The following is a 60,948-nucleotide window of genomic DNA, read 5'->3' as shown; positions in this document are numbered from 1 at the left end:
CACAACATCAACATATTCATGCCCAATTGGGTCAAGACTTTTAGTTTTTCTCCTACAAATCAATAAATGATACATTAGATGCAATGAAAGAATAAAAAAAGCAATCATGAAACATAAAAGTTAAAACATCACATGCAGGTTACAATGAACATATACTAGGTCATTAAGCCTCTAGTGCTCTAACCTATTCCTTCTCTTCGTGTGTATACGTTAAAAAACACTCCAATTGTGTTCACATCTAGATGAGCTACACGTTTGGCTAAGGATCCGTACAACAACCCTTTTCAAATTTGGAGTGTCACAACCAAATATCGACCACCATTCACCTATATGAAATGAAATAGAGTTGATTTAATTTATAAAGTAAAATTGAAAATTGAAATAATAAACATGTTATAAGAAAAAAATATTTATTACCTGGAGGCATTGACATAAATGCCTTCACTAAGAAATGTCTTCCAAAATTACCATGATAATCTTCAAAAAGAGTAAGCTCTTTGTTCAACTTTATCACCACATCATCTGATTTGATTGCAAGCTTTTCAATGACATAAAAAGCTGTAGACATAACGGCCGGGGATTTAACTTTTGATTTTGGATCATATTAGAAGGCCGAGTAAAAATAATACCCTGCAAGATGAAGCCTCTGACCCATTTGTCTATTCCATCTTCTATTAATAATGTCCATGATTGGGCCATATTCAACATTCTTATAATTAAAAAACTTTTTCATTGATTCTTTTTCCTTCATCATAGCACGATGCATATACCCCATTGTAGGCCTAAACTTAGAATCTGCAAGTCTCAATGCACTAACAAGAGGTGATGTGAAACCTACAATCATTTTGCATTGTGCCCAAAATTCATAATCCAAAACTATTTGTATTACTTCATTCTCCTTTGCATCTTTGGCATACCTACAATCAATAAAACTTCGACTTGTCACCAAATTTTGCAAATCAGGCATGTGCTTCAAAATGTTGTCCAATGCAATGAAATTAGTTGCAAAACGAGTGGTTCTAGGATGTACTATCTTAGTCCAATCAGGTTTCTTCCTTAGCATTGAGAGTACAAAAATATGATTGTAGACAAATTTGGTAATTTTAGATGCACGTTGAACCACATTTGCAACATAATCCATTTCCCCAATTTCCTTTAATATCAAGATTAGACAATGTGTTGCACAAGGTAAGGTGATCAATATATCTATGGAAATTTTGTTTCCAACAATCTTCCTACAGCAACATAATTTGCAGCATTGTTAGTGACCACTTGAGCAACATTTTCTGATTTTACCCACTCAATAACTTCCTTAAACAAAGAATTAAATGCTCTGTACTCTTGATTGTTTCAGAAGCATCTACAGATTTCGCAAATGTAGTTCTTATAGGAAAATACACTAAAAAATTAATCAATGTCCGTCTACGTGTATCTGTCCAACCGTCAGCCATTATAGTGCAACCATATGTAGCCCAATCCTTACAGAGTTTATCAGTTAACATTTGCACCTCCTGAACTAAATCCTTCAACAAATTGGTCTTACAATTATGTTATGAAGGAGCTTTGTACTGTGGGCCAGTAGTAGCAAGGGCATTCAACATATGTTGAAAATATCTTGAATGCAAAGCATTCAAGGGAATATAAGCATCACACAACTACTTCATAACAACACAGTCCACATGATTAATTGCTCCCTTAGATGTTAATACACTCTTAATTCCAGGCTGTGCATCTTGAGTGGTCCATGGAGCAAAATGTCAAGTTATTAGCCCTGAAGATGCTTTCCCCTTTCCCAATGTTGTAGTTGGTTTTTTCCCTTGATAAGTATCATGTGTACTAAGTGGATCTATTTCTCTAATTTCAACATCATCATTATCATTCCTTCCACACTGTGCTCTAATGTCAACAAAATTCAATGGTTGCTTTTCACTTCTTTTTCTTTCATTAATTTCATTCAATGTTTGCTCCATTTTGAACCTTACATCATGGGGTACTTTATGAAAAATTGCAATCTCACATTTCCTTTGGGTAAGATGTTGTTTCATCCTATTAATCCCTCCCCCTTTAAAAGTCTTTTGACAATAAAGACATGTCATTGACTTTGATCCATTAAGAGAATCAACTTTAAGGAAAACATGCTCCTAAGCGTAATCAATTTTTGCCCTATCATTTGATAAAATGGACTCTCGTGATGGAGCTGGATCAAATGTATTAGCATTTGGACTTTGGGATTCCATCATCTTAGTTCAAACAAAGAAACCCAACTCAAAAATAGATCCCTTCATACAAACACAAAATATAAAATTTAAATTTTAGAATAGCACATTGATTGACTAAAAAAACCAACCAAAATGTAAAATCACTCCATATAAGCAAAAACTAATTAAGCAAATAATTAACCAAAATGTAAAATCACTCAATTAGAAATCTGAGTAAATTGCTTGTAGAAATTTAAGCAAAACTTTCAGCATCTGATCATCATATGAAAATTAAGCAAAACTTTCAAGCTTTCAGCAATTTTATGATATTGAGTTTGCAGAAAATATCAAAATACAAAAATGATATGTTTGCAAAAAATAAAAAAAAAAGATTTTAATATTTTATCATTCTTTGACATCATCTGATCATCATCATCATTCACATAGCAAATAAGAAAGAATTGAAAAAAAAAATAATAAAACAAAATTAATTAAGCCAATGTGAGTAATTGAGTATGTGAATCTCTATAATTAATTAAGCAAAGAATTCAAAAAAAATTAAGCAAGATTAACTAAACAATGAATTAAGCAAAAAAATTCAAAAAAAAAATCAATTAAACTCACAAAAAAATTTAGAAAAAAAAATTATACCATCGGGTCCTTCAAGGTTTCACTGTCGAGTGCCGGTAATGGTGGTGCGACAATGGGCTCGCCATCGGTGGGCTCAAGCTTGGGCGTAGGCAATTTGTCATTGCAAGTGCTGCTCCAACTTGTAGAATCACCAATGCCCAATGGTGGTGTTATTGCCAATGCAAACTCCCCGCCTGCCGTTGCAAACTTGCTGGACAGCCGTTGCAAGCTTGCCATCCACCGCTACAAAGTGCTGGCCATTGCAACTCTTACTACTACTACCTACAAGTGCTGGTTGCCACAACTCTAAATAATGTAAACTCGCTGTCGCCAGTCGCCATTGGACGTTGGAGGTGCTGGCCACTATAGGTGGCCGGTAGTGTGTGAGGGTTGAGAGGAGGGAACTCAGAAAGGGTTAGAACGAAAATGGGTTCTAACCCTAAAGCTAAAGGGACTAAACATTCGAATTGGGTTAGCGATATAGAAGGTATTTTAATTGACCTTTTCAACGGCTTTTAATAAAATCAGACCCGGGGGCTGACCGGTTACTAGTTTTCTGGTCTAGTCCGGTTTTGAAAACCATGGTTATACATAGCACAATTAATTAGATTTTCATACATAACTTCATATCCATATTTCTAACGTATTTTATGTTATTTTCTTTATAGGTTTAACATTCTCAAGGAGATACTTTACATGTGCAGATGGAGAAAATTTTGATCAAATTTCAAATGTCAAGTTTATTTCATTTTTTTGGATTGAGTTTAATGTATTAAAGCAACTTGAACTTGTAATATATTTTGAACATATGGATGTAAATGAAATACACATGAGATGTAATTTATTGTTTTAAGAATAAAACCTTTATTGGAAATTTGTGTCAAGTTCCAAAATATAAAATGAATTAAATAAGTGGTGTTTGTATTTAATAACCAAAAAAATTAAGATATAATTAAAGTTTTGAGGAACCATATCTATAGATTCAAGTTTCTAGCTATGGACAAATTGAAATTGTAACTATAAATTCACATTTTTAGCCACGGTCATAAATCCAACCGTAGCTATAGATTCATAGTTTTAGCTACGGCCAACTTATCGTAGCTATATGTTAACTTTAGCTTCAGTTTTATTCATAGCAAAAGAACGCATGGTTATAAGTTTGAGCCTTTAGCTATGAACATGGACCGTAGCTATAGTTGGGTTTTAGCTATGAATTCTAATGTTCATAGCTATAACCTATTGGCACCGCAACTATACCTATAGTTTTTTAACCGTAGCTGGTCCATAAATAAGAAAACTTGTTGACTTGTCTTTAGTTGAGTTGTTATACATTGTCTCTTTCTTTTTTTTTTTTAGATCTTGTGATGCATTGTTTGTTAAACTGATTTATAAACTGCTTTATGGTTTTTGAGTTTTTGGGTTATTTCATTTTGGGTGATTTATGTTTAAAGAACTTGTGATTTATATTTGTTAAACTAATTCATGGATTACTTTATGGATCTCATGATGCAATTGGGGTGCACATGTATGGTTTGCAGTAGGGATTGCTTATGTATATTGTTGGTTAGTTGTATGGTTAATTTTTGTTTGATGCACTCCACAAGTATATACTGTTGATCTTATAAAGATGTTTTATTGAGTAGTGTCCAAGGATACTAAGTGGTAAACTATCCATTATGTCTCCTCATAGTGGTTGTGAAACTAGGGTTGATAATTCATCCTCAAAGGAGGATGAGTTGATAGTCAACACTATTGTAATCCCATTGTTTTTAGACACATATGCACTGAGAATAACTAGACAACCACGTCACACCTCTTCTTTATTTGGACACAATTATGTGTGGAAAGAAATACTATATGACCTTAAAAATCCAAATAGATGCTATTAATCATTCAAGATAGAATGCCACATATTCAAAAACTTTGTTGACTTACTCAAAGAGAGGGGTTTATTGAAAAATGCAAGAAACACCACAATTGAGGAGTCTTTTGTAATTTTCATGCTAACCATAAGCCAGAACGATAAAAACCATTTAATGGTCAAGCGATTCCAACATTCAACATGGACCATTAACACCCACATAAAGAAGGTTATCAGAGCAATATGCAACTTAGTGAATGATCTCATTATTCACCCATCCTTCACAAAGATATCGACAGACATTAGAAGATCAAAAAGATATTTTCCAATGTTTAAGGTACCTGAATTAGTATATATAGTTGCTTATACCATGTCTTATCATACAGATGGATTAAGGTAATGGTGGTCTCTATTTCTAGGATTGTATAGGACTTATGAATGGCACTCATGTCTCAACATGTGCACCACGTAATAAGCAAATCCACTATAGAGATAGGAAGAAGGCTTGTACAAAAAATGTTTTTGCGGTGTGTGACTTCGACATGATGTTTAGATTCGTATACATTGGATAGGAGGGTTCAACTCATGATTCTAGGATCCTTGCAAAAACTATTGCTAAACCATACATCCACTTCTTAGAATCCCCTCAGGTGGGAATAAATATCTCCAAATCCTTACTACATTAATTCCAAAATTTCACTACCATGATATATTATCACCATTAATACATGTAGGGAAATACTACCTTGTTGATTCCGGTTTTTCCAATGCACCCGACTATCTCACACTGTATTCTAGTTAGTCGTACCACCTAAGTGAATTCCATGGGCAGCGGGGTAGGTTTAGAACCAAGGAAGACCTGTTCAACTATATGTACTCGTCTCTAAATTTTCAATATTGAAGAACATTCCTTTCTATGATCTATTCTTACAATGATTCATAGTCATGCATGCTTCATTACATATAACTTTATCAAGAGAGGTGCATAAAGATGCACATCTAAACTTACGGGACAATGACCAAATGGTGGACGATGAAGAGAGTGAAGTAAATGGTGGGGATGGTGGAAATGATGGTGCAAGTGCTTCAAATAGCAATTCACAACACAATACATTACAAGATTAGATTGCCAATGAGTTGTGGAAGAAATACCAAATGGCACACTAAGCTTGCATGTAATTTGGAGTGATGTTCAATCCACATTAACTATACTTTATACAATTATTATGCACTAATATGGCTTGACAACAAAGCTTAAGTTTATGGTGGAAGACATATTTTGTAGTGGTTCATTCCTGTTTTAAATTACCATTCAATTGCATTATAATACTTATTTATACAATTGTAATATGTTCCTATATGTAGAGACTAATGGCAGAGGGAGCTATTTTGCCAATGTGCTCATGCGGAAAGGGATAAATGACATTACACATGACTAGGACTGAAAATAACTATGGATAGTGGTTTTTTCATTGTTCATTGTGAGGGAATCATAAGGGATCTTTTATATGGATAGATCAGTACCGTGAGATATACCCAACACCACGTAGGGATGCCCCAAGCCAATACCATTTATTAGCAGTTGTACAACCACAATCTAGCAACGGTTACATTGCTTTGGTAGCTTGTTGTGGTTGTAATATTCTGTGTTTTACATTTTGGGCATGGGTATGTATGATTATTCTAGTGTTCAAGTTTATGAAGTAGATTAATAAAAGTATAAGACCTGTCTAGCAATAGCAGTACAGTCTTGGTAGTATCAATAACTATGTACGGATACTTATTAGATGTTCTAGTGATATAAGAACTCTAGGGAAGCATATTTAATTCGCCTATATACAAAACACTTGTTTAATTTTATTAAACCATATAAGTTTTTTTTATAATTATTAAATCACATGATCAACTTGAGTGGTATCAAAAGTTATCAAGCAAGGGGATTGTGTGTAATTTGGCTTGACTCATGAACACTTTGTTTAAGACAAAATAAATGCAGCCCAGGTTATCAAACATTCAAATGGATTTATGAATTTTGTTTTGCAAAAGAAAATGAAAAAGAAGAAAACTTCAATTATTAAAGTTTTCCTACTTCAAACAGAAATAGCATTGTCTAGAGCTGGAGCGGAAGTGGAAGCTTCTTCACCTAGAAGGAAAAATGGCTCCGTTTGTATCCTAAACCGGATGACTAGATGAGAGGGGGAAACTTTCAGGATTCTCTGTAAATCTCTCCTCAAGGCTGAACTGAAACTCAAAAAAAAAAAAAAAAGTAAATCAGTGAAACCAATTTCATTCTTCAGCACTTCATTTCTTAGAAAAATGAGAGAGAAAAAGAGTGAGTAATAAAAGAAAGAAAACCTGTTGGACTCGAAGTTTCAAACCTCACACTCTCGGTGATCTAAAGAAATATGGTTAAAATGTCAGATCTGAACATGGATGCATGCTCGTGGAGAGTGGAGTTTCATTTCAGCAAAACCTTTGCCGGAGATGATGAAGAAAATGGCTAAGCTTCTAGCCACTGAGGGGAAAAACATGGGGTTGGGGAAGAATGAATCATGGACCGAAAAACAACAAAATTGGGTGTTCCATATGTTTGAGGAGTGCCATTTAGTGGATCAGTGCCAACTGAATTTGATGATTGCAATATAGTGTTAGCAGTGACCTTTAGATAAATTTATCTATTTCTTTTTTTGGTTCTCTCCTTTAGTGCTGAAAAGAAAATAATTTGTTATATATTTATGTTATCCTAATCACTTGGAAAGTCTTTGATTTGGGACCTTTCCAATGGCATCCACACAAGCCATGGATAAATGCTATCAGGTATCATGACGCAAATAATCCTCAAAATTTAGCTTTAGGCCCCATTCTCTTTTACACTGTGTTTGGTTTGAAGGAAAAAGTAGGGAAAGGAAAGGAAAGGAAAGGTAGGGAAACCTTTACAAACCTCGTATGAGTTTCCCTACAATTCCTTTTCTTTCCCTACATTTTCCTTCAAACCAAATAAAGCCTTAGGGAAGTTACTTTCCTAAGAAATGCATTTACGCATGTTCTTTTGTTTTCTAGGTAAATAAGACAATGACCATTTTAGCCATAAAAAGTCATTATTAAAAGGGAAAATTTCGTCCCATCCAAGTGCTGACAACTTTACGCCAAGGTGGGAAAGTTACTTACCCACCTAGGAGATGGGTATTACTTATCGGGATAAGTGGTACCCAGGGAAAATGATTTTTTTATGAACCCCACATAAGTCTGAAAAAAAGAACATGGGTATCTTTGGTCAATGGGAACCCAAACATTATTGACCAACTTTCCCCTATCTCAAAATCTAAAAAACAAACAGGCCCTTAATATTTTCATGTCTCTTTATAGCTGAGACTAAGAGATATTGGTATTGTTGCTGGTGCTTGTGGTTTGAAGTTCCAGCAAATAGTAGACAAGAGTGACAATTTTAAATTCCCGGAAGTGCCACAAGGAGGTGAAAGGAAGGTCATGGGTCGAAAGATCTGCAATAGGCACAGGGGCTTCATTGACAACCACTACAAAATCTATGCAGGAAACCTTAGTTGGCCTACTGAGTGCAAAAGTCATCTATGACAGGGACTCTGGTAGATCCAGGGGGTTTGGCGTTGTTCCATTTACTTCTGCATAAGAGGCACAATCTGCCCTGTATTCCATGAATGGAGTGGTAAGCCCGGTTTGACATGGCAACTGAATTTTAAGCATCTATTTGTTCTTGAGTTAATTGTCATGCAATCAGGAACTGCAAGGGTGCCATCTACGATTGAATATGGTTTGCAAAAGAGCAACTCCTTGTTAGACTCAAACACCATGGAACAAGGCAGAAAACCTAAATTGTAGCGAAATTCAATCTAGTATTAGTACTTATTAAGGCTCAGTTTGGAAATAGTACAATTACAAATTTGCAGAGCACAAAATCTTGTATTTTGCATTATTTTGTATGTATTTGCACTATATATATTTGTATTTATACTCCTTCCGAACAGTGAACTTATTTAAATATGCTTCTCAAGAAAATGAGGAGTAGAAACATAATACATGTTTTATTTTTGACTTGCATTTATTGGCTCCTCATCTTCTTTCCATCTTTGCAAACAATAACATTTTGAAGCTGGTGGTAATTAAAACCAATTGAAATAGATATTTACAGATATATCAGAGGACAATAGTTGAGTTCAGATAATTCTAATTATCATAGTTATTTGGATTGAGAACCACATGGCTATATAGTCTTAGGTCCATGTAGTTGGTAGATGGTGGTATTGTATGCATGGTTTTAAAGACTGACCTGGAAATGAAATAGCTTTGGCCATTGGTTCCCGGGTTAAACGGCCCAACTGTCCCGTCCAAATCCCATTCAGGCAGTTTTGGGGTCCATCCTGGAGCTGTGATTGATTTTTAGGTCAACTGGCCTAATCGTCAAGTCCAGTCTGGTTATCAAAACCATGATTCTATGCAAGAGTGTGGTTATTAAGGCCAAAATTTTCTCTTCTCCTCACATAATTGTTCATAATCTGCTCGGATTCTATATGAGTTCATGCAGTGCAGCATTGGATATTCACTTCAACTCTTCATGTCAGCATGTCTATGTCATAGGACAAAGAATAAAACAAAATAAAATAATAATAATAACAACAACAACAACAACCATAGTAGTTGTAGTAGTAGTAGTAGTAAAAGAAATGAAACGCATATTTTTTTGGTAGAAAATAGGATGAGCTACACAAGACAAGGGTAGCTCTACCCCAAGAGTCAAAGCAACAAATAAATAAAAGATCTTTCAGAAGAGCGGATAGACAGAAATATAGAGGAGCTAAAGGAGAAGAAAGAGCCTGATTCACCAACTGATGGTGCGCAATCCGGCTGGTCTTAGCTATCAACGACCTTGCCTCCGACTGGAGCAACAGGGAGCCTGAAACAGAGAAGATGAGGAATCTCCGGGGAGGAACCCGGTGAGATTGCTTCGAAGCTCAAGTTAGTATTCTCTTGAAGGCAAGATAAAACTAGATGGCGCAAAGTTCACATACCTTATTCTCGGGGGGCAGGGAGCCTTTTATAACCACCTCGCGCACTCACTCCTAAGCTTCTGTCAGGTCGGGTATGATTATCTCTGTGCTCCTGCCAGTTCAGGTGTCATTACCTCTGCTGGGACAGAACCACCACTGCTCTCTTTGTCGGAGCCGTCTCTACAACTGGAGATGGCGGTGGCAGGTGACCATTGGAGTGCGGCAATCAAGCGTCAGATCCCAAGTCAGTCAGGTCTGCCGCCCCTGGGTATGGACTTCCTCGGTGTCAGGCAAGGTACGGTTGTTTAGTTTGGCATCCTGGAGGCGAAGTGTTGGAGTAGTGAGCGAGGTGAAGTCTTGAGTTCGGATAGGGGAGTGTCCCGAACTGTCATGGGGCGGGCCAGTTCAAGTCGTTGCCTTGTGTGAGGCTTGGGGCCTAAGGGAGAGTTCGGGCTCCTTGTAGGGAGTTCAGGCTCCTAGTAGGGAGTTCGGACTGCTGGTAGGGAGTTCAGACTGCTGGTTACTCCCTTCGGTGCTCGCGCCTTGGGCGCGTTGTTGTGTCGAGCTGTTGCCTTTACCATGTGTTGAGTGATTACGAGGTCGGGCCAAATCTTCCTTCATCACCAACCAATCCGCTTCCTTGTTGCTTTCCTAAAAGAGTGAGAGTATGAGACGCTCCCCTCGAACCTATCAGTTGACTTTAAACACTTAGAAATGATGGTCTTCAGCTTCCATGGGACAAAGATGTTTCTCTTTAAGAAGGAGATAACTAGAAGAGTCTCCTTCAAAACAAATTGGGTATGAATAAAGTTGATGGCAATGTTTTGAGCCTCTCATGCTGCCCAAGCTTCCGCAACATTAATTGAAGTCATGTCAATGGAATAAGCTTTTCGATCAAGAATGCTGCCATTATGGTCCTTGACAATACACCCAATAGCACACTCCCCATCTACTTTTTTAGAGACATCAAAATTTATTCTGATAGTGCCCAATGGAGGGGGCTTCCAATACATATGTTTCAAGGATTTTTGGGAGACTTGATTGCTTGAAGCATCATTAAGACCTGTAATTAATTTGAATACTCTAAGTGCTCTATCAATAATAAAGGGGGAGGAGAATTTTTAATTTGAAAGGTTTTTCATTTCTATTTTTCCACAAAAACCACAAAATGAGACTATATTTATCATAGGATAATGATTCCCTTTGGTTTTTATCTTTTGAATGTTTCTCCACCAATCAAAGATAGATTTCCAAATTAGGGTCACTAGAATTCAGATTAATGGTGCTCCAAACTTGATTGGAAACAACATTTTTTTCTAAAAATATGATTAATGTCCTCATGTTCACCACAAAAACTACACGCACCATCAATGTTGAAACTGAAGATATAGTTGGTTGGCCACGAGTGTGGGGTTCCATACCCACACTCAGGCTCTAGTATGTGTGGTTTCATACCCACACCCAGTTGTTTCTAATTTCTTTTATTCGTAGTTTTTATTTTCTTTTATTAGAAGTTTCCAATTTCTTTTAACTTGGGCCAATTGGCCTTATTGTTTCTAATTTTTGTTTACTTCCTATTCTTGTAAGGAACCTAAAGCAATAAATAAAGAAGTATGGAGCAATAGATCATTAACCATCGAACCCGTTCTTTCTTTTCTCCTCTCTTCTTCTTCTTCTTCTTCTTCTTCTTTTTCTTCTCTCTCTCTCTCTCTCTCTCTCTTTTTCTTCTCTTCGAACCTGTACTACTTCTCTAATACAGTAAATAGTCCATCTTCTTTCAAGTTGGTATCAGGGCCTTCAATTTAGGGTTTCTCATGCGGATTTAATTTAGCCAACCACATGAAAATTGTTTAGGGCTTAAAGTTCAGAAAGATCTTTACTTTGGCTAATTCTTGGAGGTTGCAAGAAGGCTTTAGCAGTTGTCCTAAGATTGGAGAGAGCTTCTTGTAATCAGGAAGAATCAGGCAGGAATTGAGTGATCAAGATCGATTCTTGATCAAGATTGGAGGTGTCGATTAGCTTTTTCTTGGTTCTTTGGTCAAGATTCATGGTGCTGATAGTAATCGATTGATCAAATTTAAAGACTGAAGGTAGCAATCAAATTTCTGGGCATTTTTCTTCATAAAGTAAGCACCTTTTCTTGAGATTGATACTCAAAAAGACTTTGTTATTCATTCTTAGAGGTACGGATAGAAAATCTCAAGACTGATATCAATCCCAGGACAGTAGTTGACAGTTATCTAACTGCAAAATCATTGTCCTAGGTCGGCTGTTATAAGCCTTGAAATACAGTTTTTCTTGTCACAGTAGTTTAAAGTCTCTTCTTAACTTAGAATGGAGTACAAGAACCAAGGGGAAGGTGCTTTTGGGATTGGTGGTTCAGGTAACATGACTACAAACACCTTTTAGATTACAACTGTTAAGTTTGACGGGATCAAACTACTTGGAATGGGCCCAATCAGCCATGATGGCTATTGGGGATAGAGGAAAATTGAACTTCTTGCTAGGGGATGTGAAGGAACCCTCCAAGGAGGACCCTACTTATGCTAGGTGGGTCCAAGAGAATTTTTTTGTGATGACATGGCTGTGCAACCCTATGTAGCCATACATCAGCCGAAACTACTTGTGGGCCAAAATAGCTAAGGAAATATGGGATGTTATGAAGGAAACCTACTCTCAACCCCTTAATGTTGGTAGGGCTTATGAGTTAAAATATGAGGTTAAAAATCTGAGGCAAGGAGAGAAGTAGGCCTCTGTTTATTTTTCAACCTTAAAATCCCTATGGCATGAAATTGACCATTTTGAAACAATTGAGTGAGAGAGTAAAAAAGATGATAGAAAGCAAGTTAAAACTAACAGAGTTTTTGAGTTCCTAGCTGGTCTGTATTCTAAATATGACATTGTGAGACCGCAGTTGTTGATAAGAGATAGTGTGACTTTATCACAAGCCTATTCCCTGGTGCATAGTGAATAAACTACGAGAAAGGTTATGTTGCAGCAACAACCCTCCGAATCAGCCTTGGCAGTAGTCAGACCTAAATTTGGGGCGATAAAGAGAAGAAGGAAGCTAAGGACTTAGTATGTAAATACTATAAAAACCTAAACATACTAAGGACACCTGTTGGAAGTTGCACCCTCATCTAGTTTCAACAAAGCTCAGAAATAAGAAAGGAAATGCTAATATGGCTGTCAACACTAATAGTACACATTCATCAGGCACAAGAGGCACTTCTCTAGATAGCCTAGCTGCAGCTTGAGCTGCTCTGACTCAACTAGAAAATGAGTTTTGTAATTCAGCTCAACCTACATTAGCTCAACAGCATACTTCAACCCTTGCTCATATAGGTACAAGAGCTATTGCTTGCCATGCTTCTCTCCCAGGTAATACTAGACCTTCCTAGGTAATAGATTTAGGTGCTTCAGATCATATGACCAAAATATCTACTCTATTTAGCACCTATTGTTTATCCTCTGGGAGAGACAAAGTTTCTATTTCTAATGGCTCTCTTGTACCAATTTCTGGGAAGGGAGACATCAGATTATCAGATACCATCACCATATTCTCAGCTTTGCATGTTCCCAAGCTTAGTGCTAACTTACTTTTAGTTAGTAATATTGCTAAAAATCAAAACTATTCGGTAACCTTTTTCCCTGATCGGTGTATTTTTCAGGATCTAAAAACAAAAAAGGTGATTGGGATTGGCCGTGAGATTAATGGAATCTACTTGCTGGAACATTCATAGGGGGAGCAGAGTGAAGCAGGGAAATTGTTTGTTTCTCAGTCTCGTAGTAAGACTATGCTTTGGCACAACCGCTTAGGTCATTTATCTTTTGGGTCTTTAAAGAGTCATTTTCCAAACTTGTTTGAGTCCGTAGAAGTGTTTGGATTAAAATGTGAAAGTTGTGAAGATGCAAAACATAGTAGATCATCTTATCCTTTACGTAATAAAAGAAGCAACCTTCCTTTTGAGATTGTGCATACCGATGTTTAGGGGCCCTACCATACTCCCACCATGGGGGGTACAGATATTTCTTATTATGTGTTGATGATAGGAGGTTCACCTCTGGATATTGTGCATTCGTGGGGGGAAATCTTGTTTCCTAGGGAAACAAGAAACAAAATATTGTTGCTCGCTCCAGTGCAGAAGCAGAATACAGATCAATGGCCAATGGTGTTGTTGAAGTGTTATGGCTGAGATCCTTGCTTATTGAGTTGGAGGTTGATTATAAAAAGCCTCTGGTGTTGTATTGTGATAATCAAGCTGCAATTAATATTACCCACAACCCAATACAATATAACAGGACTAAGCATATCAAGGTTGACAGACGTTTTATCTGAAAATGAGTCGCATCTCAAGAAGTATGCCTTCCTTACATTGCCTCAGACATATAGTTAGATGATCTCTTCACCAAAGCAGTCACAAAAAGCAAATTGGAGACAGATCTACGCAAGTTGGGCATGACAAATATCTACTCCCAACTTGAAGGTGAGTGAAGAAATAGTTGGTTAGCCACGAGTATGGGGTTCCATACCCACACTCAGGCTCTAGTATGTGTGGTTTCATACCCACACCTTATTGCTTCTAATTTCTTTTATTAGTAGTTTCTAATTTCTTTTACCAGTAGTTTCTATTTTCTTTTATTAGAAGTTTCTAATTTCTTTTAAGTTGGGCTGGCTGGCCTTATTGTTTTTAATTTTTGTTTATTTTCTATTCTTGTAAGGAACCTAAAACTATAAATAAATAAGTATGGAGCGGCAATCATTAATCACCAAGCCCCTTCTTTCTTTTCTCCTCTCTTCACCCTTCTTCTTCTTTTCTCTCTCTCTCTCTCTCTCTCTCTCTCTCTCTCTCTCTCTCTCTCTTCAAACTTGTATAACTTCTCTAATACAGTAAACAGTTCTTCTTCTTTCAAGTGAAACCTCTAGAAATGAGGAAGGCTTTTGAATGAAGACTTGCATTTATAAGGAAATTTTAATTTTTGGGGTAAGCTTGAGTCCCCAAATTTTATTTAGGACTAAATTTGTTCCCCCTAGACCGTCGAACATGATGCTAGCCTCCTTATAAGTAAATTTGATAGTTAAATTGACCTTGGAATCCAATCTCCATATTAATTTATCTTTTCCCGCTCTTGAAGGGAGGAAGATGGACTTAATATTAGTCCATACAAAATTTGGAACTCAATTTTTTAATGAGTTCTCCTTCCACGCTCCCCTCTCATGGTCAATGGAATCAGAGACAAGAAGACTTTCTTCTTCCACGAGGATGTCTTTGTTCACAAAATCCTTAAGGGGCCCCTGCTCAAGCCAACTATCATTCCAAATTTAACATTTTTGCCATCACCAATCCCTCTCCTGAGAAGGGGTCTTGAGTTTAGGATGCCTTTCTAAGCTCATGAGATCCCCTTTTTTGGGTTAGGGTTCCAAAAATCATCTTTTGTTAAATATTTGTAAATCGCAACTTTAACCCAAAGATTTTAATTATCTTTCAAAATTTTCCAACCTAGCTTGGCAAGACAAGCCTCACTCACACAGTGGAGATTCTTAGGACCTAGACCACCCCATCTTTTGGGAAGGCATACCATTTCCCAATTAAGAAGGTGAATAGGCTTTTTACCATTCCCTTTTGTCCACAGAAAATTTTTTTGGCTCTTGTTTATCTCTTCAATGACATTATTCGGGCATTTGAAAGACCTCATGATAAAATGCGGCATAGAGCTTATTGCCAAATTAATAAGGGTAACTCTACTTGCCAGAGAAAGTGTTTTCTGTTTCCATCCAACTAGTTTATTCTTAACCTTTTCTTAGAGGTCTCAAAACAAATTTTTTGACACTCGACCATTTATTATGGGAGCCCCCAGGTAAGTATTTTCTTTTCTCTCGAGGGGGATCTTCATGACTTTTGACATTATTTTTTGTAGCTTTAGTGGGATATTCTTTGAGAACATTAAGGCTGACTTGGAGAAGTTTGGGCTTTGCCCTAAGCCTTAGTAAAATCCCTAAGGGGGTGTTCTTTTATTGGATTTTGAGAGGGGGAAAGTTGGTCAATGGGAACGAATCCCAGGTTCATTTTTCAGATTTATGTGGGGACCAGGGAAAGTTTATTTTCCTGGGTAAGTGATACCCACCTCCTAGGTGGGTAAATAACTTTCCCACCTAGGGGGAAAGTTGCTAACACTTGAATGGGACAAAAATTGCCACTTTTAATAATGGATTTTTATGGCTAAAATGGTCAGGGTAAGTATTTCCTAGGAAAAACTTACCTAGGTAACTGCATTTACCCGGGTAAGTAACTTACCGAAAAATGAACGGGGCCTAAGTATTTCTTTGACTTTCAAACAAGTTGGGATTGTGATTTTTGTGAAAATCAGGCAATCATTAGCAAATTGGAGAATAATCCCCCTCTTGAGGCTCTGCAACCAATAGGGCTCTTTGGCTTGTCTACTTCCTCTGTAAGAGTTCTTCTAAGAGCCTCAGCACAAAGGAAAAAAATGTAAGGGAACAAGGGGTCTCCCTGTCTAATCCCTCTAGAGTCTAAAGAGCTCAAACTTTCCACAAGGGGCACCATTTAAATCATTCAAATTGGACGCAATGATCAATATCCTTCAACCTCAAGCTTCAGATATTTGATCCTAATGGAACGTTAAGAAAATACAATGTTTTTAAATATCCAATCATCGGCTCAGCTAGCTTATCTTAATGATGGAAAATTGAAATGTGTTGTGTTTCAAACCTTTCATCAGGTATTTGGAGGTACAAATTCCTTGTTAATTGAATAGTTTGATAAAATTTGCATATACAAATGTGCATGCATGAAGCATTTTAAATGCATTCATCTTTAGATGATAATAAAACCTGCAGGAATTAATATATAATGTATTCATCCCTTGTCAAGTTCATAAGATGGAGTTGTAAGGCAAATCAGCTCCTCCAGGCTGACGTCATTTGGGTTGGGCCAAAATAGCTAAACCTGGACCAGGAAAATGGATCGTCTCAGATTTTATGGAAAGAATCGAAAGATGCAGCCAATCAATACTATGCATAAACCTCCCCTTAAACTATGCGATTTTAGAGAAGGGGTGAATTAAGGTTCAAAGTATCGTTACGTATTGGCCCCTATCAACTGATACGTATCGTTTTGAAACCCTTCCGATATGCCTCTACAGTGGGTGTATCGGGGGTCTGATTGGTTCAGGGGATGGAGGGGTCCTAGACCGGCTCCCCTGAACCAGTTTTGAAAAAAAAAATAAAAAGAAAAGGTAAAAAAATAAGTATTGAAATGCCTGATACGCCCCTACTAACATATCAGGCATATCGATATTTTGAACCTTCCATTCGGTTTATTTCGTTAGAAACGGAAATGAATAAACCGAAATCAATTGAAGAAAATATCAAAATAACTGAACTGAATTTCATTGTATACATTGAATATAACCGAAATAACCAAAACTTTTGGTTCAATTCAATTTGACCCCTATTTTAGAAAATGGAAGAATAGAGTGGTTGGGCTGGATTGAAATACCGGAAATCTGAAGGCTAAGAAGGGACATTACAGTGTTTGGTCCCAGCTCTCCCATACTCTTACATCGATCAACCTAGGGACAACTTGACTGGAATAGAGATTTTGGCCTTTATCATCCTTTAGAGTTACAGCATCAGTAATCTGGCTTCCAAATTGAATATCTGATTAAGTTTAATTCCAAGGACTGTCAACTAACGACGGGATCAGAGGCATGTTCAGAACCTGCCCTCTCCAATTGATTCCATTGTCTTTCCTTTTTTTTTTTTTTTCTCATGCCAATAATCCTCTTTCCTGACTGTGGGATTGTTTGGTTTGTTCCTCAGAGAAAGCATGAGCAAAAATGAAAATCCGGAATTAGCAATAAGAGGCAGAATGAACAAAGCTTGAAGCAAACCAAGTGTCTCTTGCCAAAGAATTTTCCCTTTCAACCACGAGGTGAATCAAATCTTTATAGCTCATGGATGGCCAAACAAGTGCCTTTCCCTTGTTTATTAGGAGTGGGAAAGCCAACTGCTATTCAAACTCCTTTCCCTTGAAAGTTTCCATCTCAACATTTGCAATATACAAAATACAACATATAGTTGGTGGGACAAGGTTGAAAAAACCAAGACAATGAAAAAAACGACACGTGTCCTGTCGACTGCGAAGAGATATGGGCGTGCAAGCAGCTAACTTCTCTGAATCTCTGTTAAATGAGTTCAACTTCGGTCAGTAAGCACGTGCTTATACTGTTTGAACAGTCTCTTGCAACTTTGCCTTAGAATATCTCCTCATTAAACAAAGCACATAAATACGGAAAAACTTCCGATGCAAAACTGTAAAAGCTGTTCAAACGGGCTTTACACGGACTGAAGCCGAACTCAACACTCCTGTAAAACAGAAACAGGTAAAAAAAAACTTTATCCTCGCATCCAAACCCATTTGGATGAGACGAACCCCAAAAATCTGAGACTTTCACTTCTTTTCTCCACTGAAAATGGAGTGAATGTGATGGGTCGGAGATGAGAACTGAAATTGATGCTTACCTTTCTTTCTGATATTCGAAACAAAAGTTCACCTGTTTTCCCTTTGCATTTGCATTTCTCTTTTCTCATTGATGAAGCTTTCACTTTATGGCACCAAGCAAAGGATCGTATTTGATCTAATTGGTAAATTTCTTTACTATTCAGCTAATTGACTAAGTGTATCTTTACTATTTAAAAATTAACTAACACTATCCCTACTGACAATTGATTAATCCTTCTTATTCATTAACGTCTGTCAACAGAAATATTAAACAGACTATTTTACCCTCCTATATTTGATTCTCTCCATCTTCCTCTAATTCAGCAGACGCTGGTGGATGTAAAAGTATCTCCTGCTGCAAGAACCTTGACGCTACCTCGTCACTGCAAGCTCTGGAACCTATCCGGGACAGGATCCAATGACTGCATATTGATTGTGTATGGGACAGCCTCCACCGGTCTGAGATGACTGGCGACGGAGCCATGCCAACATGGTTTTGAACCCAACGAATCCAGGGATGATGCCAGCACACCGGATCGGCCTGCTGAATTCATGATCTTCCTGGGTGATGATGATAGCAAGAAGAAAAGATGCAAATATTCCGGTGAAGTGGATTACTCTCGTGTTCAAATCAAAAGCATTAATTGCAGGAGGTTCTGGAGGAAAACTTGGGACCAGCTGCGATACCTCTCCCTCTGGATTGCCGTTGGCAAGCCGCTGAACCCTCTAGCTTCGTCTGGATTGGACAATTGCCCTGTTCTGGAGGAGATCAGGATTAGGGTAGAAGGCGACTGCAGAATGGGGCCAGAACCAACAGAACAACCATTTGGATTGTGCTCCCTTGCACGGTATCACAGGCTTTCAAAGATGCAGCTGGACTGTGGAGATGCAATAGGTTATGCATTAACAGCTCCAACCGGACACATGGATCTGAGCTTGTGGGAGAGGATTTACTTGACGGAATTGAGAATCTGAAGTTAACTGAGGAGATCAGGATTAGGGTGGAAGGCGACTGCAGGATGGGGCCAGAACCAACAGAACAACCATTTGGATTGAGCTCCCTTGCACGGTATCTGAGCTTGTGGGAGAGGATTTACTTGACGGGAATTGAGAATCTGAAGTTAACTGAGCTCGACTACTGGCCACCAAAGGACAGGGATGTTAACCAGAGGAGCCTCTCATTCTCTCCCTATCTTTAATTCTTTATTCCCGCTCTTTCTCTGTCTCCTCTCCCCTCTCTCTCCTCCTCTTTCACTTCCTTGTATCACCACTGCCGCTGCAATGGCGAATTTGGTACTTCACTCTCTCTCTCCTCTTTCACCTCCTCTGTTTCACCACCGCCGCTTCTGGTATTCTCTCGCCACCTCTTGTCTCCCTATCTCTCATTCTCTCTCTCTTTCCATTCTCAACCTCTCGTCTCTCTCTCCCTTCCGCCCCTCTGTTTTCGTTCGAAGAGGCTCATCACCGCCACCAGAGCGAGAAGAGGGTGCCGCTGGTTCACCCCTGTGTGCAGCTGCGTCTTCACCTCCGCCTCTATCTCTCTCTCCATTCTCAACCTCTCGTCTCTCTCTCCCCTCCGCCCCTCTGATTTCGTTCGAAGAGGGCTCATCGCCACCGCTGGAGCGAGAAGGGGTTCCGCCACCGCCGTTCCAACTTGCAGCGGCAGATTGGGTACAGGTTTCTCATCTGCGTTTTGAAGATGGACACCCGGAAAGGCCATTGCAGATTCGTGGTTGCAGGTGTCTAACAGACTCAGCTGTAATCTACAAAACTCCTTCTCAGTTTCCGATCCTAGGCCTAACCGCTGGTGAAGAATTTGTGTGTGGGTTTCTTATGGAGTCCAACCAGATAGAGAGGGTGTTTTTGGAATGGAGGTGGGAAGGGGGTTTTTGGAATTTTATATAAATATATTAGTGACATGATATAATATGTAACGGACAGTTAACGGTAAGGGTAGATTTAGTCAATTGTCAAAAGTAATTAGTCAATTTTCAAATAATAATGCTACATTTAGTCAATTAGCTAAATCATAGCATAGTTTAATTTACCTTTTTAAAATAAACAATGAGATGCACTTTATCAATAACCTAAATACTCTTTCCTCCTAAAATTACTCCTAAACTACCTCTTCCACTATTCATCTCTCCAAAATTATCTCTAATTTAGTAAAGAGTTTCTATCTTAAATTATCTCTAATTCCTATTTATCCTCTCCCCCACTTTTTATCTATATCTATCTAAAGAAAATCTTGTATTAAAAAATTTAAGAATTATTTAAATATTCTAACAAAATTATATAATAACTTTAAAATATTTGTTAAAAACATAAAAAATAATTTTATATTTTTATAAAATATATCACAAAATTATGTACTAACAATTTAAATTATGTTTTTCTGAATTATCAATTTAAATGTTTTTCAAATATTTAATAATATGTAATAGTTTTAAATAAATAAAATTCAAATAACAAAAAAATTAAATATTTTATAGATTATTTAAATATTTATCATAACTAGATTTTAAATAGTTAAAATAGCGAAATTATATAATAAATTTTAAAAAATATTCAAAGTAGAAAAATAATTATAACATAATATTGAAATTAATAATAATTTAATATATTACAAAATTAATGATGAAATTATGTAATAATAGTATAAATTATGATTTTATGGATAATTAAATTCAATAAATAATTAATATTTTAAATTTTAAATATTCTACATATTATTTAAGTATTTATATAACTAAATATTTTAAATAACAAAATATTTAGCACAACTAGATTTTAAATAGTTAAAATAAAGAAATTATGTAATAAATTTAAAAAAAAATCTAAAAGTAGAAAATAATTATAACATAATAATGAAATTAATAATAATTTAATATATTACAAAATTAATAAAGAAATTATGCAATAATAGTATGAATTATGATTTTATGGATAATTAAATTCAATAAATAATTAATATTTTAAAATTTAAATACTCTACATATTATTTAAGTATTTAAATAACAAAATATTTAGCATAACTAGATTTTGAATAGTTAAAATAAAGAATATATGTAATAAATTTAAAAAAAAAATCTGAAAAGTAGAAAAATAGTTATAACATAATATTGAAATTAATAATAATTTAATATTTTTACAAAATATTATAAATAACTAATTTCAATTATATCAAGTAATAATTAGAGAAAATAACTTTCAAAAAAATATTATTTATTAATAATAATTTTAAACTCTTAATCTGTATTTATTATATAATTATATATTCTAAAATTAATATTTATTGTTTTTAGTATTATTTATTATTTTTTTATAAATATATTTTCAATGATTATGTATAAATTTATTTTGTTTTGTTATTTAACAAAAAACTTTCAATAATTATTGGAGATTAAACTATTGTTATTTATCAAAGATGAGACTATTAATTTTTAACTAAAATTATGAATATTCATGAGTTGGTTTGGTTGAGTCATAGGCTATTTGGCCAACCAAATTGACATAGTCAAGTTGGGGAGTTGGTTAGCTGAAACCAATTGACCTTTTGTAAAAATCGACCCACTCAAGTTTTATCGGTTTGAGTCGATTTTTTACTTGGTTATCCGGTTCAAAAGATTTAAACTTAAAGATTAAATTTAATTTTAAAAATTACAATGCAATTAATAAAAAAAAATTAAAATTAGATCTATGATATAAAACATTTTAGACTAAGAAATATGGAAATTTTCCACTATTTATATTAAAAACTATATTTAAAATATAAAATATTTATATATATCAATGGTTAGGTCGTTTAATTTTGGCCAATTTACAAGTGCCCAAAGTGAAACTGATCCAACTTGGTCGAATTGGGAAATTTTTTAACCAAAATTGACCTAAAATACTAGAAAACTGACCAACTCGGGTCGAGTTGATCGGGTTGGTCAATTTCATCAGTTTGATGAATAAACCTAATTGAAATTAATTATTGTTATTTTTGTATTATAAAAAAATTATTAAAAACAGTATACAAAATATCAATAACTACTAATTATTTAAAAAACAATTGTATACTCTTATGTGTTTCTATTAAGGTCATTTACTAGAACAAACCTAGTAGTTTTATATATTTACTTAAATCTACCTTATAGTTTTCATTTTACTAAAATATCCCATATATTTTACAATTTATTTACTTAATCAACATTTCACTAAGGAGTGTTTGTTTTGACATAAGGCTCATCATTTTTTATTCCAAAAACACACTTAACACTTTTTTGTACAGAAAACAAAATTGACCAAATATAGCCAATAGGGTGGTTGCCCGTGTCTCATTAATGGCAAAAATGGTATTTTTTTTTATTTTCTTTTGATTAAATTTATTTAAATGAACATTAAGGTCAACACTGTCATTTTCTACTGTCATATAATAGAAAATTAATTAAATCCATTGCAAATTATAAGTGGTGTTTTAGTAAAATGCTAACTATAGGGTAAATTTTAGTAAATCCATAAAACTATAAGGGGTATTTTAATAAATCACCATTTCTATTATTTAACTTTCACTTAATAAATCTCGTGCATCACACAGGCCCCCACTAATAAGAAAAGTGTAAGGCATTTAAATCCCTTCACATGCACAGAGGACAATGTGTCCTGATTTTATTGAAGATTCAGTAAGGGAAACAGATAATAATGACGAGCAACCAATAGAACTGGACCTGGCAGCTCCAAGCTACTAGGTTGAATCCAAGCTCAATAACTGGTAAACATAAGAGTATAAAATGGAAGACCCGGAGAGAACTTACATGTATGGCAATCTCTCGTATGGAAATTAAATCAGACTATATTTCATCAAACTTTTGTTTAGATATTGAGATAATTTGATCACATGCATAGAAGACCATCTACTAACACCTTTAGAAAAAGTTCTGTTATAAATTGAAGCATAAAAAGAATTAAAAACATATCAAAAAAGACTTGGGTGGAAGCAAGGATTAAAATATCAATATGCCCCATATCCGTGTTAGTGCATCCAGATACGTTTGGATACATCAATACAATAGTTTTTTAAAGACTATAAAACTTCAAAATATCATGTAGGACCCTCTAAATACCTATAAATTTTAAAATAAAAAGAACAAAAATCAAAGGATATTGTTCATATTGGTATGCACCGACACCCACTTGAGGGTATCGGGCATATTGATATTTTAATCCTTGGGTGGAAATAATAAAAAATGATATAAGAATCCATAATTTAACAATGGATATGGCACCGGACAAAATGGAATACTAAAACAGGATTTATGTAGCCAACCCCATATAGCTGGGACAAGGCTTAGATTGATCACGATGATGAAGACAGTAAAGGTTGCAAATCCATACATTTTGGTTGGGTGATAATCCATTGTCAAAGAGCTCATTCACTAGAAAAACAACCTAAAGCATCTTTCATTTCCAAAATAGCAGCATAAGCAGCGTACTCCCTGGCAACATCCTATCCCATTCTTTTCAATGGCATCCAGGAATTCTAATTCCCATTAACTAGTCCCACTTACTAGTAAGGTTACAACAATAAAAATTGTGGGACCTCAATTTTTTTTCTTTTTTCACTAAAAATGGTGGGACCTCAATTGTGCTCCAGTTAAGAGAATACCTCAACATCAATAACATTGAATGAACACAAAAACATTCACTGAATCTCACGACTGCCAGCAAGAAGAGCATCTGCCACCGAGTCCAAGTCATGGGGAAAGAAAACCCTGCAGAACCAGGTAGAATTTATTCAGAGGAACTGCATATTCCAAGTTCAGAATTCCAAAAACAAGTTAAAAATTTTTAAATCTTTGAAATAAAGTGGCTAAATGGATGAAATCAATCACCAAACTTGTTTCATCAAGCTATGCTCTTTAGGATGATGACAGAAGTCTTTAGATGCTAGTTGACGGGAAAAGCTCCATTGAAGGAAATATCAAGGATTGGGCTTGGTCCCTAAACTCCACCGACTATAGTTACAATAACTTGAAAAAACTGAAGTAGGAATAATTGGTCGAGTGAGTACAAAAAAAAGGGCAGGAAGTCACTGTTTGAAACCACATTGGACCTCCAACCACCAAAAGTAGTGGTTCATGGTCCAGTATTGCAACTGTTTAATTGCAGGTCAGATACATGATACCATATGACTATTTTTTTTTATCAATAACAGCAACTCTTATTAAAGAATTAATAGAAAGGTACAGAAAGCAAGGAGAGGGATAAAATCTCTTAACCCTCCCCGAGAAAAACAACAAACAGAATTACAATACAGCCCATAACATTTCATCCCTACCTGCCCCTTGTTCAACAAGAGCATCCGCAAAGGAGTTAGGACTTCTCTTAACCCATTGCAGCTGAATTTCAATATTCTGAGATAGCCAATTGAACTTTCTTTTTACGTTGGAAAACTTCCATAATCCATTTTCCTCCTTTTGCAACCAGCCTATAACCACTTTTGAGTCACCTTCAACAATTAACTTTCTGGTATTCAATTCTTTAGCCTTGTTTAACCCTTCCATTACCACCATAACCTCAGGTCCAAGTGAATCCTCTACACCAATTCAATGCCAGAGGGTCCTGGATTACCTTATGACTATATTGATAATAACCATTCAATAAATTAAAAAAAGAAAAAAGAAAACTAAACCTTAAGTAGTAAAGCTAGGTTATCTCATATCATAGGTCAAAACAATTAGAAGAAACCTTGCATCTGAAGAGTCGATGTATTACACTAGTTATACAGCAAAGGTTCTATCCCATGAACAGAAACCATTTGATTGGCATCTTTTGCCTTGATGCACAAGTTCTTGGACCTCTGTAATAATCACAAATAAACCCTATGAATCCCTAGTCCTAAAGGTTGCAATCCGATGGTTTTAACATAAGGAGGACAATCTCCATGGAGAGTTCCAGCATTTTCTGCTCTTATTATCAAGGTCTAGAGTACAGAAATCAGACCTCCCTGGGGACCTTAGTCAATTCCCATATTTTTATCCGACCCTACCACTTTCCTCTCTTTCGGTTTTCTAAAATGCACAAATAAGGGATCAGCATTTCACAGCATAGATAGGTATTGAGTCACATAGTGTCGTTTAGGCAAGAAAACAATGTACAAAGCATTGAACAGTTCCAAGGTTCAACTATTTGGCCAAATTGTGCAAGTGACTTTCAACCCAACAATGGTCTATGGCTTAGCCTCAAGGCCCTCAACTGCTTAAATGACTGGTTGACAGTTGGCAAAGGTTCAACTATGGTTCAGTATGGTTTCATAAAACATTAATTACAAAGAACGTGAAGTCTTCTTAATTCAAAATATAGATGCCTGAATCAGACATACATAAACTGAAGAGAAAATGAAGTTCTATCAATAACGTACCTGCAGGTGTTGTGGTACAAGGTCTTACTTAGCTGGTTTATGTCAGCAATACCTTTACAGCCTGCCACCACCTCAAGGACTTGCCTGAAGAAAAATATGGAGGAATTATTTCAACAACTGTTAATCCAGAACAGTCATCATGGCGTGGTTTGTTTTCAATGCAACTTCATTTGCAATGGTATAAAAGTATGGGAATGCAAATTTTGATTCAAATTTGTTTCAACTTCTACCTTATCATGTTTGTTTGCAAAATAAAGTAAAATCCAAAGCAAAAGTGGACAAGAAATTGCACTTTCATGCATTTGTAGCAGTGCAAACGAATTGCACTTCAAACAAACAGAGCCTAAAAGGAAAGAAATGCCTGAAAACAGTCGGATGTCTTTCTCTCAATCTTTCTCCAATTTAACAAGTCATGCACACCAAGGTTCCAGATAATGCTTAATAGGAGAACTCCAAGACAATAAAATCACCGATTTCAATGCCTTCAAAACAACTTTTAGCTATGAAAGTTAGAGGCCCAATAAAAGAGACAATAAGTACAAGCTTGAGCATAAATCCATGTTTGATTTTCAGTAGATCACAACTAAGATAACAGACACTAAACTTTAACAACAGTAATTACCCTCAACAAATGGAAATCATATATCCACTGTAAGAGGTGAGCAGTTGAACAATAATTAGTATAATACTGTAGTGGATCCTTAACATAAATAAGGAACGTTGCAGTGTAAAGCTGGCTATAGTTAACAGCATTATCATAATGACATACAGATAAAATGCTAAATAAAGAACTTTTTATTCCTTAATTTCTGCAACCTGTTTTATAAGTTTTTTTTTTCTCTATTTTGGAAAAGTATATTTAGTGGACCATGTAATGGAGTAGGTCATATTTGAGATCAACCCTTTCCATAACCACATTTATCAGGATAGGGAAATCACAAAAGATCTATAATAAGGAACTTTCACTTGCACCTCTTATTTTAAGTCTTTTTGCCTTTCTTGTGGTCACCAATTGTTCCCCTCTAAGGAAGTTTGGTATAGGATGATTCCTCCAAAGATCATGACTTTTTGTTGGAAAGTGTACCTTGGGAAATTAAACACTTTAGATAACCTACAAAAGAGAAGACCTCTCATGTATTTCTCCCAACTGGTGTGTTCTCTGTAGATCTCATGGGGAGGATTGCTATCACTTATTGATTTCCTGTCTGTTGGCAGATTTATGGGTTTGGCTCCTCTCGCTGTTTGTGTAGTTGGAACCTACCAGCTGATATACGTACAACTTTTTTACCACTCGACCTTCTCTTGGCCCAAAAAAAAAGAGGGAGAATTATGTGGAGAACTGGAGATGTGCCGGGGCAGCTTTTCTATGGACCTTATGGGAGGAAAGAAACACTAGAATCTTCCAAGAAAAGGAAGGAGCAGCCTAGATTTAAAGGATTGTGTTCTAAATAGGGCAATATACTGGCTAAAAGCCACAGAGATCTTTCAGCAATTCTCCTTTAGTGATCTTTGGAGAAACTGGTTAACAGTAGCAAGTTGCTTATTAGGGCAGCTAAAGGTGGCTTCCCCCATCTGCAGGATCTGTGAAGCTGAACTTTGATGGGAGCAGCCTAGGCAATCCAAGACCCTCTGGAATGGGGGGTGGTATTGAGAAATCAGTATGGAGAGGTAGTCCTTCTGTACTCAGATCCTCTGGGACATGGAGATTCTGTTAGGACAGAATTACTAGCTGCTGTACAAGGGGTTCTTTTTGCAAGCCAGATGGGGGTAGAGCAATTGATTATTGAAGGAGACTCTAAGGTAGGGGTGGGCTGACTGAATAACCCCCAGAATGCGGCTTGGTGCTACAAAAATGAAATCAAGAAGTTCAAATGGCTGATAAGAAATATGCCTACTTCTATACAGTGGGTGGGGAGATCAGCAAATGCTTTGGTGGATGTATAAATGTATTAGCCAAGCAAGGGGCAAACAGGGAAGACCTTTTCTGGGCTCAATTGTGATCTTCGTTGTTTTTTGTTTTCCTTGTAATTTGTTGGGGGAGGCTGCAACTCGTGCCTCTCTGAGGGTTGTATGAGCTTTCAATCTCAAACCTGTTTATGATCTAATAAAATTATCATCATTTATCAATAAAAGGAAGCAGTGTTTTAAAGGCATGCCTAGACGCCACAGTCAAGGCACATTTTAAGGAATGTGCCTCACCTGAACCCAAGTACAGCCCCTTTCAAAAGGCATGCACCCGGTGTACCTGATCATATCAGTCCTACATCAATTGGTATCAGGGTTATTGATCCTATATCAATAATTTAGATCATCATATTGCTTTGTAAAAGTAATAGATCTACTGCTCATTCTATTCCATAGTATATGAATTAGCAGTATTTGTCTCCAACCTATTGTTAGGATATTTCAATTTTTTCTATTCCTAGTCCTAAGACTGTGGCTAAGGCTCTAAATCATCCTGAGTAGAAGAGGTGATGAATCTTGAAATGAGTGTTTCCTGAGGATTCAGACTCTAAAGATGAACTGAATGCCTTTAATAGGATATACTAGAACACAAAGGAAGATATCAGCAACGTTTTCGAATCGTCGTTGACCCAGATGGTCGGACCGTTCGGACCGGAAACCGGTCACTCGAGCAGTTCTGGGTTACCTCAAACCATCATTTAGTGAAAAAATGTTGACAAAGTCAAAAAACCATCAACCAGTTCGACCCGGCCAACAGTTAGCGGTTCGGTATTTTTTAAATTCTGTTTTTTTTTTATTTTAAAATAAAAATAAAACAAAAAATAAAATGCCAAATCTATCCTAAAATCTAACCTTCGAAAGTAGCTAGTTAGCCTCTTAAACCAAAAGCCTTCAGGCGGCAATACACTGGCACCACCCTTCCCAGAATCCGAGCGAGCACCCGTCGGCGGCCAAAGCTTCACTGCGGCTGCCAGCGAACACTATGGACTCCAACCTCACTATCTTCAGTTCTTCACTGCGGTTGCAAGCGAATTCTGCGATTTTTCAGGTAACTAAGTGAGTCGGCGACCACTGTTCAGTTCAGAACCACCATTATTCAGTTCATAACTTTAGATTTCAATTTTTATCCCTCATTTAGCCATTTCAATGATTTTTAATTAACTCTTTTTTTTTTTGCAATACTATCATTTTTCAAGGAACTGAACCACCATTTGCACCAGTGACCACTGCATTGGAGCCAAGAGCCACTGCAGATTGCAGAATCTGAGTTTGAGGCATCCCTTGTTTTTCAGTTTACATCTGATTATGATATCTCAGGTATGACTGGGATGCTGCAACAACAGCTGGTTTTCTACGGAAATATAATCTTTCAGGTAACCCTCAACTTTCCACTTTATTATCATTGGTTCTATTTATATAATTAAGTTCAATTGGATTAACTGTTTTTATTTTCAGATCTAAAAGAACTTTTTAAACTTGAGTCTTGATACTTTACTAGAATTGGCTAGAATTATTTGAACTTTATATTTCCTTTTATGTCAGTCATTTTCAGATCTGTTCGGATAAGAGTTATGTTGCTGAATGAAGTATTTACTCTTTCTGCTGCCTAAAATTGTAGCCTCGGTGTAATGACTGCCTGATGTGTTGGATTGTAGACTTTATTAGGAAATGCTGAACCATTAACTTGTTTAAGCCTTTTGTTCCTCAATTTGTTTTACCTCTTCTCTTCATTGTAATAAACAGAAGGTGAAAAAACAAGCAGCTCATACTTTTTTTATTGGAATTTTCTTTTTGTAAAGCTATAGAAACTAGAAAGCTATATTTGGGAATGAGTATAGGTTCAGATTTGGTTATCCTTGTAAAGATCTTCGTTGTACGGGGCTTTGTACTTTTTTAATATTTTTAATGAAATAAAAAAAAAAAAAAACATTGGATGCTAGGTGGTTGAAGGTATGTTCAGCCGGTAAATTTTATCTAATGGCTTTGTAATTTTCTGTATTTTATGGAATTTTTTTCTATATTTTTTGGTATTTTTTTCTGTATTTTTTTTTGTATTTTATTATTTTTATATTTAGATATTTTTATTTTTTCATATGTTGTTCTTTTTCCCGTATTTTCCTGTGTATTTTCTGTACTTTATTTAATTTTTATGATATTTTTTATTATATATAAATATTTTTTTTGTTTTTTAATTTATTTATGACGTCGCGGGTCAAACCGTTCGACCCGGATGGTTGAACCGCCAAACCGGAAAGTGGTGCCCAGAACAGTTCCGTTTCCAGGTCGGTTTTTTAAACCTTGGATACCAGAGATTTGGACATCTGTTATACTTTTTTCTATCAGCAAAGAAATCCATTTATTAATTTAAATCTGAATTTAAGATACAACAATTCCCAAAACAAAGTTAGTTTACAACAGTGCCCAAAATATGGATGCTCTATAAGCTTCCTGCTTGGCTAACATATCCGCCAACCCATTAGCTTCCCTTTTAACCCATTTGAAGGTAGAATTAAATCTCTTTGCAAGTTGGTCAATCTGTCTAAAGTGAATCTTAGCTTCCAAGGTGCTGGCTCAATTTGCTTTGCGCATGTTATAATCAGAAGCGAGTTTCCTTTAATTTCCAGCTCTCTTGCACCTAACCGTTCAACAAGCTTCAGTCCTTGCAACAGGGCCTTGGTTCAGCTTGAATTGAGTCTGCATACCCGATTGGTCCTGAGAACAAGGCCAACACTGCTCCTTGATGGTTTCAAAAGACTCCCCCTACTCCTGCTCTTCCTGGGTTGCCAAATGAACTACCATCGAAGTTTAGCTTCAGTTTAGTTACCCCTGGTGGTTTCCACTCCACTCTTATTGCTTCTCTATGTGGTTCTGACTTCTGAGAGTGCCACCTCTCTCCAATTCCTTAAGAAGTCATCCGTGGGAATACCTTTGAACAATTCCAAGGTTTTAACCCAATGTACCGATCTCATTTTGATGGCTTCAATCACCTCCTCTAAGGATTTACTTTTTTCATTGAAGATCCTCTGATTTTTCTCTTCCCAAATTGACCAAACAACAGCAGCATGTACTGTCTTCCACATGCATCTTCCCCTTTTCATCTGTTGCCTTAGGGAGGTTGGGTTGAAAAGACTCACTATGTCTTGTGGGGGAGCCCATCTGCATCCAAAGAGAACAGAAATAGTCTCAAATACAAAAAACAAATGAGTAGGAGAGCAGTAATTGAGAGAGGGTTTCACCACAAGCCTTGCAGAGAACACACACGAGGAGAAAGGCACATGTTTGGCCTTCTTTTCTATAGCACATCACAAGTGTTTAGCTTCCCTAGAAACATTTCCCAGCAAAGAGATTGTACTTTAGGAGGAATTGGTTTACACCAGATTTCTCTTACAGGAAAATTCGCCCCCACACTAGCCGACTGGGCAAGTATGTCGAAGAAAGAAGAACAGGAAAATAAACCATCTGAAGCTGGATGCTAAATTCTATTATCACGGCTATTTTGGTCCAGGTAAACCACTTCCAACTTTGACAAAAGGAGAGAATCACACTAATTATCTCTCAAACCCCTTCTAAACCCTAAATCCCAATTTAACCCAGATTTTGAGGGTGTAGCTACCCTTGCTATAGGATCAGCCTTTAGGTTTGACAGATAATAGAGGTTAGGGAATTCAAGCTAAGAGGCTGGTCTCCAAGCCAAAGGTCTTCCCAGAATAAGGCTTTGTCCCCACACCCAACATCAAGATGAACAAAGAGGTTGGACAACTATTATACTTGTGTATCACTAGACCTAACATCCCATATATGATGAGTGTAAATAACTTGTTTATGCATGAAGTTCCCCAAGGAGGCAGCTAATAATTCTTGCACACTTGAAGAAGACTCTAAAGAAGGAAACATTATATGTTCAATTGTAGGCACATTAGAGTTGAAGCATATAGAGATGCATATTGGACTGGTTCAGTCAATGAAAAGTCTATATCTGGCTCCTATACATTTGTAGACTAATCTTATATCATGGAGGAGCAAAAACCAATCAATTGTTGCTTTGTCTCGTACAGAGGCAGAGTATCAAGCTATGGCATTCTTGAGAACAATTGTTGCTTTGTTGTATTATGACAACCAAACTAGGATAAACATTGCTCATAATCTCAGCATGACCATATAAAACACATTGAGATGGATCATCATTTTATTCATGATAGTATTGTTCTCAAGAATCTTTATTTGCTCTTTGTCAAGTCTGAATTGCAATTGGCTGATGTCATAACAAACAGATTTGACAAATCTAAGTATGAACATAATCTTAACAAGCTCAGCATGATTATGTTCAGCTTGAGTATAGACAAATTTATTTTAGTTGTACTTTATTTTATGAGATATAAATATGATTTGAAAGGACAGATCACCCATGATTCTACTCTCTCTCATACCTTGTGTTCTTTCTAGTCTCTTCTTATACTCTTCTCTTCCCATTACTCTATCTCCTAATTGTTTCTTCTATTGTATTTAAGGATGCAAACTGATTGAATCGGATTCGAATTGGGGTATATCCGAATCAGATCCAATAAGGATCGTCAGATATCTGAATCTGATCCGATCTTATTTAACTTCTGAAAAAATTAATAAATTATTCAAAGGAAAAAATCATAACAGTTTATATAAAGAAAAACAAAAAAAAATACAAGTATTTTTCAAATATTTTATCACATATATACATGTTTTTTAAAAAATAAATAATATAAATTACAAAAATGCAATGTAAACATATGTATAAATAAATAAATAACATATATATATGATCGGATTGGATTGTTTCAGATGAGAGGGGGGGGAGGGGGATCTGAATTCAATCCAATTATCCGATCCGAAAATCCAACAGGGGATATCTGACAAAATAGGATCAGATCTATTTGCACCCCTAGTTGTATTGATTTTTCTATATGAATTCTACAATACAATTCCAACCACTATTAATCCCTCTTAAATGCACCAATCTGTCATTACAAATAAAATCCCATTTTTCCCCCTTGTTACATAAAAACTACTTTCCCCAAGACATTAATTTGACTTTCAACCCCAAATCACCTTAACCATTTGGATAGTTACATGTCTTCAGTTTCCACTGACTTAAACCCTCTGCCATGTGTATTCTTCCATTGACGGTATTGTAAGATGGTGGAATGGTGATAATATGTGGAGTCTCAGAAATTCGAAGGGAGCAATGGAGTTGGAAAGGGGAAGATCTCAACCTGGAGAGAAAGGGAATTAGGGCTCTGCAACTTTGAAGGAGAAAGATTGTATTCTCCTCCGAGTGCGTGGGGCTCTCTCTCTCTTAGCCCTTTTTATAGTTATCCTGCCCACCTTGCACACCCCTTGGGTGTCACGAGAAAAGTGAGGCCATGGTTTTGTACAGGGAATATCCTCTTGTTAGACAAGTATCTGAATTAGTTGTGCCAAGTTGGCATGGAGTTATCTGAATTAGGAATGAAGGGACTTGAAACTGAATCAAGTATCTTTCCCCTACCACTGTGCACCTATCCAATGACAAGACAACCCAGCCACATGCTATCCCCTGTGGCATTACTTTGCATGCCAGGATGGCCATGAGAAAGTATTTCACATAGTTTAGTTTGGGTGGTTGTATCAAACACCTAGTTTTGCATGCCAATGGTTGTGGGCATGTCTATGCCGTTGTAGCCTTACTTCACATGCTAGAATGGCCACAAGATAGTTTTTCACATAGTTTAGTTTTGGTGGCTGTACCGAGTTTTGCATGCCGATGGTTATGGATGTGCCTATGCCCTTACAGCTGTATCAAGAAACACTCCCCATATCTTCCACAATATCAACTTCAAAAGATTTCCCACCTCCAACCACTTGTACCTCCTTAAAATGTGAAATACCATTAATAACCCTATCTTCCTGTAACAACATTCCTTACACTCATAACCTGCTACTCAATTATCTCCCTACTCAAACTCATCTACTGTGAGTTCCTTACCTTCAATCACAATTCTAATTTAACATTTTCCCCTGCACACACCAAATCAATTTCCAGAGGTACTGCATTCCAATTAGACACTGATAACAATTCTTGCTTATCGAATGAAGCTCCATAAAACGTTGTTCTTGTCAACAGAAACAAAGCAACAACAAACATTTCCAATCACTATAAATGTCTAGACATACGAAGTATGAAGTAGAATACCCACTACATTGATCCAACCCAATAGCATATAATTGCTATTTCTAATACAGGCAGTTGCCAGTGTCAATCAGTCAATACAGAACTCTGGTTAACATAGATGAGACCATTCCCATCTAAGAACCTTTGCAACATCTAAACCAGTTTCTAATGTTGCAATGCCCAAGAAACAACAAACTCTTCATCCAGGACTGCCCCAACAAATCTTCCAAGCAGACATCTTTTTAACAGAGCCAATCTATTCCAAATCTGACCAACCCCCTTCAGTTTGATGGATGGAAAACAGTTGCTTACATTGAACCTTTTCATTCCAGATTCACCAACACCATCCCACCAATTCAAGTATGTCCAAGGACCTGTTAATTTTCCTGTGTCTGTTGGGCCCTAAAGTCATGACATCCTCTTGTTTTCAATTACGGCTAATGGAGAATCAGTGCAACCCCCATCTCCTTTCTTTTTTATTATAGTGGTAGTGGTTCTAAACAAAATGCTTCTTAAATCTGAATGGTTGATTTTGAAGCCTTTCAGGTAAGCTAGTGTAGTATGATTCGGTAGGAGAGAGGAGAAGAGAAGAGAAGAGAAGAGAAGAAAGAAGAGAGAAAAGTTTGAACAGCGGTTGCCCCACTTTGTCTTATATATCAGAGTGTCAACAGAGAGAGAAAAGACACGTATACCCTTAGTTACAAACAAAGAGAAAAATAAAGAGAACACCCCTGACCTGACAATACTCCCCCTCAAGTTGGGCAGTATATATCTATCATGGCCAGTTTGTTACAAAGATCAATATATCGGGTACAAGTAACACCTTTAGTGAATACATCTCCCAGCTATTCACTTGTGTTCACATAAGGAATACAAATTTCACCACTTTATAACTTCTCAAGGATGAAGTGTTTATCCACCTCAATGTGTTCCGTCCTTTCATGCATAACCAGATTGTAGGCAATAATGATAGCAGCCTTGTTGTCACAATACAATGTCATTGGTATAGGAACACTAAAACCCAACTCAACCATGATATTCTTGATACACAAAATCTCAGCCACACCATGCGACATGGCTTTATACTCAGCCTTAGCACTAGATCCAGCCACAATAGTCTGTTTTTTACTCCTCCATGTCACTAAATTACCTCCTGCAATAACCAGTTCTGGACCTTCTATCCTCCACTGATCCAGCACAATCAGCATCTGTATAGCCTTCCACCCTCAAGTGTCCATGTTTAGAAAACAAGATACCTTACCCAGGATGCTTCTTCAGACATCTAGGACTTGTTTTGCAGCAGCCAGATGTGTGGTCCTAGGTGCATGTATATACTGACTTAACAATCCCATGGCATATGCAATATCAGGCCTTGTCATGGATAAATACAAAAGTATACCAATGAACCTCTGAAATTGCCTTATATCAGATAGAGGCTCAGCCTCATTTTCACCCAATCTATGGTTTCTCTCAATTGGTGTGTCTGCAAAGGACCTAGATCCTTGACACCAAACGGCGACCCCAAGTAGTTCTTTAGCTTTTGTATTTCTGACTCCCAGTTTCCAATGATGGTAATATCATGCACATAAACAATCAAGACTACAATCCAATCTCCATCTATTTTAACAGAGTGTATGATCACTCTGGCACTACTTGAAACCCACCTACTTCACCACATTACTGAATCTACCAAACCAGGCTCTGGAGATTGCTTTAACCCATACAATGACTTCTTGAGACGACACACTTTCCCTTCAGTTTCTTTAGTGCTAAACCCTAGAGGCTGAACCATATATACTTCTTCTTCAAGATCACCATTCAAAAAGGCATTCTTAATGTCCATCTGGTGTAGTTGCCACTCAAAATTAGCTACAAGAGATAATAGTACAGGAATGGGGTTCATTTTGGTAATAGAAGCGAAGCTCTCTGTGTAGTCAACTCCATATGTCTGTGAGAAACCCTTTGCTACCAGCCTAGCTTTGTACCTTTCCACAAACCCATCAGCACGATGTTTAACAGAAAACACCCGCTTGCATCCCACTAGTACTTTACCGTTAGGAAGGTACCACCTCCTCCAACATAGCATTTTTTCCATTCAGATAAACCCAAGGCCTCTGCAACATTTTAGGTATAGGGACACTAGAGATATAACAAACAAAAAGGTACAATAAGAGGAAGATACATTATCAATAGTAGTAAAGTGAGAAATTTGATACTTAGTGGTACACGAGTGAGTCCCTTTAGAAGGCAATGAAAACATCAAGAGTAGTAAAGTGAGAAATTGGATACTTAGTGGTACATGACCAAGTCCCTTTACAAAGGGCAATTAGAACATCAAGATCACAAAAGGGGTCCCAAGGAGAAACAATACCTGGTTCACAGGGAGTAGTATTACCTTTCAAGCTTACCTCCTAAGAGTCCAACGGCTCAGGTTGTGTAGTTTCAAGAACACCCATCTCTGGAGATGTATGTTGGTCCTTCGGGCTATGAGGACAAGAGCAAGAACAAGAGAAAGAATACATGTGTTGAACAAGAGCATGCACAAAAGTACGATGAGTAGGCACAGTAGGAGACTCAGGAATAGGAAGTGGGAGATGAACTTGTCTCTCCTCAAAGCTACTATTCTCCCCCTTGGAGAGGGGGGGAGGGGGGGACGTAAGACTAAAGACTCAAGAAAGACACAATCATGGATATGTAGACTCATTGAGAAGGGTGGTCATACACTTATACCATTTCTGGATAGTGGGATACCCAAGGAAGACACAAGGTATGGACTGAGGATCAATCTTACCACAAGATGGGGATAAATTATGAACAAAACAACAGCAGCCAAAGGTCCAAATATGGATAGAGAACAAAATTTCTTAGGAACATGCATATGCAACGTAAGTCCTCAGGCAACCTCAGGGAGATAGTAATTTTTTCTTTCAGCAATGCCATTTTGCCAACGTGTCCCTAGATAGGAGATCTAGTGAATGGTCCTATTTTCAGCAAAAAATTGAGTCACATCTTTCCGAAAATATTCCCAAACATTGTCAGAGTGGAAAATTTTTACTTCCACATGGAACAGTGTAAACACCATTCTCTGAAAATTCTGAATTATCTTTAGAACTTCATCTTGTGAATGGAACAAATAGATCCAAGTATAGTGAGAGAAATCACCAATAAAGCTTATAAAAAATCTGTAATCTCCTTTGATAAGAAAAGTAGCAGGGCCCCAGACATCAGAGTGGACAATCTGGAAAGGAAGGAATGCCCTCTTGTTGCTTGGTTGAAAGGTGGTTCAGCAATACTTGTTGGAAAGGCAGGTTGGGCACTGGAGAAATGAAGGGATGAGACATCCATCGTATAGACACCCGAATCTTGCAGAATAGAATGGGCGAATTTCAAAAAATTTTCTCCATCCTACTGGGAATTGTATTTCCTATTTTAGAAAAATCATATTTTTCAATGATCAATCTTGAACCAAGAATGGGCAAAACTGGAATGTTACACCTGACCCCTAGACTCGATTGCTCCCACTTGCACTTAGGTCCAATCTGGAATAAGCTGGAGTCCCATACTTTCCACGTGTTTCTCAAACACTTTCTGTATGAGTGGCTTAGTCAATGGGTCTGCAACACTCTCCGCTAAAGCTACCTTCTGAATCAGGACGTCCCCTCTACCAACAATCTCCCACAGTATGTGGTACTTCCTCTCGATGTGCTTGGACTTTGAGTGGGCTCATGGCTCCTTAGCCTGAGCAATGGCCCCATTGTTGTCGCACAGCAACGGGATGGGTGATATACTGGATGGAACTACTCCCAACTCTTGGATGAACTTCTTCACCCACACGGCTTCCTTGGCAGCCTCACTTGCGGCAATGTATTCGGCTTCGATTGTGGAATCCGCCGTGGACCCCTGTTTGCTGCTTTTCCAGCAAACAGCACACGATCCTATCGTGAATACGTAACCAGATGTAGACTTTCTATCATCTGGATCCGACTGGAAATCGGCATCTGTATACCCTTGGATCTGTAGTGAGCTATCATCGAATACTAGACAAAACTCTTTTGTCCTTCGAAGGTACTTAAGTATATTTTTCACAGCAGTCCAGTGCTCCTGCCCTGGGTTGGCCTGAAATCTGCTTACTACACTCACTGCCTGAGCAATGTCAAGACGAGTGCACAGCATGGCATACATGATGTTTCCTATGGCAGAGGCATTGGGAACGTCTTTCATGCCATCAATCTCCCCAGAAGTCTTGGGAGACATCTTCTTGGAGAGAGTGACTCCGTGCCTGAAAGGAACATTTCCTTTCTTGGAGTTCTCCATGCTGTATCTTTTGACTATTTTGTCAATGTAAGCAAATTGGGATAATCCTATTATCCGCTTCGATCTATCTCTATAGAGTCGAAGACCCAGTATATAAGACACTTCTCCAAGATCTTTCATGGAGAATTGCTATGAAAGCCATACTTTGACCGAGGTCAACATTCCCACATCATTCCCAATGAGTAGGATATCGTCCACATACAGAACCAAGAACGTAACCTTATCCCCACCGGTCTTCTTGTAAACACAGGGCTCATCCGGATTCTGCTCAAAGTCAAACGTTTTGACAGTAGAGTCAAATCGGATGTTCCAACTCCTAGAAGCTTGCTTAAGTCCATATATGGATCTATTTAGTTTACATACCATGTGTTCCTGACTCGCAGCTATGAAGCCTTGCGGCTGCTGCATATAGATATCTTCAGTAAGATGTCCATTCAAGAATGCAGTTTTGACATCCATTTGCCAAATCTCATAGTCATGGTATACTACTACAGCTAACAGGATCCTAATGGATTTAAGCATGGCCACAGGCGAAAAGGTTTCCTCATAATCAATGCCCTCTTTCTGAGTGTACCCTTTCACCACTAGACTAGCTTTGTAGGTCTCAACCCTGCCATCGGGGCCCTTCTCCCTCTTATAGATCCATTTGCAACCAATTGCTTTTACCCCAAGGGGCGGATCTACCAAAGTCCAGACTCCATTGGTCTCCATTGAGTCCATCTCAGCTCTCATGGCATCTACCCACTTAAGAGAGTCTATGTCCAACATAGCTTCCGCGTAAGTCAGGGAATCCTCCTCACTAGTCAAGGCTTCCACCAATTAACTATCCTAGTCATAACCATAACGGACTGGTGGCCTGGATACCCGGGTAGATCTTCTAAGTTGGTCAATACCTGGAACATGTGGGACATCTCCCATTACTCCTGAGCTCTCCTCATCAAGAACAATTTCCTTACGATGATTGTTTAGGATGTAATCCTCTTCCAAGAAATGGGCATTCCGACTACAGAACACCTTCTGTTCTCCTGGGTCATAGAATAGATAGCCCATAGAGCTTTTGGGGTAGCCTACAAATAGGCAACGGCTGGTTCGGGATTCCAATTTGTCTGGGCTCGTTTTTTTAACGTGTCGAACAACCCCAAATCTTCAAGTGTCTGACACTTGGTTTCTTTCCGCTCCAAAATTCATATGGAGTGCTCGGAACCGATTTGGTTGGAACCCTATTCAGCACGTAAATCGCAGTCTCTAATGCATATCCCCAAAAAGATGTGGGTAACTCCGAGTGTGCGAGAAGTGACCGGGCCATATCAAGTAAGGTCATATTCCTCCTCTCTGAAACACCGCTAAGTTGTGGTGTAGCAGGGAAGCTAACTGCGATACTATCCCGTTGACCTTTAGGTAGTCCCTGAATTTGTCAGAGAGATACTCGCCACCTCGATCGGATCGAAGGGTCTTGATTTCTCTCCCCAACTGTTTCTTGACCTCTTGTCTAAACTCCTTGAACTTTTCAAAGGATCCAGACTTGTGTCTCATTAAGTACACGTAACCATACCACGAATAATCATCGGTGAAGGTGATGAAGTATACGTGTTGGTTACGATTCCTAACATTCAGGGGCCCGCATACATCACTATGTACAAGGTCAAGCGTGCCCATACATCTTTCAGGCTTGCCGCTGAATGGCCATTTTGTCATCTTACCACGAAGGCAAGGCTCACAGGTGGGAAGAACTTCTACAGTTAGAAAATCCAAAGGACCATCCTTTACCAACCTTGTGATTCGGTCATTACCGATATGGCCAAGACGGTAATGCCACAGGCATGTGGGACTAACGGTATCACGAGTTCTCTTGGGAACATTAGACGACGTAGTTTCGGCTATGTTGGATTGTAGAGAAGGATGCAGAACATAGAGACCGTTCTCCAGTTCCCCGCATGCGATGAATTTGTTGTTTCTTTTAATAGTAATCGTATTACTAAAGAAAACAGAATATCCATCAGCACACAATTTTGAAACAGAAATCAAATTTCTTCTTAAATTCTGTACATAAAGACAATCTTTAAGTACAAGTGATCATTCTCTAAAAAACAATTCTACACTATCGATGGCCATAGCTGCAATGCTTGCAGAAGTTCCCAAGAAGAGCGTCACCTCTCCCTCACTCAGTCTTCTGCTTATTCTGAAACCCTGCAATGTGTTACATGCAAGAGTCGAAGCCCCGGAGTCAATACACCAAGAAGCAGAAGTAACCAACAAATTGGTTTCTATGACACAGATTCAAGATTACCTTTCTTGGATTCCAAGTAGGCAGGACAATTCCTTCTCCAGTGGCCGGTCTGGGGACAATGGTGACAGGCATCGAATGCCTTGTCCTTCTGTTTCTTGGATTTGTTGCCCTTTTTCTAGGGCCTCTTCTTAGACCTCCTCTTCTTGCCACACTTCCCTGCTTCCATAAGCATGGCGACGGGCTCATCCTTACGAATCAGTTCCTCAACTCGTTGCAACATATTGTTGAGCTCTCTTGTAAGCTGACGTTCAGCTTATTCATGTTATAATTCATGACAAACTGATTGTAGGACGGATGTAGAGAATTCAGAATGGTGTCTACCTTGGTGACGTGGTCTAGCCCGGACCCTAGGGCTTCCAGCTCGTTTATGTATCCCATCATCCGAAGACAATGGTCATGCACTTGTTGTCCCTTGGTCATTTGAGCGGTCATGAACTACTTCAAGACCTTCTGTCCAATATGTCCTTGGCCAGTTCGATCTGATCGAACTGCCTCTGTATTGGATTGTCCAGAGAAACTATGATATAGCAGCGGGCCAGGGAGTTCTCCTCCCACTCCAGGTAGTCCCTTATGTAGGCCTCAGAAGCCCGATCACCTGGACGCTCTGGGGCGGGGTTTTTGGCAACTTTGTCTAGTTTTTCAGAAGTCAGTACCAGCATGAGGTTACGGTACCAGTCAGCGTAATTAGGGCCCTTAAGCTTGTTGTTGTCAAGAAGATTTGAAAATTGTCCGTTTGCCATTTTCTAGTAAAATAACAAGCATTAGTCCACAACCTAATTTGATTCATATTCATTATATAGATATGACTTTTAATCTATGTTCAATTCCCATTTGTTCATCTCTGAGATTTCCCTCCCATCTCAGTGATGGAGACAGCGACTTGTCTCTGAAAATGTGGGAAACAACATAGGGTGCATGGAGCCAACTGTTTCAGCTGCAAAACCCCACCACCTTTCTGTGAAGGATCATATCCACTCATCATATGAGTTTTCCCTTTGGCCTCTGTCAAACAAGGTTCAAAGTCATTTTCAGGTAAACCTTTCTGTCCAGTGAGTGCTCACCCATCCTATTCGTAAACGCCAAAGTACCGTGAGAGAGTTCTCATTTTCTGGTGAAGCCCCTCCCACATCGATCTATGACGCCCCTATCATCTTATGAAACACTCAGACAAGCCCGATAGCAAATGGATAGCCCATTTTCTGGTGCGTTTCCTCATTACTGAATGACCCATCCTCATGCTAATGATGGAAGGCATTTAGAGAGTTCATCACATGAATCTCCCTATCACATGCAGTCATATTTGTAGGAGGGAACGGAAAATTACGCCATAGTTTGATTTAGGTCAAACCAAAGTGGCTCCCATTGACTTTCATAAAGCCAGATTTTGGTGGGCCAAAATCGGTTAGGATTCCGCATGTATCCTCTTCATGAGGTGTGGGGCCAACGACCGAGGGAGGTCATCCAATAACCAGTAGGGACACCATGGCAATGATGTGCATTTAGCCATGGTGTGCGCAAGATCCACTTTCAAATCAGCATGGGCCAAGCACTTATAGCCCATAAACGTAGCACATCATACATCCATACATCACATGCAGGGAAGAATTGATCCAATCAATTAATATCTGTAAAGCCCATTTTAAAGCCCATAATATTAACCATTAATATTTTCTAGGTATATGGGCCGAAATTAGGATTGATCAATTCGATCCATATAGCTTTATCTGCGAAGTGGGCTTTTAGCAACTTTAACAAATTAAAACTGGGCCTTTACAGGTTGGGCCGAATTAAATATTCAATTAATTAGCAATCCTTAGGCCCATTAGTGGGAGAAATAGGGCTAACATTCAGCCTTGATCGAACCCTAGATTCGGTCCAACCAGTTTGGACCAATCTGGTTCGAATGGGTCTAGGGTTTGATCTTTAATTAAAAATTTAATTCAAGAAATTAATCTGAAATTAAATACTGATAAAAGAAAATCAAGAATCAATCAGATAGGGTTGTTCGCACAATCCATCCTGTAAAACAGAGGTTAGATCACAGTTTGCAGTTTCATAAACTGCAAATCGCAGATAGCGATTTTCCCATCTGCGAAATCTCCTTCCATGCGCCGCCATCTTCGATCCAAAATAAAATAAATAGAAAACCTAATTTCTATTATAATTACATCAGATCGAATGCCTATACATTTAGTCTAAAAATTAAAAAAAAAAAATTACAGACCAAATGTAATAAAAATAAACAAGAAACTGCAAAATCGCAGGTTCCCTACGCCAATCAAGATTTCGATCTCCATGTGTACAAATAGCCCATAAATCAAGAAAATTATAAAGAACAATTATAAATAATAATCAAATTTATAAAATTTAATTTTAGATTAATTGCCCATCAACTGGAAACAAATTTTCTAGAAAAACCTTATAATTGCGCAAATCGGGTAGAACGCCTTCTGCCCATTTGCGCAAGTTCAGATTTCATCCAATTCGGTTCAAGATTTGAACCTGGCTCGAATACCACTGAAGGGATGAGATATCCATCGTATGGACGCCCGAATCTTGTGGAATAGAATGGGTGAATTTCAAAAAAATTTCTTCATCCTATTGGGAATCGTATTCCCTATTTTAGAAAAATCATATTTTTCAAGGATCAATATTGAACCAAGAACCGAACCAGATCTGAACAAAAACAGTAGGAGAGGGATATACCTGATACGGATAAATAGTATCTCCCAATTGAGGTGTTCACACCCAAGGAAGGAACCAAAAATTGCTCCCACTAAAGATGGCGCAATGCAAAATGAAGCAAAATCAGCAGCGTTCTTCACAAGAACCGGATCTTTCGCAAGAATCAACTAGATAGCACGTGAGCACTACTTCTAATTAGCCCTTTCACAAAGGACTGATATCAAGATCTAATCTTGATCACTCCTACTGACAAGAGGAGATCGAACTGGTAGATCTAGAGGCGGCAGGAAGGAGGCGGCAAGAAAGAATTTGCACAGAGGTACTGAATTATTTCTTCTGTGATTTCAGCTCTGAAGAGAATGTGAATATGTGTCTTCTAAAGGCTGCCGCCCCCTCCTCCTTTTATAAGCTTAAAGGGATCAACTCCTAATCCCATTAGGAGTTGCTGATACAAATCATATTCGGATCAGAATTCCCCTTAAGTGATAAGGGTAAATCCTTATCTTATCTGCAGATTAGATCAGCCATCTCCTAATCCTATTAGGAGGTTTCCAGATCTGAATCACATTCAAGTCTGGACTCTCTGAGTGGATAGGGTTAAGACCCAATCCTATCTGGTAATCTAATATCAGAATTCGCCCCTTATTAAGCTGATCAAATCAGCCCAGTTCGAAATGGGCTTTAGGCCCAATAAGGCTATGTGCTCACTTGGCCTTCCAAATTGTTGCCCAACTGACAGTGCACCCCCTGAAATCCATCGCATGGGCTCTATGGGCCCAACACTTACTCTAAGTGGTCCATGGGCCAAGCTACCTTGTAACACTCAGGGACTGTGGGCAAATGTAAGATTAGCCCATCAGGTATTACCCCCAATGGTCTTACACTTAACCTCTCAGCCCGTAATGATCAAACACTACCCGACAAGAGAGAACCTCTCCCTCGGCTGCAAGGAACAGCGCTACACTCTCCACTTACATGGATCCCGGGAATTAAAACATTTTGCAAACGTTTAAAAACCGTAATATATATACTTTTATATCTCATATAAAATATATTTTGCAAAACAAATCTCAACGATTGAAATCAGTTGCCGGCAGTCTTGGTTTCCATTAGAGAGTGCATCCCTGATCATTACATATGTCCGACAAAGGGGTTGATCCTATCACTATGATCACCCACTCAGATGAATTCTCAGACTGTCCCAACATACCCAAGTTTTGACCCTGCTAAGGATCTCACTGATTGTCATATCAAAGATAGCACAATCCGACACCTAGTGCAGTATCATAATCGAGTCTAGGGGTCAGGTGTAACTTTCCAGTTTTGACCATCAATCTCCAAGGTCTAGGGCAATGCTGAAAATCTTGTTCGGTTCAAAGATTCAATTAATCCTACACTGCATGTACCTCAGGTCTCACCCTGGTGGTAGAGACAGGCCACCCCAACCAACTTGGCGGCACATTAGTGTCAGCCTTAGCAGGATGAATCTCTCCAGACTTATCCAACGGCTGTGAATATTCTAAACCAACACAAGTCTCATAAATGTTCGATTTAAGGGTATTACACAGAAACACACCACAGGAACATGAATCAAATATGTACTTTATTCATTTACAATAATTGTCATAAGTACATCAAACTGATTGGAGATAAGGGCATACAAAACTGTCTAACAAGAAATGACAAGGTCATAGACTCAAACAATTCCGGAAACAACACTTTTAAAGAAGAGAATGGCAGATGACTAAGGCAACAATGCCATAACATTATTTAGGTTTCATTACAAGAACTGGAAGACTAATTCATTATAGTAGGAGTATTTGCCGTTAGACCATCTGCATCTTCCAAAATATATAGACCATCCACCACTCATCCTTTACCAATCATCCTCCCCAAAGTCAAATCGTAGAAACCACACGAATTGGAAAAAAAAGATCATAAAACAATTCAAAGATTGGGTAATACTACTAATCGGCAAAAGATTGATAGGAAATTTAGGAACATGATAAATATAGCTCAAGTTAATTCCACCTGAAAGATACAGTTCCTTGACCAGCAACAATAGAATGAAAATCATCAACCAGCCTCACCCTATCTCTCCCTGACAGCAAATGATATGAAGAAAATAATGTTGGCTTACCGGCCATATGGCTTGTGGCCCGCTGCCCCAGAATCAATGATCCAAGGGAACTGCATAGGGGTAGACGCATGGAAACCTGAGACCTGGTTACCTTAATTGGAGACAAAAGCTAATAGGAGTGATTGAGGTCTCCTCATGTTGCTGAAGTTCCTTACCATATCCTTCCAACAACTGTTCCTTCAGTAGATTCAATATGCCCTACTTTGTTGCAGAGGTGATAGCACCTTCTAAAGCCGTTGAAATATCTCAATGACAAGTGGTTATGATGTCCATAAGATGTTAAAACTATCCCACAATGGCAAGTAATTGGCAGCAAACCAAGGGCTGAAGACAAACAGTAACAACACTCCTTTGTAACTCCACACATCCTCCCTTACTGACCAAAGATCAAACACCTGCAGGGTGTCCAAAAACACACCAGACAAGACCACCAAAAGAAACCCCAAAAACAACAGTATACTGCCCTGAAAAAATTAACAAAAAACACCCTAAACCAAGGATCGGAACTTGATTTGTCTTCATCAAAAAACAGTGGACTGGTCTTTACAATCCAATCAGTCAACTAACCAGTGAAAAAATAGGTCCTGAACACTCAGCAGTACTCCCAGACCACCACATATACCCTTGCACTTGAGCCATTCGATCCAAAAGAATAACACAGACGCAGTAGAAAGAACTTCAAAACACTGCTGTCATAGACCAGCAATCAAACACCTTGAAGGCAACAATTACAACCAGTTCCCAAGGCTTCAACATAGTAGATAGTAGATTAAACCATATCGCAATAAGGTTAATTTCAACTAAGGATAAGAGCCACAGAAGTAATTTAACACACCTCAAACATGGACTGATAACGAGTTCTCATATGCCAACAAAGGTAAGTGAAAACCTAACTATGATCTTTGCAACCAAGATGCCACAGCAAGAACAATACATGGGCTGAAGAAACACATACCAGAAACACCACAACTAATGCAAACACCACCTCTTCACAATACCTCAAGTATACACTCGTGGGAGATTATATGCACTGAACCAGCACTTGCACTCTTCCCAAACGGAGCCTAAAGAAAAAATAAGATGTTCTTGTGTGATTCTTGGCACGAGGCATATTCTAGTCTTTGTATAACAAGGTCTTAATTTTATTTATTATTATTATTTATGAGTAACAAGGTCTTTAATGTTGAGACTTGGGAGAAGATCCTCAACTGATGTAACTGACATGCCTTAGGACATAGGGGTGCCAGACTTATCCAGATACCTAAGCCTTCTCAGTGAAAGATAACTTTAGGTCAATAGACATGTAGGTATGGCTTCAAGGGAACTTGTCCGACGCACTGAGCAGAAGAAAGATTCCTTTCCAGGGAATGACATTTACTTCAGTCAGGAGTGCTACACATTTTGCAAATTTAGTTCTTGCCACTTTTGTTTCTTCCAGCATTGGTGGCAAAGGTGTTGGAGCAAAGGAGAAAAATTATCGAGGAGATGGACCAAACAATGAGAAACATCATTTGGTGGAATAGATCCAAGTAGGCACATAAAAAGGAGGTCAAGGTCCACGTGGTCAGACCCATCCATTTAATGAACAAGTCCAAGTAGCTGTGAAAATTTGGAAACACTTGCACATGCTCTGGGAGATGGTTATTGCAAGCAAGCATTCCTTTCATATCTGGAAACATTTTAAAGATATATGATTGATATTTGGAATTTTGGGATGCTCATTGATGTGGTATCATTAATATGAGATCAAAGAAGACATTGTAAATATAATGTGGCAAACTATGGTGAAAACCAGCCCTGCATAGAATCCATCTTTACTGCTAAGGATGGTTCTTGACAGATGTCAAACATTCAGACATAATAATCAAAATGTTTTGAAAATTATATAGGTTTTCTTTACAAAATTCCAAGAGAATAATATATCCATCTGGAAATAATGCTAGGAAATGAATCCAATTTATAAGGCACCATGAGGGAAGTATTTCTGCATACCGAACTAAACAAGGTTCGTTACGGCCTTTAACTATGCAATCTTGGTCATACTTTTCTTTCTTCTTAGAAGGCCATACTGACTTTACAAAATTAATCCCAGCATGAGCATTCTTGATTTCACAATATGGTGAATCTGTCTCTATCATCATTCTTTCCACAGGAATGCCCCTTACCACCTCAAGATTTTCCACTGTCTTCAAGGAGCAACCATTTACACCTATTTAGTACCACAAAAATAAGTAAATACAGAGACAAAGAATCAGAGGTAAAATCTGTTTCAGCAAAGATACTTAAAGACATACTAAATGTGAAAACAAGAGACTGTGAAGATGGTCCCCTTGATTACATCTATGCAAAGAGGCAGGAGAAAAACCTTTGGTTCTAACATATATAAATAAATGTACAGAGCAAACCAAAACAACTAAAAAAATCTTTAAACAAGAATTCTATTTGCATTTCTTTTCATATCTAAAATTTGCACACATGAGAAATACAGAATACGAGGAAAAAACTTTACAACATCATATCCCTCCTTTTTACAGGCATAATGTTTGGTACAAACGCTTCCTGGGCTACAAATCTCCTCATTTTTCTTCTTTCACAGTAATCTGTAACCAGCCAGATTAAAAAATCCAACTGAAGAAGACATTACTCATCCAAATCATGTTTTAGGAAAGGAATCATAGTTAATCAAATTAAACAATTGTATTGTAAACAATTTGTATCCCTTTTTCCAGTCTTTATATCTGCATTTGTAGGTACCCATAGTCAGAAAATTTAAAGAACAAGGCTATCGATGGCTTGGTCCTTGTACATTTGTCAAAGCAACTTACTTTAGAAATGAAACCATAATCAACTGAGTAAAATACCTCACCTATAGATGCCTTCTTTCCCTTCCCTCTACATCCAACAATTTCTTCTTTCAGAAACGAAGTTTAGAGACCATGTGTAAAAGAGAAGATGATGAGAAGATTGTAATATGAGAGAGAAATATTCCAAGAGTATATATATATATATATATATATATTGATCAATAACTTTGCAAAGATTTCATTAGAAAACTTTAGGATACAACAAGAAGTTGTGAAAGAAGCCAGCTTTAGTAAGCTGCCCCGGAACAGAATTACAAATGTGCCAAAAACATGTGTTCTTTGAACCCCTTGCTTTGCTAAGCTATCTGCCAAACTGTTGGCAGATCTCCTAACCCATCCCACCTAGATTGACATGTTCCTTGACATCCATTCAAGTCTTTGGAATTCATCCGTCAACAGCCATGTCACCCCTTCCCCTTTCCGCAACCATTTTATCACAGTTTTTTAGTCTCCCTCGATGATCAGTCTATTAATACCCAACTCTTTAGCCTTCTCAACCCTATATGCTGCAGCTAGAAACTCTGCCCTTACCACATCACCCTGCTCCACAAGACCGGAGTGCATAGCAATAATGTTTCCATTTTCATCTCTAATGGATTACCCACACAACTCCTGTCAAAGTTCAGCTTCTTCCAACCATCTGTTGGAGGAGAGCATGCCTCAAAAAACTGTTGTCTCGTAGATGAGGAGGCAGCAATAAGTCCCCAAACACCCTAAAAAGTCGTCAACCTTAAAAGCTGAAAACAACTTCAAGCTTTTTACCCAATGTGCCACCCTCAATGTTATTGTTTCGACTAATGCTTCCTTACATTTTTCTTTTCCTTCAAATATTCTTGCATTTCTTTCCTCCCAAACAGTCCAAAGTAGCGCTGCTGTAGTACACCTCCATAGAATCCTACCCCTCCTTTTCATGCCACTAATACCATTAGGGCTGAATAAACCTTCCAACCTGTCAGGAGAAGACCACCTGCACCCAAAAAGGGAAGTAAACCCATTCAAAATAAAACTGACAAAAGGGCAAGATATTAGAAGGTGGAAGGCAGTTTCGCCACTCAACTTACACAGGACACACCAGTTGGGGGACAAGCACCAATTTGATCTTTTCCTTGAAGTACATCAAAGGTATTAATACAACCATGAAATACTTCCCAACAAAAAGTACTGATTTTAGGGGGAGTAGGAGGGCACCAAATTTCTTTGACTGGGAAAGGATGAGAAGAGTGAATAGCAACCAATGATTGTAGAAGGGATTACAAGAAAACAACCCATCAGAATTAGGACCCCAAATCCTAGAATCTAACCCACCTTCTCCCAAGAATACTGAATTCAGCAATCCTAACAGCCCGGACACTGCAAGAAGTTCAGACTCTCTAAGGTTCCTATTAAAGCCAAAGTTCCAATTCAACCCTGGAAGGTGAGATGGTTGACTTAGGAAATCTGAAATAGGCCTACCCTTGAACCTGGACAGATCACAAAGAGAAGGAAAATTCTCACCTAGAGGAGTATCTCCAATCAAAACATCCTCCCAAAATCTGATTTTACTACAGAAGACAAGTCGTACCTGATATGATTTAGGAAGGTAGGGAGAACATCATGGATGGCCTTCTAGGGAGCAGCCAAGGTAGCCCTACAGAGACATCCAACATCCCATCCGTTGCTCGACATGCCATGAATGCTTTGCAACAACTTTGTGCCATAATTTCTCGTTTTCATTTGGAAACCTCCAAAGCCATTTGCAAAGCAGAGCCTGATTCTTCAGCCTAACACTACCAATTTCCAAACCCCCTTCCACCTTCAATTTCATCACCTTTTCCCATCTAACCAAATGATCCTCCTTTTTTCCCCTGGCTCCCAAAGAAAATCCCTCATGATTTTTTCAATTTTCCTCACTATCATTTGTGGCATCCTAGACACTAACATGTAGTACACTAGAAGATTTGCTAAGGTAGACTTGATTAGAGTTATTCTCCCCCCCCCAATGAGATATAGTTCCTTTTCCACCCTGCCAAGCATTTCTCGATCCTTTCCACCACTAAAGACCAAAAAATAGCAGATCTATGGTTGCCTCGTAGGGGTAAGCCCAAGTGTTTCAATGGCCACTCTCCTTTCTCACAACCTAGGGAATTTGCCAAAAACCTCACTTCATCCTCTTTAATGTTGGTTCCAACCAATAAGCTCTTTGACCAATTAATCCTCAAGTTAGACATCTTCCCAAAGAGTTTCACAACCAGCCTCAGATTTTCCACTCCATCCCTACTTTCACCATCACAAAAAATAAGAATATCATCTACAAACTGTAAGTGATCAAAACATTATCCCTCCAACTAACCAACCCCTGAATAGCTGCACATAGTTTGCTCTCGAAATCAATTTACTTAGGGCATCAGCAATCAAAGTAAATAGAAAAAGAGAAAGGGGGTCGCCCTGCCTAAGCAACAATTTTCTTGTTGTTTTTCCAACCAACAGTGATGTGATCATGAAGATCAATAGTTGGAATACAAGGGGATTAGGAAGTGCCACAAAAAAGAGGAGCAATCAAAGAGTTATTGAGGAAGGAGAGACTGGATTTTGTTCTAATCCAAGAATCCAAAATTCAGGAAGTAGACAAGAAATGGATAAGGAGCATGTGGGGAGAGCGGAATATCAATTGGAGCTTTGCTCCCTCTTGGGGTGCATCGGGGGGCATTATAACAATGTGGAGGCCGGGTGATAAAAAGCAGTTCAATGTTTGGAAGAATTAGTGGGCAGATTCTCAGTTTCTATTAAGTTGAAGGGTGTGTAGGACGGATTTGAATGGGTTCTCACGAATGTCTACAGGCCAAACTCATATAGAGAAAGGAATAAATTGTGGGTGGAGCTTGGGGATTTTAGGGGACTTTGGGAAGGACCTTGGTGTCTAGGGGGAGATTTCAATGTAGTAAGATTTGTGAGTGAAACAACCGTGGGTAGGCAAAGAACTACATTGAGCATCGGGGGGCATTGACTGTGTAGCCATTAAGGTCATACATTGGCTGAAAGTAAGTGACTTATTTAAAGATTTTTCAGTGGATGATATACAAAGGGGTTGGTCAGTAGTGTCAAACTCTTCAACCAGACAGCCTGCTCTTCAGCCTTCTTGGGCACCAGCAACACAACAAAGGGTAAAGTTAAATTTTGATGGAAGTTCAAATGGGTAATCCAGGAGATCTTGGGGTTTTAGGCTAAAAGCAGCAATTTTCTTGTTGTTTTTTAACCAACAGTGATGTGAATAAATATATTGAAAATTAAAAAAAATTAAGTACCCAATTTCTAATGTGAACCTTTTCTTTTTCCTTTTTTTTTTCTTTTTATTTTCCAAGGAAGGAGGAATACAGTCCTAACATTAAAATTATGCAAAGGATTAAATGGAATTCTAACTTAACAGCATACAAATATTCACCTATAAATAGATCATTGAAGGATAAGAGCTTGTCACGATCTTCTGCACTGCCAGTGAATGAATGGGCAACCCCGGCACTGAACCTGCCAAACAAGCGGATAGCATTTCATTAGATATATCACATAAAAGGATATACTATAAGTAGGCAAAAATAGAAATCCAGCAACAGTACAGAGTCAAAACATCTATTTAGCAAGTAAAAATAGGTTCAGATGTTAGAATTCTTGTTGTCAATACATCACATAGGCAATGAGACCTTGGCCCATGACCAGGGAAGTGCTACCTAGGCAATTTGTAGAACAATGCTGCTTTCATCAATAGGTGGTTACCTAAACAACAATTTTACTGGGTAATTGCCATAAAATGCACATTTCTTTTAGATGTGTAGACAAGGAAAAAATGATGTGACTATGAACATATACCATAGAATACAACAGTATTGATTATTACTGAATTACTAACAAATAGTTTCTTAGGGTTTGCATTTCGCACTTAAGTTCCAAATTACGACTAATATAGTTTCTTTAGATATTATATAAAAAATTGTGAAAATTATTTCCAATAATATTTAGACATGAGTTTCTAAATTTTCTAACATCCCATTCCTACCCTCATCCCCAATTTGTTCACAATCTGTTGAAGTCGGCAGGGGTAGTTTTTTTCTTTTTCCTATTGTTTGTCGACTGGTACTATTAATAGTCGACCCTTTTTTCATAGTTGTACATTTGACAGTAATGAATAGAAGTATATAAAGGGTGGCTGTCAAGAGAGTAACTGATTTTCTCTTGACTGTTCCTCCCTTTCTTCCTATCTCTTCTTCCCTCTTCTTTCTCTTCTCTTTCTTCTCTTTTTCTTTTCCTTTCAGGTTGGCACATGGTATCAGAGCCGGTTACTGTTAACACCACTCTTTTGTGCCCTAGAAAGTAGAGAATATTCTCTACTCTTTGTAGGAAGAAAAAGAGACCAACAAAGGACTGGTCACCCCTTTGGAAATGAGGCTTTGATGCCTAAAGTTGTGGCTGTTCGTGAGTTGGTGATGGTTTGCTAAGCTTCCTCCACTCGGCAGTTCGAAGAGGAGCAGATTTGTAGATGTCCTAGGTGCAGCTGTGTTTAGTCTTCAATGTGGTGAAGTGAGTAGTAGTTTGTGGTGTATTGGTGGACTGTTGGTAAGTGTGTGAAGCTCCCTTTGTGTTCAAGAAAAGTGTAGTGATCCTTTTACATTTTCCTATGGCCTCATCAAGTGGTAACCCTAAACCTACAGTGGTGGTGCAATTAGACCTAATGAATTCACAGTTGGCCACAGTAAAACTCAATGTACCAACTATATACCATGGGCTAAGTCATTTGAGGTGTCTCTTATTGGAAGAGGTAAGTTGAAGTATATTAAGAAGGGTCCATTGAAGAATGGATCAAAAAGATATAATGTGTGGCTACAAGAGAATGCTCAAATCATGACTTCCTTATGGAATAGCATGGAGAACCACATCAAGGTGAATCTTATGTTCCTTAATACAGCTAAGGAAATTTGGGACCATGCTAAGCAATTATATTCTGGACAAGATAATGTCACAAGAATATATCAATTATAACAAGATTATTTTTCTCTTAACAAGAGGATAATTGAAGATATCATGCTTCATTGAAGAACTTGAGAAATGAGCTTAAATGTCTATCAGCTCCTCCCTGTCCACTGACTTGAAGGTGCAACAAGAATAGAGGGAGCATCTTGATGTTGCAAGATTTCTGTCAGGATTGAAGTCTGAGTTTGAACCAGTGAAGGCTCAAATCTTGGGCAGCATTGATCTCCCCTCCTTATCTGAAGTTTTCTCCCATATAAGGAGAGCTTCAACTCCTTATAGTGACCATGTTCCTACCTCAGAGAAATCAGCCTTAGTAATTTCTAGAGGAGGTTTTGCAGGCCGATGAGTTAGGGGCTGAGGTGGAGGTGCTACAAGAGGTTTTGGTTGTGGGCCTAGAGGTGGCTATGGCGAGGGAAGAGAAGTAGGAGGTATAAGGGGTGGTACTAGAGGTGGTGGTGGACATGGATCAATTAGTGAATGCTCACATTGTGGTAGAGAGGGTCACACAGTTAACTTCTACTATGACTTATATGGCCCCCCATCTACTTGTGCCGCTGCCAACAGCTCCAACCATACAGTATGTTTTGACTCCCTCCATGTACTTGCGATCATGGAGGGAATGTCGACTTATATGGCCCCCCATCTACTTGTGATCATACAGTATGTTTGACTCCCTCCATGACTTATATGGCCCCCCATCTACTTGTGATCATGTCCCTTGATACTCACTTTTACAATTATAACATTTTTTTCAGTGCACTTATTGTAGATTTTTCCCTTGTATACAAGAGCAAATTATGAAATTGATATTAGGAAAATTCATAAGGTTCTAAAAATTCACCTCTCTTTATTTCGTGATAGAATGTCACAAAAATCTTTAGCAGCTGCGCGCATGTGCAGAAACATGGGTAACTTCATGGCATCTGCTAATTCAAACTGCTTCTCAAAATATCTAGTTATGAAAACATGAAGAAATAAACAAGAAAGAATCACATAAACTGAAATTTTTCTTTTTGGTAATGGTATACGGTTAAAGAAAAATCATGCAATAAAAAAGAATTAGTATTAGAAGAAAAAAAAATTTCCTACTGAAATTCATCAAGTTTTGAGCATACTTCTTCTGAATTTCAGATGGGCAAAAGTGAAGCCTGTCATAGTCTAATCCACATTCACCAACTGCCACCACCTATACAACAGAAGTATGAGGGATTAATAAGAAAACAAGAAATTATACTTAGAAGCCAAGGAAAGTTGGCTGAAGATAAATAAAGAAATTATACGATAGCCATACTTGATACTTACATTACCTAAGTGATTTGCCAAAGCATTGGAGATATATTTTTTTGAAGATAAATAAAGAAAAAAATTATTAAGAAAGAAGAAAGAAAGAAATACAAACAGTGATAAGAAATCACCACAAACCGAACAAAACAACCCCACCCTAACAAACCTCAAGCACACCACTCCCATCCCAAAAACCAAATAGAACGACAAACCGACCCAACACTTGACACCCAACTCTCCATCTAGAGACCCAACCAGACAGACCACCCAGACTAAATCTCCAACCCAAAAGAGAACAAAATTCACTCACCCCAAACCTGCAACAGTAACGTTAGGAACCTCTTGCTTTTTCTTTACAATTCTTCGTCCTCTTGACCTTCTTATTGATTCCAACCCCAAATAGACCCCCTTTCAGTCTAGCAAACACCTTTGACTGGCACAGATCTGTTGAATTTTTTATGCCTAAATCTTTTAACTGCATTAGGATGACCCTTACCGATTTCTTTATCTCCATTCCTCTCATTCACCCTTTCAAGCTCCAAGACTTCATTTTTCTCGAACACTTACTCTGCTGTCACACTACCCCCCCCCCACCCCCTTCAGTCTAGCAAACATTTTCAAAACTGGCACAGATCTGTTGAATTTTTTATGCCTAAATCATTTAATTGCATTAGGATGACCCTCACCGATCTTTTTATCTCCATTCTTCTCATTCACCCTTTCAAGCTCCAAGACTGCATTCTTCGCAAACACTTGCTCTGCTGTCATACTACCTCCCTTATATTGCCAAGATTTTGCTCCTTTCTAAAATCTGTCATCCTCCCCCCCAGTAGAAGGAGCCTCAGAAGTTGTTATGTCCTTCTTACTGGCCTTCAAAAACACACCTGGGTCCTCTTCCACATCCAAGAAAGCTTTCCTAGCAAAATCCTCTCCACCTAAGAAGAATAAACCCAACCTTTTACTTACCTCCACCTCTTTGCTGATCACCGTTTCCAAATCATCCATTCTTTCAACTTCATGAATCTCATCTAGCACAATCTCATCATCTTCATCCTTTTCCGTTTGTGAACCATCCTCTAAAGGAACTGTTTTGTATTTTCTCCTCTAGTAGATCCTTATTTCATTTACTTCAACATCTTCATTTCCTTCCCTTTCCTCTGCGTCCTTATCAAGGCCATTTTTTTCCAACTCCTCCACCATCACTTGCAGCATTCCTTGAGATTTTCTCATCCTCTTCACCTCCCTCTCCTTCCAACCTCTTTTCCTCCTTTCCATCAAAGAAAGCTAATTCAGACCCTTCCCTAACACCTTTGGCCCACTGATGCAGGACCATGCCATTGTGAAAAAATCATGGCACACCAAGTCCATCTGCTTCTTCCCTTTCAATCGTTTTCTCTCTGCTCCCTGAGAACCAACATTCAACTTCATGTTTGCACCAGGTCCATCATCTCCGCCACGAGCAAAAGTAGGGGAAGATGATATCCCCTCAATGGTAAACTTCAACTCCCCTCATTCATAAAATAAAAAAAATAAAAAATAAAAAACCTTCATCTCCCCTCCCAAACCAATCACATGCTCACTTAACATTTCATGTGCCTCCTCAATAATCACTAAAATACTATCCATAGACCCCATCTCTTTATCTGACCCATTTATTTTGGGCTTCTAAGAAACAAGCCCATCCGAGCAAGATGCCTTATTACCTCCCATGTGACCACTAATAATATCACACCCAATAGCTTGCTCCAATCCCTCCCGGTTTGACAGGTTAACCCGATCTGGCCCTTCCTCCTGTGACCTCTTAAACTTTTCCATTGAAAAACAGGCTTATGTGCATGCATCAAATTAAATCCATCTGTCAAGGTGTTCTACTGAGTGTTCTCTTCCTTTTACCTTCCCCAAACTTCAATTTGCCAAAATTGAATAAGTGTCATTAACTTTCGCTCCTTCATCTTCTTGGATGCCACACAAGCCATCCCTCTCTGTCCCTTTGTCTTCCTCCCTACAAGCTTCCATCCACAGGGACACTTAAATAGAAGATGCAAAATTTTGTAGATGCCAGCATGATGACTATTTAAAGTGATACTTGGAGAAGTCAAAGGAAGATCAAGCATGGTTTAATCCCTTTTTTTTTTTAAAGTGTAGCGTACTGATTGAAAATTCAAAACAGAAATACAAAATCCCTGTACAGTGACGCACTTTACACCCAGGATGTACAACTGTATCTAAGAAGTATGAATCCATTTGCAAAAAGATCATTAGGATCAAAAAAGAACTTATTATCAATCCCCCTAAAGGATTTATGGAGAGACAGCCAAGAACGCAACTTTCCAAACATTTTCCTTTCCATCATGCCCACCAAGCAGGCTATCTGATCAAAAATACAACTGTTGGTTCAAGCAGTTTTGTGGGAGGTGTGGGAGGAGAGAAACAACTGAATCTTCAATAATAAAGCTAGATCTATGGATGAATTGTTATCCTACATAATCTATTTGTGCAACATATGGATGCTGAACTCAGAGGAGTTTAAAGGTGTTCCTTTGAATGATCTTCAGAAAAGCATTGTGGAGATCCTGTTTTCTTATCCATCCTCTCCAAAAACAACAAGCATCCTTCACTCAAGAATAGAAGAGGAGGTGACCCTGAACCTTGATGGAAGTGCCTTGGGAGCCCTGGTCTAGCAGGGATCGTGGTGTGTTTAAGGGAGGGAATGGAGATTTATTGTGGACTTACAGTGGTCCAATCAGGATAGCAGACTCTACAAAGGCTGAAGTTTTAGCCGTGCTAACCGGACTCCAGATTGCAAAAGACCTTGGCTTGTCTTCCCTAGTCATCAAAAGTGGTTCAACCAATACCATTAGGGGAGAAGAATGGAGAACCGTGGAGGCCAGCTCATTATCTGGATGAAGCTCGAGATCTTCTGGGCTCTTTGAATGCAAATCTGTTCTGGATCCCCAGAGAATTAAACTCAGTAGCAGATTGTTTGGCTAAATCAGGAGCTCACAGGGAATTTTTACATAGTGAGAGAGTAATGCCTTTGTAATCTGTGTGTGTTTTTTGTACATATTCTCATGTACTCTTTTTTGTTTAATGAAATCTGTTATCTTTCCTCTCAAAAAGTACAACTGTTCTGTTCAGTCCAGAGGGTCCAACTAACTGCAAAGGTAACATATTCCAAACTGCCCTGTCTTGCTCAAACTCTGTAAATGCCAGCTTTCATTCAAGGACTTTTCTCAAGGATCTTTGGAAGTAAAACTTCACCTGAAAAAATCCAAATATCTAGCCAAAGCCTGGTGGCACCCTGGCAGTGCAAACCCGATCCAGGGTGGGAATCACAGAGTACACAAGCAACACCCTTCACCCTCATGCCTCTTCTGCAGACTGTTTCTAGTCAGACACTTGTCCAAGGATGCTGTCCAAACCAAAAACACCACCTTGGATGGCACGCCTACCTTCCAAATTTTGCATCTGGGAAACAAACCCTCAACTACGGACTCCTGCAATTCGAACATAGATTTCACCACAGGATAAAAAAATAAAATAAAATAAAAACTGATTTCTCTAGCACCCAGGTCCTTCCATCCTCCACTGCTGTTTGTGATGTGACAGTGTGGATCAGCTGCAAAAGATGCAAAAAAGACTAAAGCTCCCAATCATTCAGATTTCATCTGAACTAGGGGCACCAAGTCGCTTCATTATTCTGTATTTTATAGCACTCCACCACCCTCACATCCTGGTTATGTACTGTAGAAAAAAGAGAGGGAAAACAGGTATTGAGGCATTGTTTCTATCACAGATCTCTCTATTCCTTCAAATATTCTCAGGCTTCTTTCCCTCCAAATGGATCAGAAGACAAACTATAATACTCCAGAGGATTTTCCTTCTATCATTAAGACTACTAGCTTCCACCAACCACCAGCTCCCTTACAGGCATTGGGGCCATTTGACATTCAACAAATTGTTTAAGTATGCCCAAATACTTGCAGCATACTGACAATGGATGAGGATATGATCTGCAGTTTTTGGATTATGATCACAAAAAACATAATCCTCTGAAGGAATAGCAATGCCTCAGAAAATCTACTTGTCTCTTTTTAAGCATTTCTACAACACAAGTCACACTAAGAAGAAAGCTACCTTTGACTTAATTTTTTTTCTGCTGACGCTGCAATCATGTAAAAGGAGAGAAACAAAGTTTTTTTTCCATAAAATAGTTGGAAATAAAACAAAAAATATATTTCAGAAAAATTCCCACCCTTTTTATAGCAATTCAAACAGAGACCAAGTAACACAATTCCGTATAGAATAAAAAAATAAATCCTTTTATGTGTCTCAAATTTAATCAATCAAGATTACCCATTATCTTACAACATTAAAAAAAAAATTATTAATCTAGTACTAAAAAAAGTGAGCTGCAGCTTAACTTATTTTTCCTAGTATACTCCTTACTCAAACATTGGACCACAAGAAGCTGGAGTCAGTTTTTATTGTTTTAACTCCAATGATCCGTTGGAGAACAATATAATCCGTGTGCTCTTAACACTAGTGCGTATCCAAGCATCAATAATTATTTTACACACATAATCAAGAAGAATTGCACCTTTCCTTTCTCAACTCCTTCCTTAGCCAAGGACAATAGTGCCTGAAAGTGCTTTTCTGGATCACCGCTTTCTTCAAATTCCTGAACAATAGCAACAGAGTCAACAATCCAACAATCCAACAATTCCAACAAACAATGAAAATACTGAACGAAAAAAAGAAATAAGTAAAAGGGGAAAAAGGAAGAAGAATCCAAACGAATAACTAATTACCTTGCATCGGGTAGGATGCACCCCAACAGTGCAGAAAAGCCTCCCTGCAAACGACAATCCACTTGTGAGCAGGAAAAAGAAATGTTAAGTCGAAGACTAAGGAATAAACATCTTAAAAAGATCAAAAATCAATTAGAAAGGACAGCAAGTGAACCAAATAGGGGAAAGAAGCAGACCATCAGTTTCTGCTATGGCTAGAGCTTCCCTTGATTCTTCTAGCGACCCACCAGTCACCTTGCCCAACACAACGCACAATTATCAGATTAAATTAATATCATAAATGAGTAATAACCCGGTTGTGAACGACTCGTGACTTGTCACTCGCGAGGTAAAGCTAGAAAAAAACGGTGGATGCACTTACTATAATCCGGTCAACTCCGGCGCTCCATGCCCTACTGAGGACAGAAGGAATATCTGCTACATGGCACTGCTTGCCATTGTAAACTCCCTTGAACATGCCATCTGTACAGTGTTTGTTGTTAAATTTTAGGACGAAAACACACAATATGATGCGAAAAGAATAGGTGAGGTGGAAATTGAGCACGACGTGTTGGTGACATTTCCTCACCTGTGAAGTTAACAGCTATATCTGTTTAAATTGACGAAACAGAGAACATTTGTGAATTAGAGACCGGTGTAGAAGAAACAGAGAGCATAAGGTATTGGGTGGGTGCTGCAGAGGTACTTGCCTATCATTCGTATAGTTGCCATGGCCGAGCTTCAAAAAAGCTTTTAGGCCTGAGGGAGTGGAATTAGACTGACCAGAGACGAGAGCCGAGAGGGAGAGCGATGATGGATTGACGACTCTAACAAGTTATGTAGCGGCGACCGGTTTTTGTGTTATCCGGTTTTTCTGGTTTTTGAGACTTAAGGGTCAGTTTGGTTAGCGGATAGAATCGGAACCAGAATTACCTATCCCTGACGCCTGTTGGAATGGCCATTCAGGGATCCCATTCAGGGGTGGCAATTTTCCCCGTCCCCGACGGGTACCCGGGCTCCCCGACCCGACGGGGTCGGGAATGGGGGGTACGGGGTCGGGGATGAGGACGGGAAATGCAATCCCCGCCCCAACCCATCCCCCATTAATATATATAATTATATATATTATATTATATATTATAATAATTATTATTCGTTTTTTTTAAGATTAAAACTAAAAAAAAAAAAAAGTAAAACACTTAAACAATAAAACACTCGATGGCTCGATAGTAAAACCCTTCGATTTCGAGTCTTCGATAGAACCCTAGCTTTGTCTTCCTTCGTGAGTTCGTCTTCGTCGCTGATTTGTCGACTGCCATCGCTGACTATCGCCTCTCGCCCGTTGCCGTCAGATATCGGATAGAGGACAAAGATACTCAAGTCTCGATAGAGGACAGAGAAGAGATACTCAAAGAAGAGTTCTAGTTCTTTAATCTTCTTTCAACCTTCATCATCATCGCTGATTGCCGTCGTCGTTGCCTCGCCCTTCGGATTCTCTCTCATCGCCGACCTCAGCTCTCGCAACGGTTCTCTCTCTCTCTCTCTGAGACGGAGACTCTTATTCTCCAGTTTGTTGGGGATTCAGATCTCCAACGAGGATGAATTCCCCGTCAGGGTCGAGGATGGAGGGAGGATTCCTTTCCCCGTGCAAAGATCGACAGGGATGGGGGTGGTTTGGGGGTCAGAATCGAGGATGGAGAATGTAATCCCCGCCCTGTTGCCATTTCTAATAATGATAATCAGAAACCCATTCCCACCAAACAAATGGTTGGAATTGGAATGGGTCATTCTGATTCC

General features: G+C 38.2%; 1 protein-coding gene and 1 pseudogene across 8 annotated transcripts; one reads left to right on the top strand and one right to left on the bottom strand.

Annotated features, from left to right (window-relative positions):
- The first annotated feature begins 3,254 nt into the window (after positions 1 to 3,254).
- Positions 3,255 to 20,262, top strand: LOC148871375 (F-box protein MAX2 homolog B-like; annotated as a pseudogene).
- A 3,389-nt stretch (positions 20,263 to 23,651) lies between these two features.
- Positions 23,652 to 60,236, bottom strand: LOC148871374 (TatD related DNase). 8 transcript variants are annotated; one of them, XR_016107817.1, is made up of 13 exons: positions 59,862 to 60,017; positions 59,741 to 59,761; positions 59,534 to 59,634; positions 59,349 to 59,406; positions 59,173 to 59,216; positions 58,962 to 59,042; positions 54,193 to 54,263; positions 53,919 to 54,029; positions 51,498 to 51,580; positions 47,208 to 47,424; positions 46,171 to 46,279; positions 25,641 to 25,724; positions 23,652 to 23,991 (listed from the first exon to the last, which is right to left on the bottom strand). XR_016107817.1 is itself a non-coding variant. In XM_088972442.1 (12 exons), exons 1-12 carry the CDS (start codon positions 59,881 to 59,883, stop codon positions 23,922 to 23,924), a joined length of 963 nt encoding a protein of 320 aa, XP_088828568.1. In that variant the 5' UTR covers positions 59,884 to 60,017; the 3' UTR covers positions 23,652 to 23,921. The 8 variants fall into 8 exon arrangements, 5 of the variants coding, with proteins under 5 accessions (XP_088828568.1, XP_088828569.1, XP_088828570.1 ...); XR_016107816.1 differs by lacking the exon at positions 46,171 to 46,279 and adding an exon at positions 24,558 to 24,815; XR_016107818.1 differs by having other exon boundaries at positions 23,843 to 23,991; positions 46,214 to 46,279.
- Between the last annotated feature and the right edge of the window lie 712 nt (positions 60,237 to 60,948).

Source organism: Nelumbo lutea, chromosome 2 (assembly GCF_056320005.1).
Source record: "Nelumbo lutea isolate HS-2025 chromosome 2, American lotus-T2T, whole genome shotgun sequence".
Taxonomy (NCBI): domain Eukaryota; kingdom Viridiplantae; phylum Streptophyta; class Magnoliopsida; order Proteales; family Nelumbonaceae; genus Nelumbo; species Nelumbo lutea.
This window is presented reverse-complemented; position numbering and strand designations above follow the sequence as displayed.

Coding starts and splice junctions, on each gene's coding strand:
- LOC148871374 (XM_088972440.1), bottom strand. CDS start 59,883: ATGGCAACTATACGAATGATAG. Junction 59,762..59,861: donor GGCAACTATACGAATGATAG/GCAAGTACCTCT, acceptor CAATTTAAACAG/ATATAGCTGTTAACTTCACA. Junction 51,581..53,918: donor CTATCACGAAATAAAGAGAG/GTGAATTTTTAG, acceptor CTTGTTTGGCAG/GTTCAGTGCCGGGGTTGCCC.